The 70710-nt window shown below is 43.2% G+C and overlaps 2 long non-coding RNA genes across 3 annotated transcripts; one reads left to right on the top strand and one right to left on the bottom strand.

Moving 5' to 3' along the window:
• Positions 1 to 14277: 14277 nt before the first annotated feature.
• Positions 14278 to 34471, bottom strand: LOC144299390 (uncharacterized). Of its 2 annotated transcripts, none has more exons than XR_013366127.1 (7): positions 34355 to 34471; positions 28596 to 28716; positions 19991 to 20055; positions 17844 to 17900; positions 16662 to 17348; positions 15849 to 16061; positions 14278 to 14353 (listed from the first exon to the last, which is right to left on the bottom strand). It is a non-coding gene; the product is annotated as an uncharacterized LOC144299390 (long non-coding RNA). The 2 variants fall into 2 exon arrangements; XR_013366126.1 differs by having other exon boundaries at positions 16662 to 16747.
• A 201-nt stretch (positions 34472 to 34672) lies between these two features.
• Positions 34673 to 50657, top strand: LOC144299415 (uncharacterized). The gene is made up of 3 exons (XR_013366157.1): positions 34673 to 34858; positions 35808 to 35907; positions 49259 to 50657. It is a non-coding gene; the product is annotated as an uncharacterized LOC144299415 (long non-coding RNA).
• The last annotated feature ends 20053 nt before the right edge of the window (positions 50658 to 70710 follow it).

The raw sequence follows: 70710 nt of genomic DNA, 5'->3' as shown, positions 1-70710 counted from the left end.
TGAAACTTCAGACTTGTACAATCAACTGCCCACTTAACATTTCCACTTCGATGTCTAAAACGCATTTCAAATCCTACATGTTGGAAGCTTAGCTCACGTTTTCCCTCCAAAAATAATTATGCCCTCCTTCCACACTCTTCTCTCTTAATAAAGAGAAATCCCATCCTCCAGTTGCTTAGACCCATTCTTCTCATATCCCACATCCAACCCAATAGCAAACCAGGTCAGCTCTATTCTCAAAGTCCATTTCATCCATCAGCCCTGCTCCCCTCCTGATCTAAAACATCACTATTTTGCACCTGGATACTAAATGGCTTCCTGGTGGTGTGATATCCTTGCTTTCACTCCCTCAGCAGGGCCAAGGCTAGGGTTTCAACCAAGTCTGATTGGCTTTGAAGTTTATTTCTAGTGCTTTAGAACGTCCAGGATTCTTCTTACCAAAGTCTACTCTACAGAGTATAGGAGCATATCCATGGATTTGTGTATCTTGTCTGTGTCTAGATGTTCAGCAATTGCTGAAGGAAAATAAGAAAAATCATGGTAATAGATTGTGTGGGAGTTTCCATATTCAGAGAAGGTTGACAGCTGTCCTTTCTTGAGGGGTCCTTCTGTCTGAGAGCACAACCTTTCTAATTGCAGGTATCAAAAGGTCCTTTAACAAATACTGAAGATGATACCTGACTATTGTTAAAGGTCAGACATAGGAAAATTTTTCAAAAATTTGGTAGCCTTATGATAACCCCAAATTGCACTTTTTGTTGAGCCCCAAGAACCCTCTTCTTTTTCATTACATACAAAAGCAAAATTTCTAAGAAACTCACCCACAATAAGACCATCATGACAAATAAGAGCATTTCTTCATACCTTGCTAGCTGCCACTCCAGCTTGTTTATTCACTTTGTACTCTGGTGTTTCGGTCTACGTGAAGTAGATCTGGTCTTTCGTATTCTCAAAGTCTTCCTGGTATTTCCTCTGTAAGACATTACACACACTGGAGAATTGCCATGAGCACAGACTATGAAAGGGTTCACATGGGAGGACAGGGGCCGCTTCAAGAGCTCACGCACAGCCGTGCTCCTCTTGGCTTACACATGGGTCCGGTTACAATGAGAGATGGTAGTGCCATCATCAAAACAATTAGCAACTCAACAGAGATTTGGAGCACTTACAAGAGGCTGAAAACCAGCCTCTAAAGAGCTCTCAAAGACCAGGGGCAGAGAACTTCAGAGGGAAAAAAAAGAGCACTTTTACAGTGAAGAAACTCTGGGAAGAAACGAATCAGTTTCATAAAATGTACTGGTTGGGTTCTCCAGGCAAATAGTACTTTAACAAGGGCCCCTTTAACCTGTACTCACTTTGAAAACATATTGTTGATATGAAAATTGAGGCAAGCATAATGGAATTTAATCAAAACAGTATTTCTCAAAAAAAGAAAGATGGAGAGATTTCTTTGTCAGCAGGAACTCTACACAGGTCTTGTCCCCATGAAGAGGAACCTGGACTCCAATGTACTTGTAAACCTGCAGGTGCAGCTGAGGGCCAGAAGTCATAAAGGAAAGGGTCACTTTTTCAACCTAAGAATATCTGGCTCTCCCTTCGTACTGCTATTCCCACTAGCAGCCCCCTGTGCCATGTCCACAGTCACCCCTTCTTTTTCGACAGCTTCAACCGCTCGCTCTTCATTAGCTCCTTTCCTTTAACTTACTAAAGGCCTCTCTGTTGTTAAAGTATCATGTCCATTAAGCATGCAGCAGCCCCTTCACCCTTGCCCTCTTTTTCCTTCACTACTGACTACTCAGGGCTTTCCTTCCGTCAACCTTGAACCCTGCCTCCAAAAAAGCAGGACGATTTGTCAATCCCCAGATACATGAAGCCCTCTTACGCCTGTGGACCTTGTACCTGCTGTTCCCTTTCTTCAACATGCCCCAGCTCCAGACTCTCCCCATCTGCCTACAGGCTGCTGCTCATTCTCCATGGCCCTGGGTCAGCACAAGATCCCCTCCTGAGCCCTCCCTGACCTGAAGACCTTCTCCTGGGGTCTCACTCAATGTGACCGTTAGCTCCTTGGAAGGAACTGTCGGATGATGCCATGACTGGTTGTTTACCTATCTGCCCCTCCTTGGACTGTCAGATCTGGATGACAGCAAACGTAACCTCTCATTTGGGAGCCCTCGTGGCTTGGGCAGACCCTGACCAGAGCAAAGGTTCAATGATGGATTTCTGAATCTACGTTTTATATACTGACGCCATGGAGGGAAATCTCATTAGGAGACTTACTGTGCCAACTCTGCTACTACTCACTTGTGAGACTTACACAAATTACTTCTCCTTCCAGGTGGCAGTATTCTTATTTACAACATACAGAGGCTGGATAGTTCCTGGGGCACCTGGGGGGCTCAGTGGTTGAGCATGTGTCTGGCTCAGGGTGTGACCCTGGGGACCCGGGATCGAGTCCTGCATCAGGCCTCCTGTGGGGAGCCTGCTTCTCCCTCTGCCTGGGTCTCTGCCTCTCTGTTTCTCATGAATAAATAAAAACCTTTTAAAAAAAGAAGCTGGATAGTTCCAAGGTCCCAGTCATCTTCATGCTTTAACCAAGTCTAACTATGTCCCATCCTAACAACGTCTACCTACTGCCTAAAACAAAAGCTTTTACGAATATCCAAGGGTCAATGGAGATACAAAAGACCAGTTTTAAGATGCAGTTATATTAGTTCCTCTACTCAGTCTTTAAGGAGCAAAGGCTTTATTTTAGGCATAGGGCGATTGGTATTTTCCATGGCTGGCCGAGTCCTCAGAGTGAGCAAAGTCCTATCAGAATGAATGCTTACTAAGTAGGGCATCCTGTCAGGAAGCTCCAGAGAAACCGGATCTAGAAGTCCTCATTTCTCAGGAACTTTCTTCAGAATTCTGTCTTGTTAGAATTCTGTACTCTGGATCCACTTAAAGTCTCTCTTGGTATTTGCCAAATATTTGTTTCGGCTCAGATAACAAGAGAAACCTAGTAAGTGGGTTTCAGAGAAACTGGAAGAAGGCACAGGTGAGGGGGACAGAAAGCCTCCAAACCCAAGCCCTCAGTTGAGATCTCCGTGCCTAGGCAGCGGAATGTTCTGTGAACAACAGCCCACGGGGGGGGGGGGGGGCGGGGGGAGCCTCTGTGCCCAAGAACTGTAGGAGCTCATGGTGTGGACAACAGTATTAATAGGCAGGCTGGGAACCTGATGCTTGGTGCAGTTAGTCTGCAATAAAGTTACAACCCGTATCTTAAGTGCCACATTTTTCTGAGGAAGGATGGGAAGATTTTACTTCACTATGCAGTCTCCATTATGTATTCTGTTGAGGTATCTCAAGACATGTGGTCAACTGTACCTGTTTGAAGTCCCTAGAACCAAAGTGGCATGGAGGTTTCCCTTCATCTGTCCATCTTATAGGTAAAGGGAGACGGGAAATTAAGTATCTTCTTGGACACTCTTCCTGAGCTCACGTGACACGGCATTTCCTGGTTCTCCTTCAACTTCTCTGACCATTTGTTCTCTCATTACTCTGCCGGCTGCTTTCCAGATGTCCTAAGTAGGGGTATCCTCCAAAACTCTGCCCTTGGCCATACACTACTCCACCCCCCCTTCATATATTTTCATGTCCTCAGCTATCACTTTTATTCCGATGACTCTCCAATATTAATCTTTTGTCCTGTTCTTATGCCTGTGCAATAGGACAAAGTTTCTAATGGAAGATCCAGATCAAGGCATCTTATGGATGAGGCATCTCAACTCCATTCCTCCGTTCACTAGTACAGTTGTACCCCTATACACCCAGACTACCAGTCTCTGTTGTAAGCTCCTTGATGGCTCCTTTCACTCTCTCATCTCCAATATCCAATGTCCTTAACACTTTTAAAATACCTATTGCCCTCAGATTCCTTTCTTCCTCTCCGTTGTCCTCCCTTTCATTCCATGATATTATTAAAATAGTCTTCTTCAATGTATCACAATTATTCCTAGTCCCAATCCACTATATTGTCCATCAAAGTTTTTCCATATCCTACTTTTACCATACTGTTTGCCCCCCAAAAAATCACAGGGTATCTCTTAAGGACTACCATATCATGTCAAAGCTATTTGGTCTGATTTTCAAGGTCCTGCCACCACTTCCTTAAAAGCACCCTCCTAATGAGGTGTCCACAGCATTCAGTTTCTTTCTCCTCACCAGACTCATTCCACCTCTGTCCCTCGTTTCAAGTGTACTCTCTACTTGGAATGCCTTTTCTGGTCATAACTGCCCTTTCCCTTGGGATTACCACTTCCACGAGGCCTTCTCTAATTACTTGCATGTGTCTTTTCAGCAAGTATTAGACTGTAGAATTTGCTCCCTAAGATTTTTGAAAACTGTTTTCTTATTGTTTCATGTATAACAATTTCATCTTACCAGCCTGATTATAAAATCTCAAGGGAAAGGATGAAAACTTCTTTTCTATCCTGCCAGCTGTCCATGCATAGACTTTCAACAAGTAACTACTGATCACTTGATAAAGGTCACACAGTAATACATATTCATAGATACAGAAGGTTACACAATATTATATATTCATAAGATACAGAACCAGAAAATGAACTTAGAAGCAAGAAGTCCCTACACATTAAAATTGGTACCGTGTACTAGAGAGCCTTAAGTTTTTGTTATGGCTTCTCTAGTTCCTATGTTACTCTATGGAAAGACTGGAGCATAATCTATGCTATATTTTAATGAATTATATGAAAACAGATAAAAATATATCCCCTAAATTTGCAAATGACATCGAGTGAGAGGCAATAAAAGATCAAGACCTCAAAAGTCGGAGACACCATCAAATGAGTCTGCATAATTCCAGTACAAGGCAAGATAGGATCCTAAGACCCACTGGAAATAAATCCCAGTAATTTTCAAGACGCCAACTGACTTGTTAAGTCCATAGTGAATGTAAGAAGTTCTAGGGGTCTGATTGACAACTGAATCAAAAACAACTTGTTGTTTTATACAAGAGTGCTCTCCTGAAGACTAGAACAGTAGCCTTTGGATTTTCAATATAGCCTCTAGCAAATCCAGAGGTCAAGAAATAAAGCTCCTCAAAACAAGGGGAAGTGCTAGAATCAAGTGGAGTTCTCTGCTGCGGATATAGCTTTCAACCTAAGGAGTCTCTTAGGCCTTTTAAGTCCCTCTAAAACTGTTTTCAAGATAAAAGACACTAAAATTCTGGTCAGTGGAGACAGCTGATTTTTCTTTTTACTAACTTTGAAATATCCTCCATATCTTTGAAATATCCTCTGTGTATACCTTACGGCAAGAGCTTTTGTGGGGTAACTACACAAGCCATGTTTGGACAAGTGTGTCAGTTCATGTAGACAAAGGGGGACACATCACAATTCACACTTTAAAATTAGGAAGCAAATCAAACTCCTTCAATAACATTTTTCACTTAATATATTTCGGGAAATGGCTACGATCCCAACAGGTTTTTTTTTTAAGTGCCACTCTACTGTCACTGAAGAACTTCAACTCCAGCCAAGGGAACAGAGGGCACAGGCTACAGTGGAAAGAACACCGGTCTTGGGATCACAAGATCAGGTTTCTAATCTGGGTTTTGCCCACTAATGACCTAGGTCTTAGACTCAGGTTCTTCAACTAATAAAAAACAAGATTGGGTTTAATTATATCTAATATAAATTATACATCTAAGTACACATCATAAATTACAACGATTCTAGATGTATTCATCTGCTATTATGACATTTAGTCTTTTTGAAAGAGGAATTGCAAAGAACATTTGGCCAGAAGACCTAACTGGAAGCGTCCCGATTCCACACTCCCAAACAATGTTGACTGCACTTGACTTACATCACTGAGGGCTTTCTGGGCCTGGGCCACCCGTCTCAGCTCTGGGCTATCGTTGTACGCGTAAAACAAGCTTTTGTCAGCTTCCCAGTCCTCAGTGTACAGTTTCTAAATCAGAAAAGAGTGAGAAGTTATGAGATAGGAGCTCCCACTTATACGAAATACACAATTTTGAATTCATCCATCAATAGCAAGAAGAACCGAGGGCAGGGTAAGAGCAAAGGCAAATGGAATCTCCAGATAGCCTCCCCCATTCCACTCAGTCCAAGTCATCTTCATTAACAGCGTGTCCTGCTTCTCCTGACAAATCATGTTTTCAGGAGGGTAGATGTGTCGGATTTTGTTTCATCTCCTCTCTGGGGCCTTATCTGCTTCCCACAACAACTATGAATGCAAGCGGAAGGAGGCAGGAGGCACCTCGCATAGTTCCTTGTCACGAAATAAACATTTCGTAAGAGCGATAGTCAGAAATAACTCGAAGGGTAGCCCCGGTCTCTAAGAGCCAGGTCTCCGGCACATCTCCCTTCTCCCCACGTGTTCAGCTTCCCACCAGGACCCTCCCTCCCACTCAAGAGCTTTCCCCTCAGTTCCCCCTTGCCAGCCACAACCCCTGCAGCCCACACGGCTCAAGGACACTCGCAGAAAGGCTGGGCCACCAAGCGCCAGGTCCGCACAAGCACCAGGGATTCCTCTGAATTAGGTGGAGGAGGACAGAGTTCATGACAGAGCAGAAGCCCTCACCTTCCCACACATGGCTGTGTTCTTAACTGCCTGGACAAGCTCAGGGGCATCAGGGGGACGCAGGTACTCATCGTTGGTGTCTTCCCAGTTCTGCTTGTATAAAACCTAGACAGACAGGGAAGAGGACCCGTGGTTGAGGCCACCCACGAGCTATGAGGGTTCAGAGAACAGAGTGCTGTTGAGTCTTTCACAGTCAAAGCGCTCTCATGGAGGGGCTGCCCTTGTGCCAGTTGTCACCAGCACTGACTGTGCGAGCGGTGACCATGTCAACATCCCACGATACTTCCCCTGCATTGTAAGCTTTTACTTGAAAAGTCTGATCTCTTAAACTAAGTCATGATCATGATTCTCCATAGATTCCTTTTAAGGGCTGCAACCTTTGAAAGTCATTGGCCGATTCTGGAGAGGGGGCATGTTCCTCTTGACCTATGTGGTATTTTTTCCATGTTTTTGATTAGTTATTTACATTTGAAATTTAAGGATTTCTTGTAAAAATTAAGCTCCCTGACTTCTCTAAAAAGAAGTAGGAGCCTCTGGCAACCCTGGGATTGCATTCGGCACGGCAACTGCCTGGACCGAGTTGCAGGGCAGAGGTTTGACAACCCACTTCAGTCATCCGTGCAGTCTCCCTGACAGGTGTGGGCACCGAGCTCATGATGCCCTGAGATTCAGGGAAGACTGGCGAGCAGGATCAGGCCTGTCGCGTTTTCTTAGGTCAGATAGAGGAAACCCACATGCATCCCAAACATCCACACTGTGACCTCACCTTAGTGACTTGCTGCGACACTTTCTTCGCATGTTCAATGTCCTTTGCTTTTTCGTCCACGTGACACACAGTTTTAGCAACATCGCCATCCATTCGATACTTAACCCGCAGAAATCAAGCACAGCATTCGTGACGGGTGTGCCAATGTGAGTAGATTAAAGGCTATCTTACAACCAAACAGCATTAACCCAATGACTCAACGTCTGTGCCGCAAAGTGAAGTTTCTGCACTCTTAGAAAGTAGAAAACTATCATAGTAGAAAACTATGATCCCCAAAGATCTGTGGAGCACCTGCATTCGCTGTATATCTGCTTTCCTGGTGGAATTCCAGCCTCCCTGCACTCCTCTGTGGAGAACCACAGAGAATTCAAACTTCCCATCTCCTATCATCTCTTAAGCTAACCTACTTAGCCAAGCTTTTGGAAATCTCTGGGGGGTTCTCATTTAGAGCCACATAATCTATAGCCAAAGCTTCCTCTAGATTTCTCGACTGTCTCAGACTAATCTGACTCCTCGTTTCCTCTACACCTGTTAAAGCCCTCAATTCCCAGTGGTGAGCATGTTTTCCACCTCTCCCTCCCCTTTATTTTAGCAATGCCACCCACCTCACTGAGTTGATCTTGTACTTTCTTTTTTCATATAAATTTGTATGTTATCGGTGTTCTATTTGCCAACATATAGAATAACACCCAGTGCTCATCCCATCAAGTGCCCCCTTCAGTGCCTGTCAATCAGTCACCCCCAGCCCCCACCCGCCTCCCTTTCTACCACTCCTAGTTTATTTCCTAGACTTAGCAGTCTCTCATGTTCTGTCTCCCTTTCTGATATTTCCCACTCATTTTTTCTCCATTCCCCTTTATTCCTGTCCACCATTTTTTATATTCCCCAAATGAGACCATATGTATGTCCTTCTCCGATTGACTCATTTCTTTCACTCAGCATAATATCATCCAGTTCCATCCATATTGAAGCAAATGGTGGGTAATGGCTAATTAATGGCTGAGTTATATTCCATTGTATACACAGACCACATCTTCTTTATCCATTCATCTTTCGATGCACACTGAGGCTCCTTCCACAGTTTGGCTACTATGGACATTGCTGCTAGAAACATCAGGGTGTGGGTGTCCTGGCGTTTCATTGCACCTGTAGCTTTGGGGTCAATCCCCAGCAGTGCAATTGCTGGGTCGTAGGGCAGATCTAATTTTCACTCTTTGAGGAACCTCCACACAGTTTTCCAGAGTGGCTGCACCAGTTCACATTCCCACCAATAGTGCAGGAGGGTTCCCCTTTCTCGACATCCTCTCTAAGATTTGTAGTTTCCTGCCTTGTTAATTTTCCCCATTCTCACTGGTGTGAGGTGGTATTGCATTGTGGTTTTGATTTGTGTTTCCCTGATGGCAAGTGATGTGGAGCATTTTCTCATGTGCTTGTTGGCCATGTCTATGTCTCCTCTGTGAGATTTCTGTTCCTGTCTCCTGCCCATTTCATGATTGGATTGTTTGTTTCTTTGCTCTTGAGTTTAAGAAGTTCTTTGTAGATCTTGGATACTAGCCCTTTATCTGATATGTCATTTGCAAATATCTTCTCCCATTCTGTAGGTTGTCTTTTAGTTTTGTTGACTGTTGGTTTTGTTGTGCAAAAGCTTATCTTGATGAAGTCCCAATAGTTCATTTTTGCTTTTGTTTCTCTTGCCTTCATGGATGAATCTTGCAAGAAGTTACTGTGACCAAGTTCAAAAAGGGTGTTGCCTGTGTTCTCCTCTAGGATTTTGAAGGAATCTTGTCTCAGATTTAGATCTTTCATCCATTTTGAGTTTGTGTCTGTGTATGGTGCAAGACAGTGGTCTAGTTTCATTCTTCTGCATGTGGATGTCCAATTTTCCCAGCACCATTTATTGAAGAGACCGTCTTTTTTCCAGTGGATACTCTTTCCTCCTTTGTCCAATATTCATTGACCATAAAGTTGAGGGTCCACTTCTGGATTCTCTATTCTGTTCCATTGATCTATGTGTCTGTTTTTGTGCCAAGACCACACTGTCTTGATGACCACAGCTTTGTAGTACAACCTGGAATCTGGCATTGTGATGCCCCCAGGCCTGGCTTTCTCTCTTAAAATTCCCCTGGATATTCAGGGACTTTTGTGATGCCACACAAATCTGAAAATAATTTGTTCCAACTCTCTGGAGAAAGTCCATGGTATTTTGATAGGGATTGCATTAAACGTGTATATTGCCCTGGGTAACATTGACATTTTCACAATATTAATTCTGCCAATCCGTGAGCATGGAATATTTTTCCATCTCTTTGTGTCTTCCTCAATTTCTTTCAGAAGTGTTCTATAGTTTTTAGAGTATAGATCCTTTACCTCTTTGGTTAGGTTTATTCCTAGGTATCTTATGCTTTTGGGTGCAATTGTAAATGGGATTGACTCCTTGATTTCTCTTTCTTCAGTCTCATTGTTGGTGTATAGAAATGCCATTGATTTCTGGGCATTGATTGTGTATCCTGTCACACTGCCAAATTGCTGTAGTTCTAGCAATCTTGGGGTGGAGGCTTTTGGGTTTTCTATGTAGAGTATCATGTCATTGGCGAAGAGGGAGAGTTTGACTTCTTCTTTGCCAATTTGAATGCCTTTCCTGTCTTTTTGTTGTCTGATTGCTGAGGCTAGGACTTCTAGGACTATGTCGAATAGCAGTGGTGAGACTGGAAACATCCCTGTCTTGTTTCTGATCTGAGGGGAATGGCTCCCAGTATTTCCCCATTGAGGATGGTATCTGCTGTGGGCTTTTCGTAGATGGCTTTTAAGATGTTGAGGATAGTTCCCTCCATCCCGACACTTTGAAGAGTTTTGATCAGGAATGGATGCTGTATTTTGTCAAATGCTTTCTCTGCATCTGAGAGGATCATATGGTTCTTGTTTTTTCTCTTGCTGATATGATGAATCACATTGATTGTGTTATGAGTGTTGAACCAGCCTTGCATCCAGGGATAAATCTCACTTGCTCATTGTAAATAATCTTCTTAATGTATTGTCGTATCCTACTGGCTAGTATCTTGTTGAGAGTTTTACATCCATGTTCATCAGGGATGTTGGTCTATAATTCTCCTTTTTGGTGGGGTCTTTGTCTGGTTTTGGAATTAAGGTGATGCTGGCCTCGCAGAACGAGTTTGGAAGTACTCCATCTCTTTCTATCTTTCTAAACAGGTTTAGTTAGAATAGGTATGGTTTCTTCTTTAACGTTTGATAGAATTCCCCAGGGAAGCCATCTGGTCCTGGACTTTTGTGTCTTGGGAGGTTTTTGATGACTGCTTCAATTTCCTCCCTGGTTATCACCTTGTTCAGGTTTTCTATTTCTTCCAGTTCCAGTTTTCGTAATTTGTGGCTTTCCAAAAACGCGTCCATTTCTTCTAAGATTGCCGAATTTATTGGCGTATAGCTGCTCATGTTTTTAAAATCGTCTGTATTTCCTTGGTGTTGGTAGTGATCTCTCCGTTCTCATTCATGATTTTATTAGAGTCTTCTCTCTCTTCTTTTTAATAAGGCTGGCTAATGGTTTATCTATCTTATTAATTTTTCAAAGAACCTACTCCTGGTTTTGTTGATCTGTTCCACAGGTCTTCTGGTCTTGATTTCATGGACTTCTGCTGGATTCTTTATTAACTCTCTTCTTCTGCTGGGTGTAGGATCTATTTGCTGTTCTTTCTCTAGCTCCTTTAGGTGCAAAGTTAGCTTTTTTATTGGAGTTCCTTCCAGTTTTTGGATGGATGCTTGTATTGCGATGTATCTCCCCCTGAGGACTGCTTTTGGTGTATCCGAAAGATTCTGAATGGTTGTATCTTCATTCTCATTAGTTTCCATGAATCTTTTAAATTCTTCCTTAATTTCCTGGTGGACCCTTTCATCTTTTAGCAGGATGGTCCTTAACCTCCATGTGTTTGAAATCCTTCCAACCTTCTTCTTCTTCTAAAGCATTATGGTCTGAAAATATGCAGGGGATGATCCTAATCTTCTGGTATCAGTTAAGACCTGATTTGTGACCCAGTATGTGGTCTATTTTGGAGAAAGTTCCATGTGCACTTGAGAAGAATGTGTATTCAGTTGCGTTTGGATGTAAAGTTCTGTAGATATCGGTGAAATGCATCTGGTCCAGTGTATCATTTCAAGCTTTTGTTTCTTTGGAGATGTTGTGCTTAGAAGACCTATCGAATGTAGAAAGCGCTACATTGAACTCACCAAGTATAAGTGTATGATTATCTAAGTTTGTCTTAACTTTGGTTTTAATTGATTGATATATTTGGCAGCTCCCACATTCGGGGCATATATATTGAGAATTGTTAAGTCCTCTTGTTGGATAGATCCGTTAAGTATGATGTAGTGTCCTCTTCATCTCTCACTACAGTCTTCAGGATATATTTTGGTTTATCTAAGGATGGCTACCCCTGCTTTCTTTTGAGGACCATTTGAATGGTAAATGGTTCTCCAACCTTTTATTTTCAGGCTGTAGGTGTCCTTATGTCTAAAATGAGTCTCTTGTAGACAGCAAGCAGATGGGTCCTGCTTTTTCATCCAGTCTGAAACCCTGCGCCTTTTGATGGGGTCATTAAGCCCATTCACATTCAGAGTTACTATTGAAAGATAGGAGTTTAGTGTCATCATGACATGTATTCAGTCCCAGTTTTTGTGGATTGTTTCCTTGGACTTCCTTTTTCTTTTACAGGGTCCCCTTTAATATGCTTGCAGAACTGGTTTGGAGGTCACATATTCTTTCAGTTTCTGCCTATCTTGGAAGCTCTTTCTCTCTCCTATTCTTATTGGGAGCCTTGCTGGATAAAGTATTTTGGCTGCAGGTTCTTCTCTTTTAGGACCCTGAATATATCCTGCCAGCCCTTTCTGGCCTGCCAGGTCTCTGTGGAGAGGTCTGCTGTTAATCTAATATTTCTCCCCATAAATTTAGAGATTTCTTGTCTCTTGCTGCTTTAAGGATCCTCTCTTTATCTTTGGAATTTGCAAGCTTCTCTATTAAATGTGCAGGTGTTGAGCGGTTTTTATTGATTTTAGGGGCGGATCTATTTCCTGGATCTGAATGCCTGTTACCGTTCTCAGATTAGGAAGTTTTCAGCTATGATTTGTTGAAATACATATTCTGGACCTCTGTCCCTTTCAGCGCCCTCTGGAACCCCAATTAAACATAAATTTGCCTTCCTCAGACTGTCATTTATTTCCCTTAATCTATCCTCATGATCTTTTGTTTTTCTTTTTCCTCAGTTTCTCTCTCTGCCACCAACTTTTCTTCTATGTCACTCACTTGTTCTTCCACCTCATTAACCCTCATCGTTAGGACCTCTAGTAGGGGTTGCATCTCATGTAATTGATTTTTAATTTCAGCCTGATTACATCTAGATTAAGTCTCTTTAGTCCTTTATACTTTTTTCGAGAGCCACCCAGTAGCTTTATAATTGTGCTTCTGAATTGGCTCTCTGACACTGAATTGTAATCCAAATTTTGTAACTGTGGGAGAGAGGGCTGTTTCTCTTTTTTTTTTTTTTTTTTTTTTTTTTTTGAGAGGGCTGTTTCTGATTCCTTCTTTGGATGTAAGTTTTTCCTTCTAGTCATTTTGCTCAGTGCAGAGCAGCCAAAAACAATTTGTATTGGGAAAAGGAGAAAAAGAGCGAAGAGAAAGAAGAATAGAAAAAGAAAAAAAAAGAAGGAAAAAAGAGAAGAAAAAAAGGGGGGAAGCAAAACAGAAAACAAGAAAACAAAAAACAAGAGGGAGTAACCTCTGATTCTGTATACTGTAAATCCCTCAACTTCCCCTGGAAATTTCCAGTGCTGCTTGGTCAATAATTTGTTTTTCCCCTGTCGGTCTAGCAGGTCTTCTGGCAGTGGGGCCTGCTGTGCTCATTCTCAGGTGTCAGCACTTGGGGGAGTTGCCCCCATGCTTGGTGCATGGCTCAGTGAAAGTTGTTTAACCTTTTTATCCTGTGAGGCCACTGTGAGCCTGTGATTATGCTCAGTGGGGGTTGTTTATCCTGGGAGGCCCCAGGAGGAACAATACTGGTGGCGGCCAGCTCTCCAGCCCTGGAGTCAGCTTCCACAGTAACTACGGAGCTCTCAGTCTGCAGGGGCCTGGATGCTCCAGGGGCGGGAGTCACCGATCTGCACAGCTCAGGGCCGCCGGGTGGCAGGAGTATTCTTGCTGTCCTGTGCCCTCCTGGCTTCTGCCTATTCGGGGGTGAGCGCCGGATCTTGGGCTGTGTCCCCGGTGCCCTGTGCTCCCGGGCCTGCGCTCTTGGAATTGCACTCCCAGCCACACAGCTCCCTTCGTGTGGAGCCTCTGCCGGAGCTGCCTCTGAGCTGCTCCCGGGGTCGCACAGCCCCCTCCACGCGGAGCCTCTTCCCCAGCCGCCTCCGAGCTGCTCTGGGTCCAGCCGGGCGCGTGCTGCAGCCCTTTAGGGAGCTCGACCACGGGGTGTGGGGTGCTCTCCTGGGGTGCAGGTCCTCTGTTAGTGTCCCAGGGAGCCTGAGGGCATCCCGACTGCTCTGGGATCCTGCTCCAACTCCCTGCGACCTCCTTTCTGTCCGAGAAGATTGGTGCAGCTCCTGCTTCTCCAGGACAGGGCTTTCCCGCCCTGGGGGCTCTCGCTGGGGCCTTAGCCCGACTCCTGGTGGGGCTCCTCTCCCTTGGATTCCTCTTATTTCTTTCTCTTTTTCCCCCATCTTTCTACCTGAAGAATGAACTCTTCTCACTATAGCATTCCAGCTGTTCCCTCTTTAGATCTCAAGTCAAATTCATCGGTTTTCAGGATGATTTGAAAGTTATCTAGGTAATTTGGTGGGGACAGGTGACTTGGCCCTACTCTTCCACCATCTTGTCCCGCCTCAATCTTGAAGTTTCTTCATTTGGGGAAGTTCTGGTGTATCCGTCGTGATGGCATATGGCTGTCCTTTTGCTTTCTCACAGTTCTCCCTATATTTATTCTGAAAAGAATAGCAGAGATTAGCCTAAAACCTGACAAGACGGTAGCAGAAATTTCAGGCAATGCATTCATCCCCTTGTGATAAAAAAAAAAAAAATCCAGCAAGTTCCAACAATTATCAGTTATAACAGCTTTCTTTTTGTCCCCTACTCGATTCACAGCAAAAATTATAATAGATTTGTTATTTGTTATTCCTAACATGATTGGATACTTAAGACAGTAGAAATTTTATTACAAGCTATGGTCTCGAAAATGCCCTAATATGATTCAAAGTTTTTATTGTCTGAATGCACACATAAAAAGCCTGAACCTCAACAGTTTTAGAAAATATATATATAGAAATTGAAAAGATTTGATTGATAACACAATGCAAAAATACTCAATGCTGACGTTGCAGCTGAATCTCGATGGCTTGGATAGCTGAGACACCAGCTGAATTAATGGCAAGTCTGAATTATGGAGTATTTTGAAAAGGAATGCAATTTTATTATTTCTGCTACATATACAATGAGTTCTAATAAATAAAACACTAAGAGCTGTCAGTCTAATCTGTAGGAGCAGAACCTCTGATTGACCAAAAGGCATGTGGATTTAGGTTCATCTTTGTGCATGTGTGTCAGACCTCTCTATACTGCCCATGGCAAGTTTTTGATGGTCAGTGGCTGAGGTTGCAAGTGGCAGAGAGCTTTGGGCCTGTTGTACTGCTGTCGGGGGCCTCTCCCTCTGCCAGTAGGGGCTGCAGATGCCTAGTAACCAGCAAAGACAGGGCCCTTTGGGGGCAAAAGGATTTTTTCTAGTGTGATGTTGCTTGGGAGGGCCCAAATGTTGCTTGGGAGTGTCCGTGTCTTCACTGTAATTTCTGGAAAACGTTACCTCAGACCTCCCTGAATGGAGAGGTCTAAGTTTGGAGGGAAATTTGACAAAGCCTTCATTTGAGGGAACGGAGGAGTGTGTGTCCATTTCTCTGGCCGCACCGTAACTGTACATGGAAAGTTAAGGACCGGGGACTTTCAGCAGCGGTGATTATGCACCTGACCCTGGTTTTCTAAACTACAGGTTCTTCTTCCCTATATGACTCTTAAAGACCTTTTTATATATTTTTAACTAGTCTACTTAAGGGGCATCCTGCTCAGACACAGTGTAAAGAGGTGTTCTTTAGCTTCTGTGAATGGATTTCAGTTGAATCTGTATTTAGGACTTCAGGATTCTAGATTAGCCAGAAAACTGTGAATAAATATCAATAAATGCCTCATAATAGGCCTCCTGTTTATTTTGTGGGAATGATTTCAGTAAGGAGGTTTCTCTGAAACTGCAATGGTGCAAATGAATTACATGAAGGGAAGATTCAAGAGTCACAAGAGCTTATGTTTCTGCAGATAAGTTTTTGTCTCCTACAAGGTTGAAGAACAATCTAGCTGGCGCCCAAAACAGAGTCACTGGAGATCAGTAATTTCTCTATAATAAAACCAGATTGGCACAAGATGTTAGAAACTCACCGGGCCAAAGAGGTCCTGCATCTTCTGGCTGTGTACAATGTACACAGGTCATGAACTTCAAAGAATCCAATTTCTTCCAGATAACCTTCTTCCTCTCCGCTGGATTGGCTGGTACTGGCTGTGCAACACCAATGCCGGTTTGGAAGGTCCTGATGGTTCATAGTCCAATGTGGTCGTCCTTGTGGTAGTAGTTTCAAAGATTTCTGTTATTGTCTGAAAATGAGACATGCAGTTCCAATGGTTATGGAAATAAAAATGGTGATGGCATGATCTAGTTGCATACGCATTATCCTGACCTCAAGTCAGACTTGCACCCTAGGGGTGCTTCAACATGTCTGAAACAGACCAAGGCGCCAGGCCATGTACTGTATACATCACGTTACAGAAATCTGAATGCTGATTGCTCAGGAGGGTGTGGAATCAAGAGGTCACTCCCTCTTCATTTGCTACAGTGCCTTAAAATTCCATTGGTAGGAAGGAACCCAAACACTTTCAGGTTGGATAAAACTCAGAAACACAATCTTTTTTTTAATTTTTATTTATTTATGATAGGCACACAGTGAGAGAGAGAGAGGCAGAGACACAGGCAGAGGGAGAAGCAGGCTCCATGCACTGGGAGCCCGACATGGGATTTGATCCTGGGTCTCCAGGATTGCGCCCTGGGCCAAAGGCAGGCGCTAAACCACTGCGCCACCCGGGGATCCTGAAACACAATCTTCTTAAACATTTACAATCTTCTCAAATCGTTTGGGTAGAGCCAAAGCAAACTTGGCATCAGGGAACAAACAATTAAGAAGATCAAATAAAGCTCACCTTGTTGACTTCATATTAACTCTAAATGAGTCTATGAAAAACCTGCTTGCTTTTTCCACAGGTCTTCAGGCCTCTCCCCTGCAGTCCTAGGCAAAGAATAATGAACTTTAAAGGAATGAATCACATCAGTATCACAAGTGACTACCATCCTTTTGGCTTAGTCAGTTAGTTAATGTGAACTAGAGTGCCATTTATGCTAACAAATGCTTAGGTGGACCAGAATAAGGACGGCAACATAAGGGGGTAATCATCCTTGTAACAGTCGTACACGTGCAGTAGGTGGGAAATTACGGTTTCTTATGCCAGGGTGTACAGAAGAAACTAAGGCCAAAGTTTAGGTCTGGTCCAAGGTTAAAAGTACCGTATGTAAGAAAAAATGGTAAGCAGGCAACTGGTCCATCCATGTGATGGCAGGACTTCCTTCACAGCTAGTATCATCTCTACCAAAGCAAGAGTCCTTGCATCAATTATGGAAAGGGAAGCTGAACCAACAAGGAAACCGACATCTGGGACAACTTCCCCTGGTGTCATGAGGTCGTTGCTGATGGGCTGCTTTCTGCTGCCGTTGCTGGCAAACAGGGATGGGGAGAAACTAACCGACTGGCAGCAGCTGCAAATGTTAGGTCTCATGCAGCTCCAAGCCCTGTGACAGCCATCCTCTGTGTGCCGTGCTCAAGAGAAACAGATCTATCCAGAAAGGAAGCATGAGTGAGCTTTTTCACCCTAAAAAAAGTTCCACCTTGGAATATTCACGGGAAAGGCTTTGTGCTAAAACCTCAGTAACGTTTCGTTGCACCATCGGGGGCAAAGGCAGAGATGGTACCCAACAGGTTACAGCTCTCTACGACAAAGCTGCTGGTCACCCTGCAAGTCACCCGTCCGAGGCCCTGGGATTGCGACGGGTACCACGTGCTGGCAGCCTCTGGCATTATTGCAATTAGCACCCACTGCGCCAACAGCGCCCCACGAATGGTGGGGAATGATGCCCAAGCACCCTGGGTGTGCTGGAGAGCAAGAGCAGGGACACGGCCTGTCAGGGGCAGCATTTCTCGCCGGCTCCCGCAGCTGTGGGGTGCAGACAAGGAACGGTCGCTGCCCCCTGACCCCGCGCGTGCCAGCTCAGAGCCCCGGGAGCCCGTGGCAGGTGCTGGCGGCCTCAGTGTGCACCTCAGGCAGCCTTACCTGTCTGGCCCTTACTTGCCCCGGCACCTCCTCGTATATGGCGTCCTCCACCTAGTACTGCAAACAGAGGCAGAGCGGGCGTGAGAACACAGCAGGCGGCCCTGTCCACTGCCCGCAGTTGGGGGCGCCTCCCGCATGCCTCCCGCAGGGAGGGGCATTATCTGAGCCCAGGCGACTTGGGGTGGCTGGCGGTCCCGTGAGGGCCGCCAGCCTGGGTGGGGTGCAGGGGGAGGAAGGGGCTCCCCGGGTGCATCGTTAATGGGCGGCAATTTCCCTGGAGGCCAGGAAAACCTCTTCTGGGAGCCAGGGCCTTGTTCGCAGCGAGGCGGCAGGACGATGCGGGAGGCTGCTGTCTGCACAGGAAGGACCTCGGGTAACGGGCTGTGACCAACAAGGCGGCGGTCACAGGGCCGGGGACGAGGGCGGCACAGAGAGGAGAGCCAGAGGAACGCAGCACCCAGACCACCCTCGTCCCCAAGGCCCCCAGATGTCCCGGGGACGAGTGGCCCTCCGGGGTGAGGAGACGGAGCCCCGAGGCCGGGTATGAGGGCGGCAGGGACCGGGTGGCACAAGGTGCGGGCAGGCCAGGCCGCCACCTGCAAGGTGCCCCAGGCCCCACCCAAGGTCAGAGCCACTCTGTACTCCCGGCGTCACCGCCCGCCGCAGGAGCAGGTGCGGTCGGGTGGCCTCAGACACGGGGGGCCGCAGTCCCGGCCCCGCCACCCAGGCCCCCGGGACAGGCACGCGGGCCACTCGGCTCGCTCTCTCAGGCCACACAGTGCACCTCGTTCTATGCTTCACGTGTCCCTTCTCTGCCACCAAAGAAGACGCTCGGGGAGAGGGGAAAGCCAAGGACCAGACCTCCTGCAGCCAGGGTCCCGCCTGTCCCCCGGGTCAGCCAACTCTTTCAAGTTACTTGGCCTTTGCCCCGAGGCCACCAGCTCTAGTCCATCAGCAGGGACTCGCCCAGGGTCCCCCGTCTTGTGCTTCCCCTGCTCCCGCACCGTTTCTTAACTTCGACCCCAATACCCATCTGGGTCCTTAGGCAGAGCCAGAGATGCCTGGGCTCCTGCAGGACACCGGGTTCCTCCATGACGGGCTCAGCCTTCATCACATGGGAAATAGCGTTTGGCCGCTTGGGGGCGGCTGTTTGGTGGTGAGCCACAGAGAACCCCGCCTCTGGCCATACAAAGCATTGTCAGTGACTTGAGAAGGGATGTTACATCAGAGTGAAGGATTCACGATTTTGGATTTTCTTAGCACCCAGGGAAAAGCAGTCCTTTGGTAGCTATCCAACTTTACCTTTGTGGGACTCTCACCCTTGGCAGATGAAGCTTAGAAATAAGCTGATAAAAAAGCAACAATACCCAAATGGTTGGCATTAACTTACGTGCCAAATCCCACATAGTTTTTAGAGCTATGTCCCTAATTGGTTAGTGCATCCTTGCTTCTTTTCCTTTCTGTCCAAATTTCAACTGGAGTCAAGAGTGATAGTATGATTTTATTTAGATGTCTGAGACCCCTAACAGATGTTTTTAAAGCTAGTTCCTGGTTTTGAACTCTTCCCTGACCATCTTCCCAGATTTGCCACCATTCCATTCTCTGTGACATCTTTTCTGAGGTCAGGGAGACCTTGGGTGAACACTCCCAGGCAGGGAGTCTAGCAGTTAAGCAACTGCTGGTCAGTAATAGGAACAAAATGGCGAGGATGAGATGCCGAAAAATAGCCCCTTCCATTTTTTTGGCATCTAGTTAAATCACTCAAGTCTAACACCAAGGACAACTTCCAATGACCACTGAACGCCGTTATTTTAAGAAAAACAAGGGAATTTTTTAAGTTGAAGGCTACAAAGTATTACTGGCATTACTACCAGAGGGAAGGCAATTTAATTTATAACTGTCAGCGCTTAATCGTGATTATTCTGATTTTCAGATTATTCTGATTATTTCTTTGCAATTCTAAATCCCACATAATTACAGTAAAACTGAACGTAAAATATTCCCTTCTCATGCTCTCCTAACGATGCTTTGTGAAGTTATAATAGATGATGTATTTTATTTTGCAAATGATTGATTCACCTACAGTACGGCTTTGATTGTCGCTACATAAAATACTTGGCTGTCAGAGTCCGTTTTTCTCATCTTACCTCCACCACCTCCTCATATTCTTCGTCAGCTGCCATTTTCCCTGAGTAGTAGTGGCACCTACAAACTTTTCAGGTTCCAGACAAATGAAAGATACATTAGAATCTACCCTCGGACTGAAATCAGAACATCAGAAAAAAAGAATTTAAGACGTATCCACGCTACACATCCCTAGATCTTTGTAGGCTAAATGAAAGGAGAGATCTGAGTACAGGTCTAAAGAACTCGGGCCCCAAATGCCTTTCTCTGGATTCCCTCAGCAACATGCCAGGTATGGCTACTTCTAGCTACACGATCAATTTAGTTCAAGTTGTGAAAGGAAGTGGAGGTAAGAAAGCGAGAGTTTGGATCCAGAGAAACGTTATTTAAATTGCTAAATACTTGCAGAAAAACACTTTTTTTTTTAATATTTTTTTAAATTTTTTATTTATTTATGATAGTCACATAGAGAGAGAGAGAGAGAGAGAGGCAGAGACACAGGCAGAGGGAGAAGCAGGCTCCATGCACTGGGAGCCTGACGTGGGATTCGATCCCGGGTCTCCAGGATCGCGCCCTGGGCCAAAGGCAGGCGCCAAACCGCTGCGCCACCCAGGGATCCCCAGAAAAACACTTTTAAGCAAAGTATTAGTTAAAGGGAGGTCAGCTCGGCTTCCAGAAGTTAGTTTTGGGCCAGCACCAGGATGCTACGAGGGTGCCGTAGGTCTCTAAAATGCTTTCCTACTTGAAATCAGACACATACAAACAATCTGTCAGTAGCTTTAAAAGAAAAATAGAAACCTCAAGGCAATGGGGTTATTCTTTTCCTAAACACCATTGGCTTGTATGGATTTTTCTCTTTTGTGTCTGTAGCCCTTCCTCAAACCTGAAAAACAAGACACGTTTACACCATTGACTGAAGCGCATCAAAGATCGTGGGCCTTGGGTCTAAGCTTCTAATTCGGGAGCTAGGGAAAGGGTCTCCCGGGGCCTCTTAGGTTGATGCCAGAGAGTGGGACGTGCTTGATAAAAGTGGATGATGACCTGGAGCAGCTGTCCCTTTCATTGCCTAAAGATATTTGCCGTGTAGACCAATACCCCACCATGGCTAGTTTTGTTAAGCTAGCGAAACCGCCGCCCCTTCTGAGGCAGATGAGGCCCAGTAGGATGGGATAAATATATAGGAAGCCAGATCTTAGAGCCCTTTTCATACTCATACATTTAGAAAAAAAAAAAAAGGCAAAAATTTTTGAGATTTTTTTCTGTTAAATGAGAAAGTCCACCGGGTCAAGCAACCAGGGGATAGTCCAGGGCCTGACTAACCTCACAGCACAGGGCAGATGCGAGTAGGGCCCGGGAGGGCGACAGGGCCACAGACTTCGCTAGTCATGTTCCCATCGCGATTTCCCCAGTTAGGATACCAAGCTTTGGAAAACACTTCAAGGGAAGCTGCAGAACGTCTCCAGCAAGAACATTACGAGAAAAAGCCACCAAGCAGCCTTCGCTGTCCTCTAGCACATCAATTTCCTCAGCAGCAAAGCCTCTCCAGACTCTCCCCTCCCGAGAGCCCCAGGCAGAGCCAGCGCGATGCCCAGTCTCCAGGTGACCACACGGCCGCGGCAGCCAATCAGACCCTGAGTCGCTCGAATTTCAGAAGCTAAATATACTGAGTGATCCCCTGAAAAGCAGCTGTTCATCAATTCCAGTAAAGGATAAAGGGTAACAGACTGCTTGCTTAGAACTACTCAAACGTAATGGAATTGCACTTAACTTCCAGCATACGGGCTTCCAGTTTAGGTTTCATCTCTCATTTCCCGCAACCCTGTTTAATACCACATTCGTGCAAAAGAATCTAGGATAAAATAAGCATGTCTTTGAGGGGCTGTGACCCTTCTGTAGCTGCTTTCCTAAGGTCACTTGCCTCATTTTCATGGAGGTAAACCTATTCCCTCTTGTACAGCTCCCCAGGTGAGCTACAGGTAAGTTACAGGTGCAAGAAAGGAATAAAATCCATGAAACCTCAAGTTGGCAAAACCAATGTCTAAAATCATGAACAAAAGAAATGACAGTGGGAAATGGTTGATGTGACCCTAGATAAGCTGGCCACAGAGCGTAATTAGAGAGAATAGGCTCCATCCTTTTTCTGTTACTAAGCCAAAAAGGGATGCGGAGACCTTACTGATTATCTTCTCCCTCCCTGGGTAAGGCTGCCTGCTAGCAATACCGAGCCGCTTTCCTAGGTAAGCCAGCTTCTGATTTACAATTCAGCCAGGTGGCTTCTAGAGGCAGAGTGTGAACACAAGCACAAAAGCGTTCAATTTTCAAACAGCAGAAGCAGATACAATCTAAATCAGTCAATTACTAGGAGAAGATAATGCCCTATTAGGTAAGTCTGAGTGTATGACACTGAGTTGACAAAATTGACCCAGCAATTTTCCATCTGAAGACAATTTTCACTGACTTGGTCTCTCTCTAAACCTCTGTACTAAAGCAAAACCCCTTTTGGTCACTGGTTTCTTGACATGGGTTTAAAATTAAACATGTTCTTTTTTTAGCTAAACGTTAGGAAGCATTGCCACATTTCAAACATATGTACCTCTCCGCCTTCTGTGATTCAGACGGTGGTAAATAAAATTGAACAGGACTTTTAACCATCTAAACCAATTAAACCTTGTTCACTTCCTATGTTCTCACAGGTTTTATGACCAAGGGATATGTGTGTAATAGGACACCATTCCATTGGCAGATGTAAACTAGAACTGACTTACTCTTCATTATGTTTTAAAAGATGGTGTTAAATCGGAAAAGAATTCAGGCCCATTTTCTATGACACATAGGATAAAACCATATAAAGTAGAAAAATAAGCATAGACACTCGAATGCTAACCTGGAACTCTGTCTCCTAGGCATGAAAGAGCCAGTCTATATTTCTGTCCTATGTATGACCTTTCCCGTGGAAAAAGAATAAATGATCCCTGATCTATTGATGGGCTCTTATCACACGCCTTGCACGTAGTAAGTGCTCCATAAACATTAGCTATTATTATTTTTATTATCATATTTAATAGTTATTTTATTTGATATATATTCTAGCTAATAATCAATATTATTAGCAATAATTATAATCACCATTTTAAAATATTTCATTTATTCATTTCAGAAAAAGAGGGTGAGCAAGGGAAGGGCAGAGGCAGAGGGAGAAGCAGGCTCCTGGATGAGCACTAAGGCCAAGGCACACCTAAGCCAAAGGCAGACGCTGAACCCACTGAGCCACTCAGGCGTCCCTTATTATTAGCGTTTTACGACATTTTATTGGAATCTTCATGCTTTACTCTGTATTAAACTGAAATATTGTGACACTTCTGAAATCAGACAGTAGTTTGTCCAGGAATTTATGAACCAACAGGAGTTTGACGATAAGCCTACACAATTGACAAGAGCAAGGCAGGGTGAAGTTAGGTGCCAGGAGCAGAGTTTCAGACAACGTGTCCCTAAATGTCAGACAACAGAAGTATCCTGTCTGGGGACCAGAGTAGACCTGATGCACAAGATGGCACTGTAACAGAGCTTTTGTCTTTGCAGTTTCCTCTTCTTTTTTAAGGTTTATTTATTTGGGGGGGGGGAGAGAATGAGAGCACACGAGAAGGAGACCCAGAGGCAGAGAATCTCATGCAGACTAGACTCCGTGCTGAGCGTGGAGCCCATCTCACAGCCCTGAGAGCAGGACCTGAGCTGAAATCAAGAGTCAGAGGCTGACCTGACCAAGCCACCCAGGTGCACCTGCTTTTGCAGTTCATTCTCTTCTATTTATAATTTTAATCAAATCATACCTACATATCATTAAGAATCAAATAGTTTTTGTGAGGCTTGTTCCTAAATTGATGCTCCCTGTTCCCACCATTCCTCTACTTTCTCCCTCCACACAGACCATCGTTTTAACTTTTTTAGTTGAACCTTTCATGATTTGTCTGTACACATTTAACAAAATGTCTCTGTAACTTTTTCCTGATATTTCTGATATCTCACAGGCATTATCTGTTAACTTCCCACCTTGGAATGTGAGGCTTTACAGCTCTTCCCTACGAACCCCCACTCTTACCAGACATACGCCTCATCTCAGCCCAGCTTCCTCCCCAGAAAGTCCTTTCTATTTGTGGAACTCAGAATTCAATGCTTATGATTAGCAAAGGCTATTCACAGAGGAACCCCATACACTATGATTATTTTTCTTTTCCTGCACAAGTTTGTTTTTCTGCAAATTGGGATTTCTCTCCTTCTCTTTCTCTCTTTTCCCTTGGCTCCATTCTTCTAGGCAAGCAATCCTCAACAGAACTTTCTGCAACGACAAGAACATTCCATACCAGCGCCATCCACCACGGAAGCCACCAGCCACGAGTGACTACTGAACATTCAAAATGTGACTGCAGAACTGAGTTGTTCTACTTTTTATTTAATCTAAACCTAAACAGCCACATGTGGCTGGTGGTGGTGGCACTGAACAGCGCAATTCCAGAGACGGATCACAACTATCTCATACTTTGTATCTGACTCTGCTCTCAGGGTTTTCAGTGACCTCAGGCAGCAAGCACGGCATCACTGTACCCACCTCATCCTTGATCTCAAGGAGCCTTCTGTTCCGTGGGCCCTCGTTTCCTCTGTAGCTGATGCTCGGCTCTCATCTTGGTCCCCCCCTTCACTGTCATTCTGGGGGATTGTGTAGATGATAATATAAAAAATCCCATTTCTTTAACTAATGTTTATTGAGCATGTTCAACGTACCAAGGACTAGTCTCGGTGCTTCCTTCCCACAGCATCACTAGTTGACCAAGCAAGATATATGTTCCACTTCTTGCTTGTTAACAAAACCACATTTTAGTTTGGCACAAAAATATCTTCATTTAAAAGATATGCTCCTCCTCAAATCCCAAGAGTTAGGAGTAAACTATGTCACAGTTTTGCCAGTAAGGTTGAAGTGTCATTCTAGAGATTAGGCTTCTAGGAAAGGTACAAGTTTACTGATGTGTAGGTCCAATCCAGCTGGCATGTACGGTTCTCCTCTTGCCATTCTTCCCTTCTCTATGCCTAGAACCCAGGTGTAATGTCTGGGACACAGCAGCCATCTTGAGACTATGAGGATAAGTTGTACATTAAGAATGGTAAAGCCAGAAGGAGACTTAGCCTTTAATGACTTCCTTAGTTCTTAGATTTTGTGATAATTTTATAGCTTAATACGTTTTGTATATCTGTATTTTATAGATGATTATATTCTGATTACTTTAAATGACCCTACATTTTACATATTATTTTTTCTATTTTGCAGTTTACCAAATCCTAATAAAATGTATTACTTTTTCATGCTTATTGATCCTTTGCAACTTTCACTCTGTGTATTGCCTGCCCTTCCACATCTCTTTTACATTGATTTGTAGGCATTCTTCATATACTATGGGTGTCTTGTAGACGTTGTGAATATTTTCTCCAAGTTGTTTGTTGTATCTGCGGCCATAGAGATGTTTTAAATGTATTTGCAGTCAACTTTGGCGATCCCTTCTTTCCAGTTTTGACACTCCCTGTTGAATGAATTGAATTTGGAATTTGAATTTGAAATATTACTTTTAGCAACCCATTGAAATAGCATGTATGTTCGTCTAGTGGCTTTCATGGTTTTTTTTCTTTTTTCTTTTTTTTTTTTTTACTTTCTGGGTTTTTTATTCTTTACTTTGATTATGAGGTATAATAAACAGACAACTATCTAAATCTTATGTGTACAGTTTAGCAAATGATGGTAAAAAAAGCATCCATATAATGACCACTCAGGTACAAAAAGGTCATTTTTATCCTGACCTTGATGGTATTTATTTCCTTGCTTTTATTTTTAGTTTTACCATGGCCTGAAGCATTGCTAAACAGTATCGTTTAGTTTTGTCTGTTTTTAAATTTTATATAATATTCATGCTATATGCAATTTTGTAACTTCACTTTTTACTTACTATCATGTTTGTTGATTGTTATTATTTTGTTGTTGTTGTTGTTATTATTGTACAATATTCCATTGTATGACTACACTTCCGTTTTACCCATTCTACTGTTGAGGCAGAATGGAGTATTTCCAGCTTTTGTCATTTAAGAACAAGATGAGATGAACATTCTCGCATGTTGATTCTGGTAATCATAAACAATTAAATGATGAGACCATGTAAGTAAGTAAGGAGTATGCTCATCTTCAACTTTAATAAAACATGCTACCTGCTTCCCAATATTGGTATCAATTTATATTCTCATCAGTTGTGTGTCCTCCTAACTTTGCTACCACTTGAGATAAAGCTTTCTAAACTTTGTTCATCTTGTAGGTGTGTAACGGTATCATCTTGTGGTTTTAATTTGCAATTTTGTGACTTGCTAGTAAAGTTGAACTCCTTTTCATATGTTTATTAGATATTTGCGTATTCTATTGTTTTTTGAGAAGTGTCTGTTTAATTCTGTTGCCTATTTTTCTGTTAAGTCGCTGGCCTTTTGCTCACTCATCTATAAATCCTCTTTTTCTGGATAATAATCCTTTGATAGTTAATGTGTGTTGTAAATATCCTCACCCTGTCTTTTTATTATTTTCGTACTGGCATTTGATGAACAGTTGTTCTTAATTGTCATGTAGTCAACTTCATCAAGGTTCTCCTTTGTGACTAGGAGAGTAAAAATCCTTCTACCACAAGGTCATGAAGATATATATATATAAACACACATATATGATATATCATATATAAACTTCACATATGATATATTTATATCATATATAAACTTCTAAAAAACTTGGGACTTTTATCCTTCACATATAGTCCTTAATTTACCTGGAAATTATTATGTTCTTGGATATGATATAAACGAGAGTTTTATTTTATTTTTTTGCATGTGGATAGCCAATTTTGCCAGAATCTTTTACTAAAAAAAATCCATTATAGCTCTTTAGTATGTTTTGATATCTTTAGGGTAAGCAGTCCTCACTCATCTAAGATTCACTTGGCTATTTATACTTCCTTACTTTTAGAAGTACTAAGAAATAGCTTATCAAGTTTCATGAAAATTATCCTTGAGTTTTTTAGGATTGCATTGAATTCATGGATTTATTTTGTAAGAATTGACACTTTCACACTTTAATCTTCCCATCCGGATCCTAGTTTACATCCATCAGCAAAGTTTTCTGTTTTCTTTATATAGATCTTGCACATTAAGCGGGACAAGTGAATTCATAGGTATATTAAACATTCATTTTCACGGTACACAAGATTTTGTATAGAACTTCCTTTTTTTATACTAAATTTATTTTTTATTGGTGTTCATTACCCAACATACAGAATAACACCCAGTGCTCATCCCGACAAGTGCCCCCCTCAGTGCCCGTCACCCATTCACCTCCTCCCCTTCCACCACCCCTAGTTCATTTCCCAGAGTTAGGAGTCTTCACGTTCTGTCTCCCTTTCTGATATTTCCTACCCATTTTCTCCCTTCCCTTCTATCCCCTTTCACTATTACTTATATTCCCCAAAGAAGATGTGGTTTATGTATCCAATGGAATATTCCTCAGCCATAAGAAATGACAAATACCCATCATTTGCTTCAACATGTATGGAACTGGAGGGTATAATGCTGAGTGAAATAAGTCAATCATTCCTTTGTATAGAATTTCTAATAGTACTTATCAAGTTTCTTTTTTTGTTACTATTGATTTACCTTTGGTATTATAAACTTTTTCATGGGGATCCCTGGCTGGCGCAGCAGTTTAGCGCCTGCCCTTGGCCCAGGGCGCGATCCTGGAGACCCGGGATCGAATCCCACGTCGGGCTCCCGGTGCATGGAGTCTGCTTCTCCCTCTGCCTGTGTCTCTGCCTCTCTCTCTCTGTGACTATCATAAAAAAAAATTATTAACTAAACTTTTTCATGAAATTCATTAGGATTTTGAGAAAGGTGAATATAAAAGTGGGTGCTCAGTCAGCCATCTTGAACCCCAAGCACGGACACAGCATTTGGAGCAAATTTTGGACAGGACTTGAAGAGCTGGAAATGACAGGACGAAGAGCATTCCAGGATTATAGACAGGACGAGCAATCACATAAAGGGGGGAAAGTTTGTGGCATATGTGGGGAATGAAGATTGATGTGGTTTAGGTCAAGAAAGGTATATGTGGAGATATAATGGAGGACTACAGAGTAGAAGCTCTGCTGTGGAGGACCCTGAATGCCTAGCTAAGCGGGACACAGTGATACAGACTGGCATTTCAAATTGCTCCTCTCTTCATATGGTGTAGAGCTGTCAGTCACACATTAGCAGAGCAGAAATACATCACAAATGTACATCATACAGCATACAGAGTTAAACATATTCAATGTGGGACATGCAGATCCAGTAACACAGCAGGATATAGAGATACGAATAAGAGCTTTCTCAAATTATCAAAACACCCAGGTGCTATCTGCTTTCCAAAATCTATATTGAACAGAGTAAGTTTCACCTGGGTTGCACACTCGTCTTTGGAAATACTTCCTCTAAATACGATCTCTTCCTACTGATGTTGCCTAAAGTCAGACGCCACGAAAAACACATAAACATGAAAGAGGGAGATTTAAAATGTTAAATTACCTGTGACCCATTTGCCTGATTTCTTGTAGGACTCAGAGGCTTGTTTTCTGTGTGAGCTCTTCTTTACGTTTTATTGCAGAAGAGTCCTGACTTTGAGGCAACATGTCTCTCAATCTCTGCCCTGGAATGAGAACAGGCAAGGATGTTTTGTGTGTTTGGCTTCTAGTCTCCCCTCTCCGCAACCCGATCTAAAATTGTTCTTTGAACCCCACTATGCCTGGGATGCCTGAGTGGTTCAGCGGTTGAGCGCGCCTGCCTTGGGCTAAGGGCGTGATCCCGGGATCCGGGATCGAGTCCCACATCGGGCTCCCTGCACGGAGCCTGCTTCTCTCTCTGCCCGTGTCTCTGCCTCTCTCTGTGTGTCTCTCGTGAATAAATAAAAATCATTTCAAAAAATGAACCCACTATGCCAGTTATTGAATGGCTATGCAAATAAATTATCAGCATCTACAACTTATTGCCCATCGCCAGTGGTACTTCACAAATGAATGTGGCCTCAAAACTACCCACCATTTGCTTCGACGTGGATGGAACTGGAGGATATTATGCAGAATGAAATAAGTCAGAGAAGGACAAACATTATATGGTCTCATTCATTTGGGGAATATAAATAACAGTGAAAGGAGAAAAAATAAGGGGGAAATAGCAAAAAGGGAGACAGAACATGGAAGACTCCTAACTCCGGGAAACGAACTAGGGGTGGTGGAAGGGGAGGAGGGTGGGGGGTGGGGGTGAATGGGTGGCGGGCACTGAGGGGGTCAGTTGACGGGATGGGCACTGGGTGTTACTCTGTATGTTGGCAAATTGAACACCAATAAAAAATAAGTTTATTATTAAAAAAATAAAAAATATAAAAACCCTTACGTGTGATTTCTTGACTGGTCACATCTATACCGACACGCCCAGGAGTTTAACAAGCAGCAGAGACCTTTGGTTTCTGTGCCATTGTGGTTAACCCCCCATGGTGGTGACAGAGCAACATTCCAAGGGATCTCAAAAAGGAATCCAGGGCTGCAGAGACTGGGAGGGCCTGGGAGCGGAATGCAAATGCACCTGAGGTGCCCAGGAGGCTGGACCTTCAGGAAGAGGACAGGGCGACCTCAGTCAGGGTATTCCGGGCAACTGAACAGGAGACCCTGCAAGAGGCTCTGGCGATGCATCAGCCTCCAGGGCACATCCCGCCCAGAACCCGGCCCTCTTCGCGGTTTGTGACTGGCTCCTACTTTCTGGAACCAGCAGAGAATGTTCCTCCAGAATGGGGACAACTAAACAACCGTCCTACATGCAGGGAATGGTCAGAGAAGAGGAACGTGGACATGTTCCCTGAGCATCCTCAGAAAAGCCAGAGGAGCCCCCGTCCCGCTCCCTCCAGCTCGGTTCACCTCGAGAACTGTTTGTGCAGTTGCACAAGGAGGAAGTGAGCGCAGACTCATAAGCAGGTGCCCCCCCTCCCAACCGCGCACCCGCCCAGGACACAGTCCAGCCACAGCCCCCCGAGCTGCAGCTCAGGACTCAGGGGCTGCCCCGGCAGCTGCCGCCCGGAGCGCCAGAGACCACGCAGCCTCCGTCTGCACACCCGACGGTCCCTGCACCCTGCTTGGCTGCACCTGCTGCCCTGCACACCTGAAGCGTGCCCGCCGCGCCATGGTGGCACCTCCCCTTCCCCGAAGGAGCTGCCTGCACTTAGAGCACCTCCACTGAGGTCCCTCCCCGCTCTCTGGGCTGGGCTCTACATATCCCATGGCCCTTCCCCAACAGGAGGAAGGGAAGTCCCCAGAAACAGGTGGCACTGCAGAGAGGGCGTGGCTCTGAAGGCAAGCCTCCCCTGCACCTGCCTAGGTCTCAGGAGGGCACCCCACCGGGAAGTCACTGCACCGCGGACCCGACTCGCTGCTGCCCTTTGGCGCACCTGCAGTCCTGCGTCCCAGCTGCTGTGTCTACCTCCCTCCTAGGACTTGGGTCAACACGAGAAAGCACACTGCCCCTCTAGGGCCGTGGTTCTCAAAGTGTGATCCCAGGACCAGCAGCATTAGGATCACCCAGGAACTTGCTAGAAACGTGGACGTGGAGTCTTGCTCCAGCCTCTGGAATCAGACATTGCTGGGTAGGGACCTAACCTCCCTATTTTCATAGGCCCTCCAAGTATCCCACAAGATTCGAGAAGGCCAAAGTTGGAGAACTACCCTTGCAGGAGGTCTGTCCTGGCACCCGACCTCCCTCGTGGCTGTGACAATGTCCTGCTCCCGCTTCCACTAGGCGCCCACATCTACTCAGTGCCTGAGACCGCCAGCGCTCCCCGGTAGACCTCTCCTCTCCCCTGGCGGCTTCTCTTCTCCATGGCTTCCACTGCTCACCAGCTGGTCAACGCAGCCTCCCCGCAGGCCCCCCCACCTCCTCTCCATCTGCCACCAGGTTTGCGTGTGTCAAATGCACATCCCTAGCGCTTCAATTCCTCAGGGTCTCAGTGGCCCCTCCAGGGCCCATCTTTGAAGGCACCGTGGGTACGAGGGGACGAGGCTGGAAGGCAACGTCAACCTTGGCCAGGCTCTCTGGCCCACAGGCAGGACTCTGTTCAGGAGGAGAATGGGGAGGGGCCGGAGCTAGGTCTTTCTCTGCCTCTGTAGTCTTCCTCAGGGAAGGTCTTACCCCCTCGCGGCCCTGGGGCCCCGTCACGCCTTGTGGCTCTAGCCCTTTCTGCACTATTCTCTTTGGCTCCAGGATTTCTCCGGAGATAAATTTGCCCTCTGCGAACTGGAGATAAATGCTTGCACATTTCTCTATCACACAGGGCTGGTGGAGCCTGAAATGAGAACACTCTCTTTTTTTATTTAGTTCACGTGTTTAGTTAAGTAACCTGTACACCTGGTGTGGGACTCAAACTCACAACTCCAAGGTCAAGAGTCCCGTGCTCATCCGTCTGAACCAGACAGGTGCCCCTCGAATGAGAAAATACTTTAAGAAGCTTTGAAAACTATTTTGTGGCACAGGTTACTTTGCCGATTGGTGACACCAAATGTCCCACCCTGTTTATGCCATTGCACGACGTCGCCAACCCTGCTACAACGTTTTCTAAAAATCTTTTTTTTTTCTTAAGCTTTTACGTATCTGACATCGAGCCAGCGAGCGCAAGATGTTCCTGATTCAGTTACATCCCCAGCCTCCGTTAGGCCCAGGCTCCCTTAGTCTACGGACCGGACCGGACCGCAGGGTGGGTTTGCCTGTAACAGGACACCAGAGCCCCTCGGGATTTGCTGGCGGGTCCAACGCCACCCCAGCCTCCCGCTAATTAACTACACCCTCGGCTTAGTGAGGATGGAGAGGCGGCAAGTGCCTGATGGGGGGGGGGGTAACCACGGGCCTGGACATGTGCCCCCCACCCCCAGCCCTGAGCACACACGCGGCCCTTGGGTCTTTTTAAAAGTAAGTCACAGGGCAGCCCGGGTGGCTCACTGGTTTAGTGCTGCCTTCATCCCAGGGCGTGGTCCTGGAGACCTGGGATCGAGTCCCACATCGGGCTCCCTGCATGGAGCTTGCTTCTGCCTCTGTCCGTGTCTCTGCCTCTCTCTCTCTCTCTCTCTCTCTCTCGGGTCTCTCATGAGTAAATGAATAAAATCTTAAAAAAAAAGAAGTCAGTCACAGACTGTTGGCTGCCTCACTGCTTTGCCTGCGAAACAACTCGTTAAAATTAAAAATGAGTGTGACTTCATGTTTGGCACACATCCCGGGGACAGTGTCCACTGTACGTGGGTTTGCTCCTCTCCAACCATTAAGCACACTTACATGTGCGTGAGTGTGTGTATTCATTTCTGGTGTTGCTGTCAACACCATTGGATGTGACACGTTCTGACTTTTAACGTGACGCTAAGGCGATGATCATTTGGTTGGATTTATTTTTATTTTTATTTTTTTTATGATAGTCACATCACAGAGCGAGAGAGAGAGGCAGAGACACAGGCAGAGGGAGAAGCAGGCTCCACGCACCGGGAGCTCGACGTGGGATTCGATCCCGGGTCTCCAGGATCGCGCCCTGGGCCAAAGGCAGGGGCTAAACCGCTGCGCCACCCAGGGATCCCGATCATTTGGATGGAAATAATCACGTTGTCATCCAATATGTCCGTCACATTAAGAGGAACTTAATAACAAAAGGAAAACCACGGTGATTCTTCAGATCGTTAAAGGTCATGTGTTTTCAATGCTGGACATTTAAAATTCCTCCGAATGTATTACTTCAAAGATATCCCATTTTTACCTCGCTCAAAAAAAAGCTGTGTTTTGTTACTTGCCCTTAGCTGCAAATCGAGTTATTTGTAACGGAACCGTGGTGCCTTGACATTGGGACCATCCAGTCCACCTGAAGAGCTGCCCAGAGCATCAGTCGGGAAGGGGGAGGCCTATGTGCTCACCATCTGTTTCCCACACTGCCTGAGGGAAGATCCAGAAAATCCCAGCACTCGGGGCGGTGACCTGCAGGTCGGACGCCAAAAGGAAAAGCAGCTCCTGCCACCGCCTGAACTGCCCGCAGCGCGATCACCACGCCTCAAGCTCAATGGTCGAGGCACGATGGGGCTCCGGGTTCTGGCTCAGGTCACCGTGTCAGGGTTGAGCGGGCCCCACAGGGCCTGGCATCCCCGACGGGCGCCCCTTGGGCTCTGCTTTAGGCGCCGTCCCTGCCCGCCCGCTGCTCGCACGCTCGCTCGCTCGCTCGGCAATAAAGGAATCCTTCAGAAACAACAACGAGGGGCATGTTACCTAAAGTCAACTATACGCATAGACGCGAAAGGAACACTTTTCTGTTCAACATTTGAAACAACTTTGTGGACGCGGGGTGCGGGCGGTGGAGCGTCTTGCTCCGGCCCAGGGCGTGACCGTGACCCCGGGGTCCCAGATCGAGTCCCAGACGGGCTCCCTGCGAGGAGCCGCCTTGTCCCGCTGCCTGCGTCTCTGCCCCTCTCTCCCTGTCTGTGTCTCTCACGATTGAGCAAATAAAACCTGAAAGAAACCGTGTAAGAGGCGACAATGTCCGCATGACGCAGAGCACGAGAAACCACTTGCGGACGGACGACGTTCCCTGGAGCCGGGAGGCCCCGGGGGCGGGGGCTGCACCTGCGGCTGCGGGCCTGAGCCTGCCCTCGGCGCCTTCCCGCCTCACGTCGCGGCCGGGACCGCCGGGCGCCAAGGCCTCGAGGCCCCGACTCGCTCGCAGACTCGGCAGGTGGCCGCGCGGCGCGGAGGGCTCCGGGGACTCGCGGCCGCCCCCCCGCCCCCTCGCGGTCGCCCCGCCCCCCACGGCCCCCCTCGCGGTCGCCCCGCCCCCGACGGCCCCCCTCGCGGTCGCCCCGCCCCCCACGGCCCCCCTCGCGGTCGCCCCGCCCCCGACGGCCCCCCTCGCGGTCGCCCCGCCCCCCACGGCCCCCCTCACGGTCGCCCCGCCCCCCACGGCCCCCCTCGCGGTCGCCCCGCCCCCGACGGCCCCCCTCGCGGTCGCCCCGCCCCCCACGGCCCCCCTCGCGGTCGCCCCGCCCCCCACGGCCCCCCCCGCGGTCGCCCCGCCCCCCACGGCCCCCCTCGCGGTCCCCCCGCCCCCCACGGTGCCCCCCACGGTGCCCCCCACGGGCCCCCCCCGCCCCCCTCACGCCCCGACCCGGCCTCCACCCCGGGGCATGTGTGCGGGGGTCTCTGGGGCGGACCCCGAGCTTCGTGCAGCCGCAGCCGCGCGCACCGCCGCCCCGGGGGTTCGGGTTGGCCCGGCCTCGGCTTACCCCTCAGGGGACGACTGCGTGTCCCGCGCCGGCTTCGGCGACCCGTCGGGGTAGTGGGGCCTCCCCGGAGAGCCTCTGCGCCTCCGCGGGCGCCTTCCCGAAGCTTCTGCCGTCGCCGCCCACCGCGCACGCGGCTCCGGGTCCGGCGCGGGCTTCCGGCTTCCGGCTTCCGGCTTCCGGGCGCGTCCGCGCGGCCTTCCGGGGCCCAGGCGGCCTCGGGGCCCCTCGCGCGGAGGCCGCCGCCGCAAGGCCCGCCGGGAGACGCAGGGGGCCGGGCCGCCCTGGCGCGCGGTGGGGAGCGACGGCCCGTGTGGGGCCGCGTGTGGGGCCGCGAGTGGGGCCGTGGCCGCCCTGGGGAGGCCGCTTCCCGCTGCTGACGGCCGCGCCCGCCGGGTTCGCGCCGCACCTCCCCGCCAGGCGCCGGAGAGGGAAGCGCACGCACAGCCTGGGTCCCCGCAGCCGCCCTTGGTCCAGGCCCAGGTCAACGCCCTCCACCTGGGTGACGTGAGTGTGGGGCCGCGGGGCGGAGACTGCGGCCTGAGCTTGAGGGGCCGCGCCGGCAACCCCTTCGGGGCCTCTGATATTTATATATATATGCATATTCACATAGAGAGAAGAGAGAGAGAGAGGGAGATTACAAACAGTGGGAGGGGCAAAGGGAGAAGCCGACGCCCCACTGAACTAGGAGACCGACACTGGGCTCCACCCCAGGAACCTGAGATCGTGATCTCGCTGAAGGTAGATGCTTCACCAACTGAGCCACTCGGGCACCCCTGCTTTGTACTTTATACATTTATTTGATTGAGAAAATCTTTTCAGAGGATTGGGATTTGAATCGTCAAGGAATTTTTGAAAATGAAAATAAGTTCAAATAATCAAAATTAAAAACTATTGGTCACAGCTAAAGAGAATGAGCTGGTGACAGGGCCAGGAGAGTAATTATGTAGAACGGGCTCAGACCTCAGGGTTCAAGTCCTCCCTCTGCCATCGGCTGGGTGCATGACTTTGGGCAAGTTTCCTGACTTCTCTGTAAAATGAGAGATTTATTTTCCATCTGTAAAATAGAGATGATAATAGTATCCGTTTCATATGATGGTTGTGAGGATTAAGCGAAATATATATGTCATGTAGAGGAATGTTTGTCACAAAACATGTCCTATGTAAGCACTTGTCATGATTACTGCCATCTGAGAGGTTTGAGCGAAGCATAGCCATGCTAACAGTTGGAAATGGTTGGGAAATAGGAGAGCAAAGTGTGGAAGGACCAACAGTAAATGTTAATTACACACTTACTCTAGAATAGGTAGGTCTGAGGGGTTCACAAGCAAACATAAGCTGTAGTTCATCACACACGTGTGTGCACACAGTTTTTATTTAAAGATACAAAGGGAGGAGGGGCAAGATGGCGGAAGAGTAGGGTCCCCAAATCACCTGTCCCCACCAAATTACCTAGATAACCTTCAAATCATCCTGAAAATCTACGAATTCGGCCTGAGATTGAAAGAGAGACCAGCTGGAATGCTACAGTGAGAAGAGTTCCCGATTCTCTCAAGGTAGGAAGGAGGGAGAAAAAGAAATAAAGAAACAAAAGGCCTCCAAAGGGGAGGGCCCCGCGAGGAGCCGGGGTAAGGCCGGGCCGAGTGCCCCCAGGACAGGAAAGCTCCGTCCGGGAGAAGCAGGAGCTGCACCAACCTTCCCTGGCGGAAGGGCACCCGCAGGGAGTAGGAGCAGGACCCCAGGAGGGCGGAGATGCCCTCGGGCTCCCTGGGACACTAACAAGACACCTGCGCGCCCAGGAGAGTGCCCCGAGCTCCGTAAGGGCCGCAGCGCGCACGGCGGGACCCGGAGCAGCTCGGAGGGGCTCGGGCGGCGGCTCTGCGGAGGGGGCTGCACGGCCGGGAGCGCGAATCCAACAGCGCAGACCGGGAGCACAGGGCACCGGACACAGCCCAGGATCCGGGCTCCCCCCAGGACAGGCAGAGGCCGGGAGGGCCCAGGATAGCAAGGATGCTCCTGCCCCGAGCTGAGCAGAGCAGCGGCCCCGCCCCCCAGAGCCTCCAGGCCCTGCAGACAGAGAGCACCGTAGTTACTGCGGGGGCTGAATCCAGGTTTCCAGAGCAGCCACTGTGGTTGTTCCTCCTGGGGCCTCACGGGGTAAACAACCCCCACTGAGTCCTGCACCAGGCAGGGGGCAGAGCAGCTCCCCCAAGTGCTAACACCTGAAAATCACAACAGGCCCCTCCCCCAGAAGACCAGCTAGAAGGACAAGTTCCAGGGGAAGTCAAGGGACTTAAAGTATACAGAATCAGAAGATACTCCCCCGTGGGTTTTTTTGTTTGTTTGTTTGTTTGTTTTTGATTTCTGATTGCTTCCCCCACCCTTTTTTTTCCTTTCTTTTTTTTCTCTTTTTCTTCTCGTTTTTTTTCCTTTTTTCTTTTTTCTTTTTCTCTTTTCTTTCCTTCTTTCTCTCTCTTTTTCTCCTTTTCCCAATATAACTTGTTTTTGGCCACTCTGCACTGAGCAAAATGACTAGAAGGAAAACCTCACCTCAAAAGAAAGAATCAGAAACAGTCCTCTCTCCCACAGAGTTACAAAATCTGGATTACAATTCAATGTCAGAAAGCCAATTCAGAAGCACTATTATACAGCTACTGGTGGCTCTAGAAAAAAGCATAAAGGACTCAAGAGACTTCATGACTGCAGAATTTAGATCCAATCAGGCAGAAATTAAAAATCAACTGAATGAGATGCAATCCAAACTAGAAGGCCTAACGACGAGGGTTAATGAGGTGGATACCATACCTATTCTACTAAACCTGTTTGGAAAGATAGAAAGAGATGGAGTACTTCCAAACTTGTTCTATGAGGCCAGCATCACCTTAATTCCAAAACCAGACAAAGACCCCACCAAAAAGGAAATTACAGACCAATATCCCTGATGAACCTGGATGCAAACATTCTCAAGAGATACTAGCCAATCGGATCCAACAGTACATTAAGACAATTATTCACCATGACCATGTAGGATTTATCCCCGGGACACAAGGCTGGTTCAACACTCGTAAAACAATCAATGTGATTCATCATATCAGCAAGAGAAAAACCAAGAACCATATGATCCTCTCATTAGATGCAGAGAAAGCATTTGACAAAATACAGCATCCATTCCTGATCAAAACTATTCAGAGTGTAGGGCTAGAGGGAACATTCCTCGACATCTTAAAAGCCATCTACGAAAAGCCCACAGCAAATATCATTCTCAATGGGGAAGCACTGGGAGCCTTTCCCCTAAGATCAGGAACAAGACAGGGATGTCCACTCTCACCACTGCTATTCAACATAGTACTGGAAGTCCTAGCCTCAGCAATCAGACAACAAAAAGACATTAAAGGCATTCAAATTGGCAAGAAGAAGTCAAACTCTGCCTCTTCACCAATGACATGATACTCTACATATAAAACCCAAAAGACTCCACCCCAAGATTGCTAGAACTCATACAGCAATTCGGTAGCGTGGCAGGATACAAAATCAATGCCCAGAAATCAATGGCATTTCTATACACTAACAATGTGACTGAAAAAAGAGAAATTAAGGAGTCAATCCCATTTACAATTGCACCCAAAAGCATAAGATACCTAGGAATAAACCTAACCAAAGAGGTAAAGGACCTATACCCTAAAAACTATAGAAGACTTCTGAAAGAAATTGAGGAAGACACAAAGAGATGGAAAAATATTCCATGCTCATGGATTGGCAGAATTAATATTGTGAAAATGTCAATGTTACCCAGGGCAATATACACGTTTCATGCAATCCCTATCAAATACCATGGACTTTCTTCAGAGAGTTAGAACAAATTATTTTAAGATTTGTGTGGAATCAGAAAAGACCCCAAATAGCCAGGGGAATTTTAAAAAAGAAAACCATATCTGGGGACATCAAAATCCCAGATTTCAGGTTGTACTACAAAGCTGTGGTCATCAAGACAGTGTGATACTGGCACAGAAACCGACACATAGATCAATGGAACAGAATAGAGAGCCCAGAAGTGGACCCTGAATTTATGGTCAACTAATATTCGATCAAGGAGGAAAGACTATCCACTGGAAGAAAGACAGTCTCTTCAATAAATGGTGCTGGGAAAATTGGACATCCACATGCAGAAGAATGAAACTAGACCACTCTCTTGCACCATACACAAAGATAAACTCAAAATGGATGAAAGATCTAAATGTGAGATAAGATTCCATCAAAATCCTAGAGGAGAACACAGGCAACACCCTTTTTGAACTCAGCTACAGTAACTTCTTGCAAGATACATCCACGAAGGCAAAAGAAACAAAAGCAAAAATGAACTATTGGGACTTCATCAAGATCAGAAGCTTTTGCACAGCAAAGGATACAGTCCACAAAACTAAAAGACAACCTACAGAATGGGAGAAGATTTTTGCAAATGACGTATCAGATAAAGGGCTAGTTTCCAAGATCTATAAAGAACTTATTAAACTCAACACCAAAGAAACAACCAATCCAATCATGAAATGGGCAAAAGACAGGAACAGAAATCTCACAGAGGAAGACATAGACATGGCCAACAAGCACATGAGAAAATGTTCTGCATCACTTGCCATCAGGGAAAAACTAATCAAAACCACAATGAGATACCACCTCACACCAGTGAGAATGGGGAAAATTAACAAGGCAGGAAACCACAAATGTTGGAGAGGATGCAGAGAAAAGGGAACCCTCTTGCACTGTTGGTGGGAATGTGAACTGGTGCAGCCACTCTGGAAAACTGTGTGGAGGTTCCTCAAAGAGTTAAGAATAGACCTGCCCTACGACCCAGCAATTGCACTGTTGGGGATTTACCCCAAAGATTCAGATGCAATGAAACGCCGGGACACCTGCACCCGATGTTTCTAGCAGCAATGTCCACAATAGCCAAACTGTGGAAGGAGCCTCTGTGTCCAATGAAAGATGAATGGATAAGAAGATGTGGTTTATGTATACAATGGAATATTCCTCAGCCATTAGAAATGACAAATACCCACCATTTGCTTCAACCTGGATGGAACTGGAGGGTATTATGCTGAGTGAAGTGAGTCAATAGGAGAAGGACAAACAGTGTATGTTCTCATTCATTTGGGGAATATAAATAATAGTGAAAGGGTATATAAGGGAAGGGAGAAGAAATGTGTGGGAAATATCAGAGAGGGAGACGGAACATAAAGACTCCTAACTCTGGGAAACGAACTAGGGGTGGTGGAAGGGGACTAGGGCGGGGGGTAGGGGTGAATGGGTGATGGGCACTGAGGGGGGCACTTGACAGGATGAGCACTGGGTTTTATTCTGTATGTTGGTAAATTGAACACCAATAAAAAATAAATAAATAAATAAATAAATAAATGTAACTTGCTAAATAATTTCTTTCTTTTTTCTTTAAAGATTTTATTTATTTCTTCATGAGACACACACACACACACACAGAGGTAGAGACACAGGCAGAGAGAGAAGCAGGCTCCATGCAGGGAGCCTGTTGTGGGACTTGATCCCAGGACCCCAGGATCACACCCTGGGCTGAAGACAGATGCTCATCCGCTGAGCCAGCAAGGGGCCCTCTTGCTAAATAATTTCTAAGTATAAAATCAACTTCGTGAGCTAAATATTGTCCGAAAAGACACCTAAAGTGTGTATATTTAGGAAAACCTATGAGGACAATTAGTCCCTTCCTTGTGAGGAAAATTATCCCTTCTCAAACATTCACTCTTATTTGATCTGATGGGTTTAAAAAAAAGTCCTTAAAAATGGATTTTCATCCAACTTCATTTCAATCACTTTCTTCAAGAATCTGGTTTTTGACATCAATAGAATCATAATTTTAAGTATATTTAGTTCTCAATTTTATATAATCAACCGCATTTCATCTACTGATGACTTAAGACATGTTTTCGCATTTACATTTTTCTGACGTAATTTCCTCCTGAAGCAACATTGTCCAGGCTCCCAAAAGTGTCTACTTCTCCCTTTGGCCACCTTCCTTCTGTTAATACACAGCCTTATTTGTGTGTGTGTGTGTGTGTGTGTGTGTGTGTGTGTGTGTGTTCTCTCCCTCCTGGTGAATTTAAATGTGGAAATATCAAACAGTAAGTTGATTTCTTGTTGGCAGCTTAATAATAATATTTAGTGGGAAAAAGGTAAGGAAATTAATAAAAATGGGCTTGATTTCCCTGGCATTCAGTTCTGTGCAGCTTACCTTTGACCACTAATGACTGCATTTGTAGTGACCACTAATGGTCTTCATTTGTAGTGACTCTACATGTTACCCTGGAGAAACAAGCCATCATCACATCTTTATCTTAATCAACAGGAGCTTTGCCTTCTCAGCCTTTCTTCATTGCATGTAGAGACTGAGATTGCATCCACAGAAAATTGTGTTTGCTCCCTGACAGGATAATTACTCCACAGTGCTTTTGCTGTGTGCTGATGACAAGTCTGAGCAGGAGCTTGAGGACAGGGATGAGGAAGGACATGGCAAAGGGGGTCAGTGCCATAAGTATTGATTCATTACTCTCCCCAGCAAAATACTAGTCATTTCTGCCTGAGAAGAGGTCAAATATTATACTCAGGAGGGCTCGTAACCATGTGCGGGACCCCACAATGAGGTGAGGGCTAAAACAAGTCTTTTCTGAAGTGATCTTTTGACTGTGCAAGTCCTCCCAGGTGCTGGGGGCAGATCCAAGAGGGCAGGGCTGGGGTCAGTTAAAAGCCATCTGGGCATCCCTCTTCAGACTCACCAGCCTACTCTAAGACACGAAACAAGCTTGATTTTCAGTATCATTAAGTTTCACTTTTTCTGTAAATTGTGTCAGGTAAAACTGAAAGTGGGGAGAGGGACCAAGGGGGAGGAGGAGGGAGGAAGATTCCAAAGCAGACTGCACTGAGCATGGAGCCCATGTGCGTCTGGAACTCATGACCCCGAGATCAGTTGCTGAGCTGAAACCAAGAGTCAGATGCTCAACCAACAGAGCCACCCAGGCACCCCAGGTAAAACTCTGTCTTACCCAATTGTTTTTCTACACTGTGCCAAAAATTTATTCTGAGTGAAAATACTCTGAATTTAACCCCTCAGAGCAGCCAATGAGCTAATGTACATTTGCTCATGAGTTATGGCCAATGAGGAGCCTGTAGAGACCATGCATGTGTGCTACAGAAATTAACTGACTTGCCGGGCTAGCTCCTGTGAACCAGTCCAAGGGAGAAAAGTTCTTCCATCTGACTCCCTGACATGGTTTCAACTGTGATGTTTTGTGAACTAGAGAGTATAGTTTGGGTGTTAAAATATTATGTAATGAATCCAACAGATGACATGAAAATATGCACTCCAACACTTTCCATACACTGTGTAATGTGACTCAGGTTAAGCAGAGAAGAAGCATTTGTTTGGTGAGTGTGACCCAAATAAATCAGGATAGAATTCACAAATTGGTTAATATATACCCTGCACTATTTCTTATGTGATTGGAAAGAAGTTCAGGGATTCGATTTCAGTAAGAAATGCCATGTGCAAAGATGCACAAGACATATACTTCCAGTTTGGGTACATTGTAGATGCACTAATCTTCTATTTTTTAATAACCGATATTATTTAATGCTAGTGAATCCACTTACGTTTTAGAAACAGAATAGAACTCCATCATAATGTAGCTTACTTATATTTAGATTGGGTAATAATTATGATAATTACAAAAATTTACTGAGTCCTTAATATAGGCTACATCCTATGCTAAGTACCTTACATGTGTTAAGTTATATAATCCTTTCAACAATTCTATGGAGTAATTATTATTATTTTCTTCATTTATAAAAGGGGAAACACGTATGGAGAAATCAAGGACTTTTTTTTAAGGGATACACAGCTGGAAATTAGTAGAGTCCAGATAATCTGATTTTAATCTTTTTTTTTTTTTATTTTAATCTTAACCACTAAGGTACACTGCCCCTGTGAGTATAATATGGCACTTGTAAGCATGGCACTTAAAAAAAGTAAAACACATGGTAACTAAACAAAATAACACACAAATGTAATATAGTACTTATGGTCAGTAAATCAAAAATTATTACATTTATAAAGAAGTACTATGGTTTGTCATAAATTGTGTTTATGTGGATGTCTCTAATATTTCTTAGGAGAGAAGTTGTTTCTGTTTCCACCAAAGTCAAAAAATTGCTAAAATATTATACTTAATTATGAGTTTTAAATCTATTGATCTTTAGTATCATTGTCCACTATGGAAGAGCTGTGGTCAGTTCCATATAAAAAAGGGTAGTTGGCAGTTTTTGTTCAGATTTTATTTATTTATTTTAGAGAGAGGGTACACACCCACGTGCAGGCCATGCAGTGGAGAGGAGCAGGAGAGCATCTTATGCAGACTGTGCATTGAGCACAGAGCCCAATGTGGGGTCTTGATCTCATAACCCTGAGATCACAACTGAAACCAAGAGCAGGATGCTCAACCGACTGCTTCACCCAGGTGCCTCTTGGCATTAGTATTAGTCATTTCAAAAGTCATTAAAGGGTTGACTTGATCTCTCTGAATTTGTTATATGCCCTTGCTTTTGTTGCTATTGTGATTCAGTGTACCATGGTGACTGCATTATGCATTCTCTGTAAGTTTGGACAAATCCACAACCTTATGAAAGCTCAGTGTTCTCATCTCTGAGATTGGGTGAGAATATTGGTTCATGGGGTGGTCGGGAGGGATAAATGAAATGTGTATAAAGTACTGCTATTATCACATTCTTATCCCTTAACTGGGATGCTTACTTGCCATATATGATTTCTTGGATAGCCCTTCATTAAACTTGTGACTAACTCATATTTGTGTATTTGCAATTCTTTGGTGCTTTCTTCGTTGACTGTCATATGACCATTCTACAAACAAAAGTGAAAATGTACTATGTTGCAGGCCTTTGGGCAATGTCTTTGGAATAGCACATTTCTGGTTGTCCTGTTAATTTTCCTAGGATTGGTTTTGCATTAAAGGATGATTCATTTTGAGTGGAGTATTCCAGTCTTCTGGATAAACTGTACTAAAACATGAGAACAGGGCATTCCTCTTTGCTCTGTACATACTCCAGCTAATGATGGTGGAGACATAATTGCCTTGTCCCCAAGTAACATCAAGGATAAATAAATGCTCATGAATGCTCTTTTCTGCTCTTATGACTCAAATACACAAGTATTTTTTTGTTCTATATTCCCATGAGAGATATCTCTGGCTTATCTGATTTGGCTAGTTTTTTTTTTTTTAAGATTTTATGTATTTATTCATGAGAGACAGAGAGAGAGAGATAGAGGCAGAGAGAGAGAGAGAGAGAGGTAGAGATATAGGCAGAGGGAGAAGCAGGCTCCATGCAGGGAGCCCAATGTGGGACTCAATCCTGGGACTCCAGGATCATGCCCTGAGCTGATGGCAGATGCTTAACTGCTAAGCCACCCAGGTGTCCCTGATTTGGCTAGTTTTATACACTCCTCAGTTTCTTATCATTAGTCCTTTCCTTTCATATATGAATATCCAACATAACTTAATATAAAATTTTAGTGCAAACTGTGTACTCATAGGATAATATTTTTTTTGATGGATTGAAAGGGAGGGATATTAGCACCTGCATTTGGTACAATGAGCTTATTAAGAGTTTATGTGGAGTTATATTTCAGGTTACTATCCACTGTATTTTAAGATTTTACTTATTTATTTATTTGAAGAGAGAGAGCATAGCATGAGCAGGGGCAGAGGGAGATGGAGAGAGAGAATCTCAAGCAGACTGTGCTGAACAGAGCACAGAGTCTGACACTGGGCTCGGTCTCACAACCCTGAGGTCATGACCTGAGTGGAAGTCAAGAGTTGGGATGCTTAGCTGACTGAGCCACCCATCACCCCTGTGTAGTATATTTAATAGTAAGCTCTGTTTGTGAGGAAATGATTCTTTTGGAACAAGAAAATAAGCATTATTTGTTTACATCATCTCTAACAAAAGATTTGCCTGATAGCCCTTCATACTTCCCAGTAACACAAGCTGAACTGTGGAGAAACTGAGAATAAGTGTCTCTGGTCTGCATGATCCTGGTTGGTTAGCTATCTGGTTTCTGACTTACTGAAGGATGTCTCCGGGCTGAATTAATGGCCACACATCTCCTGGTGATCCAGTCATTTCACAGAAGCTGTTTTTCCCTTTACACTTTTTACCAGTAAGTACCTTCCTAGTTGTGGAGATGGATTCTCATGAAAAAAAATTGAGTGATCCAGCTTGAAAAGAGAGTAAACAAATACAAATTCTAGTTCAAGGGTAAGTTAACTAATGATAGACACAACAAATATTTGTTACATACATTGAATAAAAATGACATTAATAATTTGACATTTTTCAGGATCAAATGAACTCCTTTATTTTATTAGATATTTCAGGGATAAAGCTTAAGTGTAAATAATACCCTGCTATCCCTGCAGTTTAGGAGCAGTGCTGAAAAGACCAGAGGTCTTTCTTTCCCACAATGATAAAAATACAATAAAAAATAATAATCAGATACCACCTTCCATATGCTAAGCATGGCAGTGCTACAGAACAATGCATTAAGTAGCTATTCTGTGCATACTATTTTAAAAACCTATATCAAGTGCTTGAGTGATAAACATGCAAACTGCACACTAAGACAAAATTTGATTTTGAAAAAGAAGCAGGCAACCTCAACATTATAGGAAAATAGTTCCCTTTTTCTAGGAAGTTATAAAGAGGATACTTTGTGGCACACGGGTGTAAAAATTCTCTACCCTACTAGACCTCCTTCAACATTGACGTCCATTTTGCCAATAAAAAGAAAACCTAATGAGGTAGAAAATAATTAATCATAAACTCCATTAATATGAACCCAAAGTCTACACTTACTTTCTAAAAAATAAGCTAAGGGAGTGAAGAAAATATTAATGTAATATATAATGCAAATGTATCTTCCCATGTTTGGAGATTTAAGACATTAGAGTCTGTTACCTTAGGGAAATGGGAGACGGAATTTCAAAAGCTAGAGAATAAATTGACAACGTGGTAATTTTCTGAGGGTACTACTCAAGTGGCAGCAATTACTTTGAAAAGATTATTGTGAAATGTGTGGACCCTGGAGGGTACTTAGGACTAAGCCATCTGTGTATAGCCATACCACTTGTCATATATAAAGATGTTCCCTCCATCCAGGCTTTGAAGTGTTGACACTGCATTACTCATCCCTTCTGGTCTTTATAGCTCCACAATGGCACATGAGGTGAGGGGCATTTGGGGATTAGCCCACAGGGTACAACACCCCTTGAAAGGTAAAGAGAGGATCTCCAAAAACTTATTCACAAACATCACATTTTCTTGGAGCTGGCCAACTTTTAGGAACATTAGTCAACTCTCTACAAACTGTAGAGACTCTTATTTTACAGATTTAGAAAAAAACTGAAAATGGACATCATAGTTCTAGTGGTCTGAGGACACCACATATCAAGATATCAGAGTCTTGTAACACTTTCATACTTGAAATTATAGCCTAACTTATACTTTTGATTTTTTTCTATGGGCTAGAGATGACAAATAGAATAATATTAAAAACCACAAACATTAATTCTTATTTTCAGATGAGAAGTGGAGATCCTGTGATGTTAGGTAACTTCTGCAAACTGAGAAATTAGGAAATTCTGCTTTGAATCCAAATCTGTCTGACATGTAGACCCACATAGATTTTTTTCAATGGAAGCTTTTAGATGAGGAGACATATTTGAAGACTGCTTAACAGTAGAAAGATCTAGACATGGTAAAATGACTTAGGTTTCAATTACAACAAGATATCTCCTGAGATTGCATTTTATCTTGTTCTATTTCCCCTAATTGATTTATTTCCAGTTATAAGTTATCCTCAAGAAACTGGCTCATGATCCTGTTGTTTTATATACTGGTTCATTATCCGAGTAAGCATAGTTTCCTCTAAACTAAATCCATGTGATCTATATTTTAATAAAGAGTGTAGACTCTATATTGTGCGGGAGTTCTGAGCCCTGAATCATGACAAATCAAAGAACACAAGTTATCTGAAACTTCTCTGGAATGATCCAGAGTTTCTTGCACCTCATTGTACTCATCAATCCCAGTCTTGGTTGCTATTGTTAGACAATACACTATATTTCCCTGGAACTGGCCTTCCATACTATTTGGGGGATTTTAAAGTCATGAATGATTCTACTAACATAGCTGACAAAGCTGGAAGCAATCAGATTCATATCCAAATGTACTAGACGAAGAATTTGAGATTGTAGAAGTCTACTAGCTCTGCTTGGATATATTGGTCACCATGTCCCAAGCCAGGATCATAAGGGCTTCTGACTGATTCAAGAGCAGGTTTTGCTGCTGTGTTGGAAGAGTTTGGTGCCAGCTGTCCGGTGATGACTTTGTTACTTGGGACAAAGTAAGGTCTAAGGCTTGTAGGATGATTAGAAATTTAGCATGTTCTTAAATTCTTGGTAATTCTGAGTCCCTGGTGATGGACTCAAGCTTAATTACATAGGAAAGATCTAATCTCCAATGTGTGGAGGGGTATGGTGGAGTGGAAAGCATCCAGTACAGCCTCCAGATTAAGCCAACCCTGACTGGAGTTCTGGCTGTGGAATTTGGAGACCATATGATCTTGGACCAGCCACTTGACCACTCCAAGACATTTTTCCAATCACAAATTTCTCACAATAATAAGAAATTCATTCATAGGGCTGTTGTGACCATCTAAGAAAAAAGTCGTATGAAGCTGTTCTATAAATTGAAAGGAATTGTTTAAAGGCTAGCTTCCTCAGAGCCTTTTTTGGAAAGGGACTAACAGTATAAATCCAATAAGAAATATATTAATGCCTATAGTTAGTTACTATTTTTTTTTCTTATAGATGATGCTGATAGAGTCAAGGTTAACTAAGAGGAAATCTCTCAACAGTTTGCAGTAGTAAGTGACATAGAAGGTAACTGTTAGATACAGATTAAGGAAAGTCCACAAATAATAATTTGTGTTTATTCTCAACATATTTAACAATAATTAAAGGTCATAGAAACCTAGAATTCCACACACATAAGTCCCACTTCTCTTCACAACCATGAGCAAAAATCCTCACATAATTCTTGCGGCAGACTTGTGGGTTAATATTAGGGAGTAGAAAATAATGTGATTTTGGTATCTTATAATGAAAATTTCATTTCAATTTAGTATTATAGTGCATGAGAACTGATGGATTTATTGTCAGAAGGTTTGGTGTGTGTGGTTGGGATTTTCCCTCAAAATATGGGATACATGACACTTATGTTCCCCTTCGAGCAGTCCAGAGCAGGAGAGGCATACAGGGCTGCTGCTAGGGTGAGACATACTTTGTTCTGGCAGCTGAAACGGCTTTCTATCTGAAAGATGTTTCCTTCCCACTGGGCAAGACATGTCCTACGTATCATGGTGTCAAAATGAGGATCCTAAGAAATCCGTGTTGAAGTTCTAGAAGTTGTCATTATTGTCAAGTCCTGGAAGCTATATGCGTTTCTACTATAAAGGTCAAATTGAAGCCAATACCCAAATTCCTCAGTAATTGGAAATGTTTATTAATAGAGAAACATCCAGACTTGACACTTAAGCAATTTCATTGGCTGCAAAATAAGATGAGTCTTTGCAGCCACCTTCATTACCTCTCATTTCTTCAAGCTACCCATTTCTTGTAAAATAACTGCAATTCCTGAGGTCTGTTGCTGGCATTGATGTTTCTGAAGCAGGTGTGTTGTTTTGCAAGGGCTGCCCGGGGAAGGAGCTGCTTTGCACATTGGTGACCTCATGTAGCATGCTCTAAGATAAGGAGTAAAAAAGGTGAGTTCATTCCTGCATAGTAGGATAACGGATGTGACATTTGAAAATAATTTTTGTTATGAAGTAGAAACTTATATAAGACTGTATGAATTATTAAAATGACAAGACGATTCCAATTCCAATTAGTAAATTCTATTATTTTAATGTCGCTAATTAAACTTAAAATATTTAGAAATTGTTACAAAGTATTGAACAATATTCAGCAGGAGGGCAGCCCTGGTGGCTCAGCAGTTTAGTGCCACCTTCAACCCAGGGCCTGATCCCGGAGACCTGGGATCGAGTCCCACGTCGGGCTCCCTGCATGGAGCCTGCTTCTCCCTCTCCTCTGCCTGTGTCTCTGTCTGTCTCTCTCTCTCTGTGTCTCTCATGAATAAATAAATAAAATCTTAAAAAAAAATAGCAGGAAAGCCGATTCGTAGTGATAATACCAACAGCTGACACACGTTGAACTCAAACTATAGGCCAGACTCTGTCCTGAGTGCTTCATTGGATTTATTTATAATTGTCATGTAAGATACATTGAGGCTTTGAGAAATCAGGTCATTTGCTTATGATTACTAATTCAGTAATGCCTTTCTGGGACTCCTACTGGTCAACTTCCAGAGGCCACATTCACTGCGTTGCCGCCTTCCCATCATGTGCTTTCTGCTTGGGTCTTGGGTTTTCTAAGCAACATGATGTGTACGTAGAGCAGTATACAGCAAACGCTGCATTACGTTTGTAAATGTGGACGGGATCAGATGCCTTTTTCATAGGGATGATGCTATTTAAATACTGTTTCAAGGCTATCTTGCATTTCTTCTTCTACTGATTATCCCCCAAATCAGTGTGGTCAGAAGAAGGCTATGTTGGCAAAGAGAATATACAGTAGGGTTGTTCAGTTACAGGCTGCTCATCCAGCAAGGGCGTAAGTACATGCAAAGCACTGTGACAAAACCTGGGAAAGGTCTGGGAGATGTAAATGCTTAACCTCTGGTATTGTCCTTCCCTAGGTGGACACACCAGAAACCAGAGCTGAGTGCTGTTTTTGGCTTAGGCCTCTGCCTTCTGTCATGCTGGGCTTGCTGGTGGTACATCTGCACATGCTTTCTCTTCCTCAGGAGACTTCCTTCTATGGCTCCCACTGACCAAGCCCTGAGCAGCAGTGACAGTTCTGTTCAAGCCCCAACTTCTTTACCAGCTCAGACTGGCTCTCTTCCTGTCTCAGTTCTTATTACCAGAAAAATGTGCTTTTGTGGCAGTTGACGTTCTTGTATCATTTTTGCCTGCTTAAGAAGAGAAAAACATGTGCTGCAAACTCGGGGACAACGTCACGGGCATTATCTTCATCTGTGTATCTTGGCAACAGACTTTATACACTCCCAGAAGGTAAAATGAAGACTCGTTGATTGGTGCATTTTTATAAATTTTGCTCATTTATGTTTATTTAAAAAATTGACTCCTATAGCTTTTCCACTTTCCAGTGCCGTGTGATTTAGGCATAAGTTCTGTGACCTCTCAGGATCTAATTTAACAGGAAGATTGCAATAGAATGAAAAGCTGAGATATTTTGTATTAAGAAATGTCTTTTAATGGATACAATGTGAATCTTATATTCATCCAATTTTCTCTTGCTGAATGTGCTGTTAGTACATATTTCTGTTTTGGGATGACCCCTATTCCTTGTAATTTTACTACATAAACAGTTGATAGAATCCTGTTTATAAACCACCATTCTTCGGGAAGAATTGGTGCATTTTAAGTGAAGAGCTCTTATAGAGATCATCTTCACAAGGAAATTACTTCCCTCTTTTTAGTAGGAAATGTTAGAGACGTTATTTTGCCATGATTCTCCAGGCTCCATCTACATCAAGCATTTGAGTTGTTCATGTCTCAATATAAAGGAGGACTGTAACTTTTCAAGATACCCAAATCTGCTGAGCTGAAAAGTCTTGTTACTCATGACTCAATACTGATGAAGAAATGAAAAGCACTCAGATTTGTTTTGTGGTTGACAAAGCAGCTCCATTTTTTGTTAGTTTCCTGGGCGTCCCTTTTGCAAAGTGTCATCTATTCATGTACTAAGAGCTTCTCACGAGTCATGGGCTGTCATAGAATCTGGGCTACACAGTTCACATTCGAAAGGTCCCTGTCCCCACAGGACATGCATTTATTTAGTGGGACAGATGGACATTTAATGACAACGATAAAAATATCATGCTCCATGCTCTCTATGGCACAATTCTGAAATAAAAAACCCCAGAAGACCAAAACTTTTGCATAATTCATCTGGCTTCTCCTGGCCTAAGTCAACAAAAGGCCATCTATAATCTTTATTCCTCACAATTACAGTGAATAGTCATATCTTAGTTACAGAAATATTAATGCGCTTGATCTGGGGTTGCTGCCCCTCGTCCTGTGGGGCACACAATAAAAGTAGAATATATGCACTGTATTGCTTTTCTAAGGTAGAAAACGCCTGAATTCTCAAAGATATTTGGCTGTAAGGGTTTCAAGTAAGTGTCTGCCCTGTGTAATGTGGGCAGTGATAAATCTTATGAATAAAAATAAAGGAGGGAAAGTGACAGGAAGTGCCTGGAAGGGCTCTTTCCTTTCCTGAATTTAGTGCATTGGATCCTTGCTGCATTTACAGCTCTCCAGTGTCGTTAAAATAAGATTTATTTTTGTTGTGCATTTGTGTTCTGCAGGGCAACTTTGGGATACTGCACCCTGCTGCATCTTACCCCAAAGCAGGATCCCAATACACGCTTCTTTCAAAGTTCAGATGTAGAGAGGTTAAATATCCTCGAATCTAACCACTGGGCCCTCGCAGCTGTCTATCTAAGCACATAGCTGCCTTTTTCAGAACAGTACTCCCAGGACAGGCTTTATGACTTCATTTTCCTCGTGAGCATCTCCTACCACCACATCACTCTCAAAGCCTGTGGTGGCCTCTTGGCATGATCAGAGAAGTGGACGCACATCTTCTGGGCAATACTGCTAACTCAGGTTTTTTCCCTCTACTCATGATTGAAGAATGTCACCTTGAATTTTTTCATTATCACTTTATATTCATTAAGTATTTTTCTTAAGTTTATGTTGAAGATGCGTTTATTCTAAAATAATATTCTCTGTTAACACTTGAGTTGAAATATGTATGGGATATCAGCTATCTGACCTTGGCAATTTAAAGTCCCCCCAATTTTTTAAATCATCTTTAATTGAGAATGATAAATAAACTCACCTGTCAATAATACTCTGATGTTAACTACTGTTATTCTTATTTTTTCAATGATTTCCACCTTACTAGATTGTTTTGAGTATCAAATGTCCTGATGGGTATAAAAATTATTTGCATGAGCTGATTTTTATTCACTGTTACTTATGGTTCCTGTGGTTAGTAGAATGAATAGGCGACTTCTAGAAATATGCCAAAAGAAAACTAAATTAAGTATTATTGACTACATAAGATAAAATATCCATTTATCAATTTTAGGAAAGAATGGCTTAGAAGGAGCCACATGTGAAACACGTAAAGCTTAAAAGTAGGAAAAAAGTCAGACTTGAAGTTAGGAAATGAAGGTTATTAGATCAGAAAAATTATCAAAATTAGTATGATATAAAATACAAAAAAATGCACAAAATTTATAAGATTTTGCATATGCTCATACTTCTGCTTATGCAGAATTGTACAATTCTGTACAAAGTTACACAATTGTAACAAATAATCAGAAGGACAGGAAAGGGTTTTATTCACTCTTACCTGCAAGAAACAGTCTAATAATAAAACTTTGAAATGGCATGTATGAAAGCATTTATATAAAAAATATTTTTTTTTAACAAGTGTCTGGAAAAATATCTGGTCTGATTGCTTTCTAGTTGCAATTTGCATTTTTGCCAAGTACATTTGTCATTTCAGATTTAAGTCACAGTTATTCTAGATTGACTTTCTACCCAATTTAAAAGTATCCATTAGACAGGTTGATGATAAAATATTCAAAAGTGATCTTAACTGCTTGTTTTGAGTCATGATGATACCAATGTGTCCTCTTCCTTGCCTCTGGCAAGCCTGGAACTAGACATGGCTTCTAATACCCAGATGGCACGTTCTGAACAGTCTGGAAGCGAGGAGAAAGCTGGTGAGCTGGGGCAGTGTCTTCACAGCTGCTGCCAGGCCTCTCTGTGAACCGATGATTGTGGTGCAGCTTACAGAGGACAGTGTGAAGTGGGGACAGGACACTAGGCCCGGGGGTCGCTAACTCCCTGAGGAGGTCTGTGAAGTCTCCTGACCTCACCAGGCTTGGGCTCCTTTATGGGCTAAATCCAAGCTTTAAGATTTCTTCTAGTCCAGAATGTTTTACTTTTATAAAGCGTGTACCCAGGTGTGCAAAAGAAATATTCTTTTTCTTTTTTTTTTTTTCTTTTTTTTTTTATTGGTGTTCAATTTACTAACATACACAATAACACCCAGTGCCCGTCACCCATTCACTCCCACCCCCCGCCCTCCTCCCCTTCTACCACCCCTAGTTCGTTTCCCAGAGTTAGCAGTCTTTACGTTCTGTCTCCCTTTCTGATATTTCCCACACATTTCTTCTCCCTTCCCTTATTTTCCCTTTCACTATTATTTATATTCCCCAAATGAATGAGAACATATAATGTTTGTCCTTCTCCGACTGACTTACTTCACTCAGCATAATACCCTCCAGTTCCATCCACGTTGAAGCAAATGGTGGGTATTTGTCATTTCTAATAGCTGAGTAATATTCCATTGTATACATAAACCACATCTTCTTTATCCATTCATCTTTCGTTGGACACCGAGGCTCCTTCCACAGTTTGGCTGTCAATTGTTGCGAAGTGCCTCTTCTGCCAAGGCCAGACAGTATCTTTGATGTATGTGCTGGATTTTGTTTAGTGACATGTAAACCCGTCACTGACTGTCCCATCATTGTCACTCACTGTGGCTGGGCTGTCAGGTGGGCTCACCTGACCATCTGTGGGCGTCTGCCTGAGGTAGTGCATGCCCAAGCTCCACAGTCTCCGGCCTGGTCCTCACAGTCACTCCTCCACAGTCCCTCCTGTCATGACCCAAGACAATGCCACACATCTTCTCTCTTTCTCCCACCCTCTTGCTCCTTCTTGGCCAACACCTCCAGCTTTCTTGGAGGTGTAAAAACTATAAGCTATTGCCTCATGAAGACAAACGGGAACGTCGTGTGTCGCCTGGGCCAGTCTCACCTCTCTGATGTCACAGCACGTGCAGAGGCCAGGGCAGCTCTTGAGGCCCCCCTGGGCCTGGCCAGCACCCCTGCCTGGGACACCCCGAGAGAGGGCAGGGTGCAGCTCTTCCTGCCCAAACCGTCACCATCGATTTCCAGGCTACCTGTCCGGGCCTCCTCGTCCCCTCTCTCAGAAAGGGAGGAGAGTGGCCAGACCAAGATGAAATATTCTCCAATATCCATTAGCAGATCCAAACCTTGGGCCCATGATGAGAGAATGCTGGTAATTCAAAAGCCATGTTGTTCTCAAATGTATTAACGAGGGGATCAAAATCCTATCTTCCCAGTTAGTGCTGAGCATAACTCACATCATACTCTGTATATACCCAGTGAAGACAGTTTCCTGAAGGCAGGTGTGCACGTGCTGGGTATTTGCTCCTCGCCACAAGGGTTGACCTTGGGTATAAACAGGGTACATGTGCCCACGTGCCAGTTCATACTCGAACATGTTTGTCATCACATATTTGTTACTATTTCATACTTCTGTCTTGATTTTTATGATAAGATACTTGTGATAAATGATTCCCTTCTTAAGGCTAACATGACATACAAGGGTAATAGAAAGAGTCTGAATTTTTAAAGGCTGTCAATATTGCAAAATTCTGAGGTTACTTGGGCACGATTGGTAACTATTATCTTTTATTTTTATGGCCCTGAACAGGGTGGAAAATGTGTATTTCCATTTTAATATCCCTGGAAACAGATGACTTCACAGATTTTTTTTTTTTTTTTTACCATACAATAATAAATGATTTGGGCATAAAATTTTGCCTTTCAAAAAAAAAAAAAAAGATGTCAGTGACATCAGAAAAATGACAGAAAAGGCAGCTCCTACTTCCCTTAAACCAATACAAAAAATACAAAAACGTTGAAAAGTATCCAGAAACTGTCATAGCCAACTTTGTCAAAAGTCTAGGAGACAAAGTTTACGGCAACCAAGCTAATTACTGCTGGATTCAGAAAAAGGCAACTTCGAGCTGGTAGGAAAGTTCCGTGATGTTTCCATGTGCCCCCAGCCTGTCCCCCCAGCTGGATGGAGAGCCCAATGGGAACGCTGGCCCTGGTTCTAGGAGCAGAGCCTGCCTTGTGCACACACGGTGGCCTTGTTTGCTCTCACCGGAAGTTCCCACACAGGCACCTGTTTCTGTTTCACTAACTCAGACCTCATCCGGGCTGGAAAAGTGCAGGTGCTGCTGGGAGCTTTGGAAGTGGAGGGGACAACTTGCAACTGCTTGGGGCTGTCCTTGAGATGTTTCCCAGCCCATCCTAAAGCCAGAGAAGAAGAGCCTGGGAGGATTTCCTGGAGACATTAGGGAATTTCAAAGCACTTCTATGTGCTGAGGAATTTAGAAGCCTGCAGGCACATGTAGAAAAAGTACAAGGCAAGCTCAGAAAACATCTGAGGAGCCCTTGTGGTCTCAGACCCCCACCGAGCTTGGGGGAAGGGAAGGCTGGCTGAATGAAGACAATCTGTCAAGATTCACACAAGTATTTGTTGTCCCTTCCCTTGGCTTTAGGCTGGGGAACATCACAGGCATCCCACCTGGGAGTGGGAGTTTGTGGAATGTCAGCCTGGGCTTGGTCCTCAGAGGCCTTCTGCTCCCTCATCATTTCCCCCTGAAAAATTCTGACCCTTAAATCATTGAAGTTGTTGAAGGCGGGAGTTCTCATCTTCTGTACCTTCTTCCTGCTGAACAGGGGCAAAGAGAGGTCCCTGCCTGTGCGTCACTGTGTGTCAGTCAGGAACCATATCGGGGAGTTGGGAATGAGAGAGGCAGTTGGATCCCACATGGAAAACACACATGAGCCTCCCTGAGTAGTTGGAAGTCATGTCTGGGAAAGTCTTGGCACCAGGCAGGGAGACAATGGAAATGACAACAAAATTAGATTAATAATATTATGAGAAAGAGAAGCCTGCATAAGACCTTTGATAGTTGACCACAACTTTCCTGAAGTCCAGGAGTTTTAACCAGTCACAAAAGGAAAGAGAGGGATTGCTTAAAGCACCATCTTGAGTATCCACGTCAGTTAGAAATCCAGAAATATTTCTGCGGTAATCTGGAACATCCACATAGCATCCTGTTGTTATGTTAGCATGCGTTTCACTGTGTATAGCAGTTAGAGCATCTCATGCCAATCTATGTATTTTTATGTATTTGCGTTATTTTAGTCTTTAATAGGGAAATACTATTCCTAGTGTCATTGAGGGCTTCGACTGTGTACTTATCAAGAGCTTCCATGTTCCAAACAACATCATCCAGTCCCAAAGAGGGAACAAAGATGGATGCTAGACGGTCAAATCAATGAAATACAGAGGGTCACCACCGTTGTTTTAAATTTGGAAGGTTGGCTGGGTTGGTAATGGTTTTAATAATATATCTGTGCATCCAGGCGAAACACAGAATCCAGTGGCCTACCAGCCTGGAGGAAGCTGTGGCCACAAGTTAGAGGAACAGAGCCACTGGGTCCTGTCAGGAGCCAGTCATTTAATTCTGGGCCTCCTTGAACTGCGGTGAAATATCAAACGCAATTTGGTTTTGGATGGCCACCCTTTGAATGTGTGGGTGACCACGAGTTGGGTCTGGTTAAAGGTGGCTGTTGTACACTTGGCTAAAGCCTCCATTTGCAATTTTATATCAATAGAGGTTGCTTCAGGATAAATATGACTAAGGAATAAAACCATCCAGAAGCCCCCTTTGTTTGAGGTCCAGCGTTAACAATATCCTAATTACAAGAAATCTCTGGCAAATGGAAGAAGACTTGTCTCAGGAGATGAGGACATCCCCAAGTGCATCATCCAATGCAATCATAAGGAAAGTGGGATCATCCAACATCTCCACAAGTCCGTGGTTAGCCCCACGGGGCGGGGGTACATTCTGGCTTTTAAGGAGCGATTTTGTTATCCCAGCTACATAGAACTGGTCAAGGTGATGGTTGAGTTATACAATTGTTGGAGAATCCTATTTTTCAGTTCAAATAATCATATGCCACTGGGGTCCTGTTATTATCCCCACTGAATAACAAGCAAGAAGATTATCCATACATGAGCTATTGTGGCAATTTCTCTGAAATTTTACAAGTTTTCCATCATTTGTTTTTAGAGCTTTTAGGAAAAAGACGTTTTAGTTTTTAGTGACTTTAAGTCAAGAGATGGGAGAAGACTGGAGACCTTAGTTGGAGAGCCATAGCCAGATATTTAAGAAAAAATTTAATATTTACAAAGATGTGCTACTGAAACATAATTTTTCTCTATAATCACTTTCATTTCCAGAGATAGCCAAATCAAGACTAATTTGTTTGTGAAACAAGTCCAATTTTAACAAACTTGTTCTAATTATTTTTATAAGCTCAGCAAGAATAACGTTTGATCATGTAGATTCAGAATCTGCTTGGCTGGAATCTTTTATAAGGAATCTAGATTGAACTCTCAGTATCCTCTCCAGGCCAGAAGCCAAGCCCAGTACTTGCCATCAGATGTGCCTGCAATACCTGTAGATTTGGGGGAATTCCTCTTCACGAGGTACCCAAAGCATCCTGAGGTCCCTGTACCTGCCAGGAATAAGAGTCGTTACTCACCTGCCGCTGGGATCTCTGTAACCAGGTATCAGGCCAATATTTCCAAGGGGACTTATGGCTCCAGGTGTCAAAGTCAACCTCAGTTCCTTAAAGCTGTCTGATCATATCTGAGTCTATGCTTCTCTCTCTCAAATATGACATTCCAGTCAAAGCCTTGGTATAATAACCAATGTTTCCAAGGGTGTCCTGTTACAAGGAGAACTATGCAAACGACATGGTTGCTATGGAAGAAGGAATATTCAGAGACTTCTTGAATTTCAGAGAGTTCAGGTAGGGAGAAAAGTTAAATGCTTCAATTTGTTCAAAAATGAATATTCTATCACATTTCTGTAAGTCATAGATATCTTAAGAGCAAGATTCTGGAAGAGCAAAGATTAGAGATTCTGGAAGAGCAAAGATTAGAGAATCAGTAATGTTTCAAACAAGAGTCACAAACTATAATCTTCCTCAGTTTAGTTAGTTCTGGAAATTCTTACCCATTTTAGCTTTATGATTTTAATGATACTAAAAACCTGTATTTGTCCTAAAAGTCCTTTTTATAAATCCCCTTGAAGATGAAGCACATTTTGCAAGAGAATAAGTACAATTACAAATGACAAAAACTCTGAAATGGACATGGTTAAAGATCTGATGAGAGCTCATATATAGTTGGCAAGGAAATCCCGGTATTTCTGTGACATGTAACATTTTAATAATTGGAATGTTAAGAGATGATCTTTTACCAGAACATATTAAAACTTTAGGAATTGCATGTCATATCTCTGGGATAATTAGAGCATTTACCCAAACATAACCTGAGGTCTATCCTTATTGGTTTGACTTATTAAGGTCTATTAATAAGGTCTATCCTTATTGGGCTTCCCGAGTAACTTAACATACCGAATAAACAAGCCTGGTTAGTCAAAGACTTCACTGACAATTTAAATCTGGGAAATGTGCTTTAAAAACCTCAGGAAGTTTTGAAGCACATGCCTAAATACCCTTGGTTATACTCCACATGTTTCTCATCCTCCTAGCAATGGCTGAGGGACAGAAACACACAGCACCGCACAAAGCCTCCTGAGTCCTAGGGTTGGGAAGGACACGCTGCCTCCTCTGCCACATTGTGTTGGCAAGTCACGAGGAAACAAGGATTGGGAAAATAGGCACCCCTCTTTATTGAGAGAAACTGAAACATTACATAAGAGTATGAATCCAGGAGATTTAAAGAGATGGGGCCAGTAAGACAGTGAATCTCTCACAGAGAGATTTCCTGCAGGAAACAGTGTTCAATAAAGTCCACTCTTGATAGTGACAAATTTTGCAAATTGTTTAGATATTTTTCCATATTTTTATAAAAGCTTACTTTTACTTTTTAAATTGTTATTTATCTTTGAAAGTACATTTTTTTTTATTTCCTAGAAAAATACTTGGTGCTGGTGTTTAAGAGGAAAAAAGTACAAACTCCCTCCCCCTGCTAAAGAAATGTGAAAAAAAAATCAAAATGACAACATAGCACTTCATACCCATGAGGACAGCTATATTCAAAAAGACCAGCAATAATGAGCTTTGGTGAAGAGGTGAAGAAATGTAAGAAGAAATGTAACTCTTGTCTGTCGGTGGGAATGCAAAATGGTGCAGCTGCTTTGAAAAAAGTTTAGCAATTCCTTTGCAGTTATGCTTACAGGTGTTGTATTACCTGTGTCTTATTCCCCATTGCCCCTGCAAAAAAATCACCACAAACGTGGTGGTTTATCAAGTACATACACTATTATCCTACTGCTCTGAATTCTCACACAACTCACGTTCTGCATGTCTTCTATAGGAGCTCCAGGGGTGAACCACTTCCTTCGGCTTTTCCTCTTCTAGAAGCTGTCTGCATTCCTAAGCTCCTGCCCGTCCTCCCCACGTCCCCATTTTCAGAGTAAGCTGTGCTAGGTTGAATTCTTTTCATAATAGGTTATTTCAGCCTCTTCTGTCTCTTTCCTCCACTTTTATGGACATGTGATTAGATTGGGCTCACGGGTAATCTAGGATAATCTATCTTCAGATCAATTTATTAGCAATCTTACTTTCATGGGCAACCCTTCCCATTTACCTGAATGTAATCACAGATTAGGGAATTAGGCTGTGAACATATCTGAGGATCTCTGTTTCTGTCTACCACACTTGCACTTCCACTCCTAAGCACACACCCAAGAGGAGGGAAGACATACATCTATGTAAAAACTTGCACATGAAGGTTCATAGTAGCCAAAGATTGAACACAACCCTCCTGTCCATCCGCTGATAAATGGATGAACAACAATCATATCAATGGTGTCATTAATATCGTGTGATCTTTACAGGAAGAAAAATTCACAGTCAATATTAGGAAAATCACAGAATGCTTCACGGAGGAGGTGAAATTAAAGTTGAACTTTGAAAAATAAAAAAATAAAAATAAATTAAAAAATAAAGTTAAACTTTGAAGGAAAGTAAAGGGCAGAAACAATTACTATTATGCTCTTTAAGCTAGAGACACATTTTAATTATCAGGTGTTATTCCAATGACTACTTTAGCAGGACTCTATGCAGAATACCATCATATGATAGGTCATTATCCAATTTCATTTATTTTCTCCAGGAGAGTGGCATATTATTATTCTCATTAATCAAGTAAGATGGATTCCCCATGGCTGGGTTAAATGGGATGATAGATCAAGCCACAACTGGTTCTGTTCGGGAAAAGCATCCTAACCCTCCTTCCTTTAAGATTAGAGAAAAAGAAGAGAATAGACCAGTTATCACTAAAGAAAACATTCACAGGATCCACTCTTCAATCAAACTACACATTTCATATTTGGGTCACAGTTTGAGTGTTTGCAAAAGCCCATGCCTTTGACAAATGCAGCACAGTATTGGTGCCTGCCCATTGTTCTGCTTGCTCATCCCTTTTCAAACAAGCAACATGTTCATCTCTCTACTCATGGGGACCAAATGCAGTTTAATTTACTCATTACTGGGATGCCTGGGTGGCTCAGCGGTTAAGCGTCTGCCTTCAGCTCAGGACGTGATCCTGGAGTCCTGGATCAAGTCCCACATTGGACTCCCTGCATGGAGCCTGCTTCTCCTTCTGCCTATGTCTCTGCCTTTCTCTCTGTGTGTCTTTCATGAATAAATAAATAAAATCTTTATAAAAAATAATAATTGACTCCTTACTTCTTTTTGGCTATTTCAAATAGTTCAGTTTTGCCCAATATTGATTGTTTTGTAGCAATATAGAACACTTCTGAAGCTTTCCCTTCAGATGAGGAGAAAATCATCCAAGTGATCATTATCTCTGACATAATCTTGGGAAGTGTGAGTATAGGTGCTTTTCTCTACTTCCTGAAAGATGGTGAGGATGTAACACAAAGACAGAAGCCTGAATTAATGTATCAGGAGCTGGTGATGACTCTATTTTGCTGTTCTCTGCTCTCTTCAATGGTATTCTATTTGAATCTTTTACTATTTGACAAAAACTTCAAAAAGCAGAGTTCATGAAAATGAAATTGGAGTAGCAAAAAGAGACAAGCTACATCACAGTAAAGCAAGTGGTAGAAATCTGAAGATAATCATTAGCGCCTTCTTTCTGTGGAAAGGGATCTCTTATTATTTTTGGCAGATTACCTAATGGCTGATAATGCAGACAGTGTATTTGAAATCCAAATGAGTTCTCCAAATTTCATCACAGATGTTGGTTGAAGGCTTGCCTCATCAGTGTACAGCACCTCTGTCTTCAAAGGAAAGGAGAGAAGAAAGCCCTTGGGTGGAGAGAAGGTAGAAAGTGGGAGCAAAGAGCTGCTGTCTGTTCACTTATACCCAAGTCCTTTTGACTTCAATCAGCTTCAGCTTCTTGGAAGGGAGAACTTCGCAGTGGGATAGAAAGTGGAGCTTCACTAATAGTAGGAAAGGGGATCAAGGCTTTCATGAGGAACTTAATCACTTGGATGCAGAGTCTTGGACACTGGAGAGTCCTAAACATTCTCCTGGCTTGGCCAATTTTATCTTTCCTGCAGATGGAACTTAGTGTGAGTGCTCATGAGATATGTAGATGCTGGAGCTCAGAACTGGATATGAGACCATCATAATGTTACCTGAGTGGTTTTCACTCATGGGTTACAGATTTATGGTGTTTGGATCCCCAAAATGAAACCTGCATTATAATGGATTTACTTAAATTAGACTTCCATAGTATCCTTGCTTCTTTTCCTCTTCCTCCTCCCCATCCCGATTTCTAAAACACGAATGACTAATAATTACGATGAGTGTTTTCTATGTGTCAAGTAATGAGCTATTTACCTTTACAAGCATTTCCTCATTAGTTCTTACTGCAATCACTGGAGGTAGGAAACTTACAGCAAGGAGGGTTAAGCAACTTTTCTAGGTCACTTGCAGATGGGATAGAGGAAATTGAATTCTGGTTGGCATGAAATCATTGATGTTGGTGAATCAGATGATTGAGGACACTTGATCCTTCCTTTCTCTCCTACATAGAGAATAGGAAGGAACCTGGCAAAGGAATTGGCTTCCTATGCCAATTCCACTGGTAGATGTGTACCATACGCAGTTCAACCTGGAGCTAACATGGTTGGGCTACGGTCACTGATTGGAATTCATCGGAAATATAGTGAGAGTTAAAGGTCGGGTGATCCCCACGCCTCAAGCTAACGGGAAATAACACAGGTCGAAGGGGGAATTGTCAGAAACAATATGTAAGGGGTGAGGCAGGAAGACTTGAAGAACAAACTGAGCCATCAGATCATCAGAAGACAATGGAGAGAAGAGGAAATCAAGAATGAGCAGTTTTGAAAAGGAAGTGAGGAGCCAACAGTGTGAAATTCTGCAGGACGAGAGTAAGGCAGTAACTGAGAGATCATAGGGATGGGTAGAGAAGACCGTGGGGTGATGGTGATGCAGGTGAGCACATGGCAGCACCACGGAGCAGCAAGAGGGAAGGGCTGGGAATAGGAAGGTGGACCAGGATCCTTTTTACAGGGTTCACACGTGAGAGGGATGAAGGGGTCGTGGGCTACAAGACACCTCACAACGGAGGGATATTCACTCCAGCCTCTACGATGAGGAGGGCGTGTTCCCAGGCTAACAAAGGAGATGATGGGGACCATGAATTTACAGAAGGGGCTGGTTTTATCACGTCTCTAATATTTTCTCCCAGAGTCTGCACTCATTTTCCTCATGTAGACCCTTCTCCATTCTCCTTAATCCTCTTTTTCTTTCTTATCTCTTCTTCTTCTTGCATTCATGCTTACTCTGGCACTTGCATCCAGAACCTGTCTGTTAACAGGTCCCTTCATTTGCACGTCTTCTATTTCCTCCTCTGCTATCTTAGGCATTTTGCCAGATGACTGTGCCTATCTTGATAGAAGTTTTTTCTGCTGATGTGACGTTGTTGATAACAGTTGATTGCTGGTTGTGGAAAATACCAGTATTTTACTCTGATAACACTTGTGTAGTTTATCAGTTATAGTCCATGCATATATTTAACCCCATGACCTAAGAAGAATCCCAGGTCCAACAAACCTGAAGAAAGAGTAGATATGTTTGCACCATATTCTAATACTATTTAAACAATAGTTTTTGAGAGAGAAGACACAGTGAATGTTGATTTTCTGCCTCAGTTGCTCAGAAAAGGACCAAACCTTCACTCACAAATAATCTGAAACAGAAACCTCAAAGATTGAAATTACATAACCACTTCATGCTTACTGACTCTCCTGGTTCTTTCAGATTCTCTTATTGGGAGGGATGTGACCATCTCCAAGCTATGAAACACTTACACAAACCAGGGGAAATAAAAACTCTAAGTAGAAGCCTTATTATGACTGCTTCAGAAAGTTGATTAGAAAATAGTGTTTTCAACATGTGCTTGTCTTTGAGATTGCTGGATGGACATGGAAGTCACATAGCTGCTTCTTCCTTTCTGACTGATGCTCTACATGGAGTTGATGCTCTACACCAAGCTACTGCTCTGCAGCAACAAAGGAATTGGAGTGCATTTTCTTGGTGTCAGAGTGGACCACTCATAACCAGCAGAGCCACCAGCATTGGCTGATTACAAACTATCTCTAAAAACATCCACTGCTCAGATGCAATTTCAAAAATAGGATAGGCTTATATTGGACTACACTGGGGGATATTGTGCATTCGCTGGAGCAGCATACCTGTAATAGAGCAAACAGAAAGCATATCTGACAAAGATGATTCTTGAAAAACTTTACTTTAAATATATTTACTTCCAGTGTTATGGAAGTTGGTAAAAGATCTCAAGTTTATAGTCTTGAGAGATGGTAAAAACCAAGTTTAGACCACAGGCTTTTGGCTCACATACATCTAGTTTCCAACATTGACTTTGGTCTTAGTTGCTGTGTGACCAAAGGCAAGTTACACATCCTTCCTGCGCTGTTGTTTGCTTATCAGCAAATAAAACTACAACATCTATCTCAGAGGGCTCTAGTGAAGATTATGGCCTGATATTCATTAGGCTCATATATTACTATTCCTGTTGTTATTTTCCCTGTTACTCAGGAAATAAGTATAAGGGAGAGAGTGGTATGATTTGGGTCAGAAAATAAGAGATGGAGAAAGAAGAAGAAGAAGAAGAAGAAGAAGAAGAAGAAGAAGAAGAAGAAGAAGAAGAAGAAGAAGAAGAAGAAGAAGGAGGAGGAGAAGAAAAAGCAAAGATTCAAACCAAAACAATTACTAAAGAAGATGGCAAGCCATATGCAAACCAAAAAGATCTTTTTTTTTTTTTTTTTTGGTTAGTATTTGCCTCTGTTTTTTAGCCTAATGCTATATGGTAATTCTCTCGTGCTAATATTTTGACATTTTGGTATTAGAGGGCTGATTTTGCTCATTTATTTTTGGTTGGATGAGAGATACCCTGGCTTTCATCTTTCTAGGAAGTACTATCACACCTTAATTGAGTACCAAAAAGATATATTTGTCCTAGAAGTAGGAGGATTATGTCTATCGTCCCCAAAACAAATGTTATACAAAGCAGCCAAATTCTAGCAGCCAGGCTCTTAGAGCGGAGGCCTGTGGCCTTGGAAATTCATTGCCTCTTTCAGTAACAACTGATGGACAGTAACCTTGTCCTTCAAAGTGTAAAAATGAATGGATGAATAAACCTAAGGACTCATGATGGGTGGCCCTGGTGTGCACAGGGTACAGAGGGTCGCTGGTTGGTAGGATGAGTAGTTAGATATACTAGGCATTTGGTCACATGACTGCACCATCTGAAGGTGCAATGAACTAAGATTTAGATACTAGAGAAGTGGAAGGAGAATAGAGAGAAAGCCAGCAAGGGAACAAACTTGATCCTTTGGAGTAAAGACCCAGCCATGTAGGCCAGGAACTCAGCTGGACAGTTGGCCTCCCAGGGGGAGGGGGCTTCCAGTGGACTCTGCTCACCTGAAGCAGCCTTGTCCCCAGAGCTGAGCTAGTTGTGTGCTTCTTGCACTGGGAAAGTTGTTTGAGCAGCGGATGCTAGATGAGTGTTCTCATGAACACAGTCTTCCTACAGCAAGGAAAGGAGCTTGTGTGGTCCCCAAGGTACAGAGGAAGGGCAAGGAAGTACCCTATGCTCTCCTGTTTCCCTTCCTTCTCCACCCTGGGGGAAATGAGAGGCTCTGATTTTGATATTAGGAGATACCTGGAGTGGTGTACGCATGTATTCTGGGTAAGAACCCTATGACCTCGTCTTCACTTTGGCTTCTCACATAGATAACCTCAAAATTATAGATTGATAATATATACCCCCCCACACCCAAAACCTTGAAACTTCAAATATAAATCTATTTGCCTAAATTCAACTCACCAAAATCAAGTTTATCAATTGGGATAATTTCTGAATGACCTATTAGATACATTTGCACGTTTCTTTAAACATTTATAACATTTAGAGCAATGCATATATTTTTTTTTGATTTCTGAAACTTTTGAAGATCTCTATAAAGTTTAGTTATCTGGCTCCCATTTTATTTTGCTAAGAGTCTTTTAAGGTTTATTGCATTTACTTCTCTACCACACGGTGAGAGCTGAGGCTACGAAAGGGGGATCCCTCATCTGTGGGAGACTGTCAAGAGGAAGTTCCATAAATTGGGCATTTAGTACATACTGGGTGAATTGACTTTTGGCAAATTAGCTCTCGGTAAACTGGCTTGCTTTCTGGAACCTCAGGAACGAAATCTAAAAGATTGCTAACTGCTTTTCGTAGGAGTATTCTTCTTCTCCAGAGAAGAATCAATTTCCCAGCAAGTAGAATAAAATCATGCTAGAGGGGGGAAGGGTGCCCTGCACAGGGTTATTTACAATAAGAGAAAGGTGTGTTAACATGAAAAACAAGTCTCTTGTTAGATTAAACAAGGCAAAACCACAGGCATAGGGGGCTAGTGTTATGGAGATTTGGGGATGAAGAAAGGGTTTTCTGTGCAAATAACTGTAAAAATCCTAACAAGGATGATTTCAAAGCTCACTGAAAAGCAGAGTCTTCCACTAAAAGGGGCTGTTTTTCTTCTGGTTGTAAAAGAAAATCCTGTTGGAGAAAGGAGAGTGCTAAGTTATCCAGTGGTCCTGAGACTGTCAGAAGGAGTAGCTGTTGCTGGGAGGAAGAGAACATAAGGACAAAATTGATTAGAGCCATAAACGGAAGTCCTTCTTCTGGAGGGTGCATTTGCTGTTGTGGAGTGAAGGCATTCACACATGAAGGAGCACAACAGACTTCTTTCTTCTTTTCCACAAGTACTAGCATGCAACACTCATTGGTTTGCAAATAATAGGCTAATTTCCCTCTTGCTATGTTACATATATTTTTCCCCTGACAATTGGTGGGTGGGCATAAAAGAAAACTTAAACTCAAATTAGTTTGAAAATTATTAATATTGCCGATATAACTGAAAAGCAACTATGCTTTTAGAGTATTGTTGAAGTATTTGTTCATTGAATGTGACTTAAAGAAAGAAAACGGGTTTATTTTATGACAAATATACATTTAACTACAGATTTGTCTGTTGCGTCCATCAGAAAGGCTTAAAATTGGAAATGTAATTAGATACAAACAGTACAAAACTAACTGAAAATTTTTTTCTAAAGATTTTATTTATTTATTCATGAGACACACAGAGAGGCAGAGACACAGGCAGAGGGAGAAGCAGGCTCCCTGTGAGGAACCCGATGCAGGACTCGATCCCAGGACCCCAGGATCACGCCCTGAGCCAAAGGCAGATGCTCAAACACTAGACAACACTGAACCACCCAGGTGCCCCCAGAACTAACTTTCACAAAGAAAAAATAAATTCAATAAGGAAAAGGAGTTTTAAAAATTCTAGTCAGGGATTCTTCGCGCTGCCTTAGTATGAGCATAAGAAAACCTAGAGCAGTTATACAAAACATAGATCCAAGCGGACGTCTGTGGGACAAATTTCAGAAAGGAAGAGGGTTCTTCTCATGTGGGAAATCTTCAGGAGGGTCCTTAGACATTTAACCAACTCATTTCATCATTATGAAAGGACAGGTTTTGGGGGTTTTTGTTTGTTTTGGTTGCCTTTACTTCAATGATAAGTCTATGACTAAAACCACAGGTTTTCTTTCCATATGGAAAACAATACTGTCATTATTGATTATCAGGGTAGGAGTGATTTTCCCTGAGTCTGGAACCTTCTCCATCTCTGCAGAGCTCTAATGTTTAGTTTCATTGTTTCCCCATTAATTTTTGCAGTAGCTTATGCTTCTACAAATGCTACATATGCTTCTATCAATCCTTTCACTATCTTTCTCCATCAATCTTGAGTTTGAGGATATAAGAAGCAATCTTTTGCTGGTTTCATTTAATTTAAATTTGGCATCTTGAAAGATAATTTCATCATAAACATGTATATCCATACCCTGTTGTCCTCGTGTTGAATTGTTTTACTATTATTAACTGACTCCAAGGACTTTGTTCATCTTTTTCATTTTTATTAACTCTTCTCCCTAACTTGTACAATCCCTTAGATGTTTTATATTCACTCTATATCCAACATTTTGAATTTTAATGGTATATTTTTATGCTCTGCTTATTTCTCCTATCTCCCGAAGAGTGTCTCTAGAAGAGTTATGGATAAGTCATAAAATCCAATAAAGATGCATTTGTCAAACTGATTCATTTTCCCAACTCTGTCCCTGTTAAATTCATAAAAGAATCCAGATTTCTGCAGATATTTGACTACTGTAGTGGAAATGATAAGAAGTGCAAGAGTCATCCAGGCACAGATATTAAAGAGAGCCACATGAGAAAAAGCACTGTCGCTTAATGCTAAATTGTTTCTTCTCAAAAGATGAGGCAATTGCCTAAGTAGAAAAATTAATCATAAAGCATGTTAAATCATCAAGCAGGGTGAAAGTTGGCTTTTAGGATTCATAATAATTAGTTTGGAGAACTAGAAGTTGTAACTAAATAGACTTGTGAGATCAACTCACAACTAAGTAAGTTCATTTTACTTTCAGATTCAGCAGACAAGGCAAATGCTTTATAGAAAACAAAAGTGTCCAAATTTATTATAAAACCTACAGTTTTAAGTCATGGAGCTTCAGTTTTTATATGCCACCTGTTAAGTAAATAAATGGCTCTAATCAAAACCTTAATATAGAAGTTCATTCCCGTTTTTTTTTTGTCCCCTTTCCTTGTCATATTTCCACAAAATTCAGTGCTTTTTTTGTTCTTGTTCCTAGCATCCCATAAAATTCAGTCATAATAATAATAGTAAAGTTGATCACTCTGGTTTAGTTGTCAGAAGCAAAATAGCTGAAAATAACAGACTCAGATTTTCCCTTGCTTGTTTAAGGGAACAACCCCAATGTCTTCTGTGTCCTTGCAATCAACACATTTTTTTTTTAAATCAATTGTTTTACACCTTGTATTTTTTATCTTTTCCTCTGACACTGAAGACATAATCCACTTGTTTTCTGATCACTGTGTTTAGTTCCAGTGGGAAATTTGTTTCTGTTGTCTCTTTCATCATCCTGTTGGCTCCCAGATTAGGACAGGATTCCTGGTTGATGACACTGACTCAGATTTTTTTCCCCCTCAAATTTAGTGGACACCATACCCTATTTCTTTTCTTATCCTTTTTTCCATGTTCTTTTCTCTTCTTATTTTGAAGATACCTGAAGACACAATTTATGGATACCTTCCTTCCTCTTGCCTCTTTTCCCAAGGACTCTCTTACAAGGTACCTTGGGCTGGGCTAAAAGTCTGGTTGACTCAAGGGAGTATAAACACATTTTTTTTTTAAATTTTAATTTATTTATGATAGACACACAGAGAGAGAGAGAAGCAGAGACATAGGCAGAAGGAGAAGCAGGCTCCATGCACCGGGAGCCCGACGTGCGATTCGATCCTGGGTCTCCAGGATCGCGCCCTGGGCCAAAGGCAGGCGCCAAACCGCTGCACCACCCAGGGATCCCTAAACACATTTGATCCTTCTCTTTAATGCTTTTTCATTGTCCCAGGACCAGACATCCTGTATCTTTTCACCCTTTACCCTCAGACAAGCCTATGGGGTTCTTCTTTGATATGTTAGTGGAGCCCTTATAGTCTAAGGGATTAGAGGTAAATGGCCTGAGGGTTGGCCATTAGACCAGTTATTAGTAACAGGATACGAGTTTTGTTTCCTTTCTTGCCTTCAATTTCATGGTAAGGCAAGTCCATAATTAAGGAACAGGCCTGGGGACATCTGATTTTGCTGTGGATATAAAGCTTAATTCTGTAGAGTCTTCATTCTGCAGGCAACACAAAGACACAACCCGGAATTATTTGCTTATTGATGAAATATTTTCAGGAGTTTTACATGTATATAACTGGTGGGCCATACTATATAATCATGTAAAAAATGGCTGCTTTTCATAAACATATTTCCCCTAATACAAATCTCTTGGGATTCACGCCTATCTTTTCATATGATAAACTAAGCCTAATTTAAATTAAGAAGGAATTGAAAATTGAAAAACCATGGTGTTCATTCAGCCTTCATCTTTAAAAAGTATGTGGCAATCATAATTATCAAAGTAACCCCAAATTAAGACAGTTTTGTTAATCTTAATTTTACTGATGAGGAAATGAAGGATAGGGAGAGGTTAAGTGAGTCACCTGTAATTATACAAAAAATTAACAGTAAAACTTGGACAGAAACTAATATAACTGAATCCCTGGGTACCTTTGTTATTTGGTTTGTTTATTGTTTATTGAACAGTAATATTTCCTAATATAAAGAAAAATTGCCATTCAAGATTTTTAGCCTCCTATTATTAACTTACATTCTAAAACTTATAGAGAAAAAAATATGCTTTGTAAAAATATTATGATATGAAGATGACTTAGACATTATTTGTATAGTTTATCAAAGACATTGTGAAATGGTGCTTCTTTGAGTCCACATAGAAAAACCCTTTTTGGGGGATCCCTGGGTGGTGCAGCGGTTTAGCGCCTGCCTTTGGCCCAGGGCACGATCCTGGAGACCCAGGATCCAAACCCACATCGGGCTCCCGGTGCATGGAGCCTGCTTCTCCCTCTGCCTGTGTCTCTCCCTCTCTCTCTCTGTGACTATCATACATAAATAAATAAAAATTAAAAAAAGAAAAGAAAAACCCTTTTTGGAGCTATTGATACGTGTCAAGATCACAATCATTTAGATTCTTGCAGCATCAGCAAAATGGAGTTGAAAGTTAGGGAAACATCTCAAGCACTTGTTTGAATGAACATATGTATAAAATATAATGATCTTCTAAATTCATTCTTTAATCAAACATTTATTGAGCCGTTACTATGTGTAGAATTTATTCTAGTTTTTTTATTTTGGGAAAATGTGTACTTAAAAATGCAATTCTAGGGGAAATGTGTACTTAATACTCTCAAAATTAGGAGAAAGTAGTAAAGTTTTGGGTCTATCTTGAAAGCCATCCTAAATTCTATCAGGCCCTCTTTGGGTTCCTTTCTATCCTGCTATTCTTGTTTATAAACTCATTGTCAAATGATTGATTAAAATAGTGCCTGTTTCTATTCTGAATGTTGCCCTTTGTACCATGTCAGGAAATATATGAACTTACTTCCCTTTTTCAGTGTTTTATATCTCAATTGTCAGTTCCCAATTATTTCATTCTTCTTGCTCTGATTTATGATTTCAATTTCCCCCCTTTTGTTTACTTTGTTTCAGATTATCTATTCTATTTTATCTATTTTGTTCTTTTTATTTTTTGATGAATATTTCTTTGACATTCCCTGACATCAAGGCAATAACATTGGATTTGCTAGCAAAGATTGGTTAGAAGTCTATTTCCTTTTGAAAAATAGCCATTTCTAGAAAGTGTTTATAAAACCAACTTTTGTTCTTTAGTAAGACTTTTTTTTTCAGCTTTTGCTTCAAGTATATTTTATCTGGCCATGGTACTTCATAATAAATTATAGACATTTATTGATTTTATTTTCCTGGGGGAAAATACCTGTTAAATGGCTAATGGAACCCAGAAAGAAACAAATATCTTCATGCTCAAGTGGAAAAAAATGTGTTTGATTCCCTTTAATCTGTTGAGAAAATGAATTTAAAATTTCTCAAAGA

The sequence above is a fragment of the Canis aureus genome, chromosome 27 (assembly GCF_053574225.1).
Source record: "Canis aureus isolate CA01 chromosome 27, VMU_Caureus_v.1.0, whole genome shotgun sequence".
Lineage (NCBI taxonomy): Eukaryota > Metazoa > Chordata > Mammalia > Carnivora > Canidae > Canis > Canis aureus.
This window is presented reverse-complemented; position numbering and strand designations above follow the sequence as displayed.